Source organism: Anarhichas minor, unplaced genomic scaffold (assembly GCF_050575085.1).
Source record: "Anarhichas minor isolate MPS153535 unplaced genomic scaffold, ASM5057508v1 ptg000040l, whole genome shotgun sequence".
In the NCBI taxonomy this organism is placed as follows: Eukaryota; Metazoa; Chordata; class Actinopteri; order Perciformes; family Anarhichadidae; genus Anarhichas; species Anarhichas minor.
This window is the reverse complement of record NW_027466486.1, coordinates 5,723,925-5,794,677: the sequence shown is the minus strand read 5'-3', so window position 1 is coordinate 5,794,677 and position 70,753 is coordinate 5,723,925. Positions and strand designations below refer to the sequence as shown.

The window sequence follows — 70,753 nt, the reverse complement described above, 5'->3', positions numbered from 1 at the left end:
GCACACACACTCTGTACACACACACACATGCTTCCCAAAGTTGCCTTTCTTTTTGTCAACTCCTCCGCTAAACAGTTCGACAGTGAGTCACCACTGCTGTGTCGCCACAGAGGATCTTTTGTCTGAGTGACAGGCTTGACACAGTACGAACAGACCGATAACAGAACATAACAACAAAACCAGACAGACTATTTGATGGAGTACTTGTGAAGAAACATGTCCTGAAGGCCTTTTCTTGAGGCCATTTGTTGGTTTGAGTTTCACACATGATAATGATAATCGTTCTATTTTTTTCAAATAGTTTGACATTTTGGGAAATGCACTTTCTTGCAAAGAGTTAACTGAGAGTACGACTTTCAAGCCTGTACGGTAAATATGAAGCAGCATTCAGCAGCTAGTTAGCTTAGCATAGCACAAAGACTGGAAACAGCTCGCCTACTCTGTCATAACAAAATATGCCTACCAGCACCTCTAAAGCTTTTAAACCATTGCATATCATTAGTTTAATCTGTACACAAACAGAAATGTAAAAACGACAAGTTGGGGTTTAACAGGAGGTTAAGTCACTGTTCCCAGCTCGAAAATAGTCTGGCACATAAACCACAACCTGTTATTTTCACACTCTGGTTTTTGTACGAATTTTTTTATATTTGTAAAACTTTTTATAGGTGCCAGTTGGCAGATTTTTTTGTTTGTTTTCTGTTTACTTGTGCTTCCAGTCTTTGTGCTAAGCTAAGCAGCTGGTGGTAGCTTTACATACTGTATAGACATAAAATTGGCATTGATGCTCTCATCTAACTCTTTGCAGAAAAGTGTATATCTCAACATGACAAACTGTTTTTTTTATTATTTGTCAGATGAAATATTGTAAATTTGTTCTGGCAAAACGTGGTGAGACACGTCATCATACGTTATGTCTTGTGTCTGAATCTGATCATTTGTGCGGGAGACAGTCTTGTCTATGATTCAGCTGCTGCTACAAGTGCTGCTGCTTCGAGCAGCAGGAGGTCTGTGACTGCTGGCCCGTGCAATGAATAATTGATTCCCTCAGGACCACAGGCACACCATGCTAAAGGTTTTATTTCCACACGTCTCCTTAGGAAATACTGTTATTGATTTATTTTTTCTACAAACTCATGATAGCACTTTTGTGGTTCAAAGGTGAGCGCTGCAAGGGAAAAAGTAGAAGAAGAAATGATGCTTCTCTGAGAAAGAATAATGGAACAAACGTGGGTGTGGAGAAGGTGAGAGAGACAATCCAATATTCACTGGAGCGGTGTTGAAGAAGCTACCGTCGAATGGAGCCATTCGAGCTGAAAGTGGAGCGCACTATGCCATGGGGTCGGTTCTCTCTTTGGGGTTATTTCAAGCTCAAGATAATAGGAGGGGTCCACTGTGGCACTAACGCGAATCTTGTATTTACTATTCTCAAACTACAAAAACATGGAAAGCACATGATTCCCAAAAGGCTGTTTTTGCTCTGCAAGATCTGCCGTATTACCATATGTTTTCTGCAAGATACTGCTAATTGGGTACTACAGTTGGTAAAAGGGATTTTCCCTTTGATCTTTGTGTCGCAAACCAGTTACTCTCCAAAGAAATATTGTTGCAGAATACTCCTCTCTTTTCTTTAAACATCTTCTGCAAAGGAGTGTTTGACTGATCTCAGTCCTGCTTTTCTTCTATCACGCATTCCCTCACAAATCAAACTTTCCACTCGGCAAACTGCACGCACATCTCAAATTATTTTCCAATCCCGCTTCCAGTTGCACATGTCAGCGCGACGTAGTGACCTTAAATCTCCACCTATAATGTGTGAAAGCAGCCACATTCCCTGTGCGACAAAGCAGCTGACACCATAAAAAGACATGCGCAGTGAAGTCATGGTGGCATGGGAATGATTTTTTTTTCACGATCTGCTTGTTATCTGGTCCAGTTCAGGTATTGGTTGAGAATAAAAGATTCTCATGCCACGTTGGTAACATGTGAAACAAAAACAGCATGCTTCAGGTCAGCTTGAATTAACCACAGTTTAAGGGTTGTCAGTCATGTTTTTAGCTGAGATCGAAATTAATCATTCTTATTTATAAATGCAATATTTCATTTTTTGATCAGACAGACTAAGTATCAGGGTCTCTCAGCTGCTGAAATAGTCTTTGATCTTTCAAACCTCTAAATTTGACTAAATGTCTTGTTAAAATAGAAGATACAACACACTCAGTTATGGCAGAAGACATAAAGAAACTTGTCTTCAAACGTTTCTTACATTAAAGACAACAGTGCTCTTGTGGCCGGGAGCAAGTTTCCTTATTTAAAATGTGTGGGTGTTGTTAACGCCTCCCTCTGGAATTCCATGTACTCTTACATCTATTATGGAGGGTACAAGGCATTCAGATATATTTCTAAATAAAGAGACCAATGAAAAACTAAGGGGTTGTTTCGACTGACTGGGAGTTCGTTTTTAATGATTGTGGTGGTGATCTTAATTTCCTGAACGATGCAATAACCTCTTGTGTTTCATACTGTGAGGACACTGTCACTCCCACCAAACAAATAGCTCTTCATCCAAACAACAAGAAATGGATCACCAAGGACATGTAAATCTGCCTGGTTCAGAAGAAGGAGACAAGCTCATTGTGAAGGAATTAAGAGAGAGTTCAGACTGAAGGCCAAGTTGGCCAAAGACGAGGTGGAGTGGAAACTAATGCCTGGAAATGCAAAGGAGGCATGACAGGGGTCAAACATTATGATGGGTGGAGCTCCCAACACTACCCACAAGGCAAGATGTGCGGCAAAGGATTCAAGTCTGACTCTTTTAGACACCTGGACTCCCCACACCCTCAGATTGTATTCATGGCTTTGTCCTCTGCTTGTAATACACACAAACACCCTATTGCACCGCCTAGTGGAGCTTCAGGTCAACCCGGCACTGTTTTTTTGGATTAAGACTTTTTGACAGGCGCTTGTAAATAGTTTTGTAGTTGATTTTAAACACAGGGCTCCCCTTAAGTGTTTTATCCCTTATTCTTTTCTCTGTTTACACTGCCAGCATCTCCTGCTCCAGTGAAGGAAAGCACGCCCATGACATGGCACTACCGGCACCAATGCTCTGTCTGAATACCATCAGGCAGGCATTTCAGGAAAGCTCCCTCGAGCCCAACATCACCAAGACAAGGGAGCTGTGCTGTGGGAGCCGAGAGAAACCAGACTCACAACAACAACCTCTTTTGCAACCCCTCAGTATCGAAGGCCAGCTGCTACAACAAGTACCATCTTTTCAATACCTTGGGACGGAGATAGACACCTCCTTCTCCTTTTCCCAGAACACCGACTCTGTGTACTAGAAAGCCCAGAAGTGTCTCCACCTGCTGCGAAATCTAAGGAGTGTGGCAGTAAGGTAATTGTAACCCTTGTTTACAGGACACTAATTGAATCCATTCAATCCATCCATCCAAAACAACTGACTATCATGCTATTGTAATACATAATGTAGGTTTGCATATGAATTGAAGACACAATTCCCAATTCTCCACTCTGCAGCTGTGATACAGCTTAAAGGTCACGCTGACTGATCTTTTCCTTAAGGATAAACACCAAGGCAGGTTTTTGCCCTTTTCTTCCAATATTACTTTACCGTCCTGTTACGTAACATAAAACCGCATGTGCTCGTATGTACTGTACAGTGTGTTTGCCAACAGATGTGAAGTGTCACTGAGAATTATGGGCATCTCTGTGGTGACCCTGAAGGTATTAATGTGCTTCCTGCTGAAGGAGTGACCTGCCTCTAAGTCTGCTCTTGACATTTACCCATCAACTGTCCTCATCCAGGGTGGGAGAGAGTAGTATCTTATGATAGTGCTTTAGTCGCTATACACATACTATATATAATGTCTATAAATCAGCATTATTAGTGCAATGACAACACTCTTTTAGTGAAGAAGTTCTGACTGAGTTCACTGTAACCCCTAAAACTAGAAAAACTGAAAGCAACAGGTACAACCACTCCTCTGTAACAAACTTAGAACTGAGGTGTTTCAGTTCAGTTCCAGTTTTTCACGCTTACATAATCTGCAATAATGAAGCCTGGAGCCATAAATATACATTTTTGAGGAAAAGACTAGTCACCAACAAGGTTCTTTCTTGACCTGTGGGCCTTGGTCTCGACTCAAAGGTTGACTTACTAGCTTTTTCTGAGCTTTCATCTGCATGTCATAATCTTCTTTAATGAATGGAACAGACACAGGTGTCATCGTCAGCGCTTGTTGTCACGTGGCTGACGTTCCACACTATGGTGATGTGATGAACCCTGAGCTGTTCCATTGGCTGATGAAGATCATGAGCTAGTAAGGGAAGCTTTAAACCTGCAATAACTGATTTGTTTTACCACTTGTGGGCAGCGGAAACATGCTGTGAACACAACATTAACATAGCAGTTAAGGAGCAACATTATTATTTACTTGAACAATTGTTTTCCCTTTGATATTTCATAAATTGTTGTTATGAAAAATATCAATTAAAGCCAAGTCAAGACTAGTTTATCATAGATAGAATAAAAACAATCTTTGAAATCAATACTGTTCTAAATGAGTCTGCTAAAGAGTCCAAATTCTTCACTCAGCATTTGTTATGTATTAAAACAAACTTGACCGATGTTGTTGCATAGCAGGTTTTATGTGGACGTGAGCTATTATTCTGTAAAATTCTGCAGCAGTCGATGAAGGCTTAATTTGCTGAAGGACAATCTGGACATGAAAAGAAGTAGCTTTCAAGCTTTTGAAGATCATGCGACAAGCTAATGAAACCAGAATTAATTAGCCTGAGAACCTCTAATTACCCCTGATCGCTATCACCAGCTAGAAAACTGCTGCTACAAAGGTCATTTGTCTGACTTTCTACTTTTTATCTACCAATCAAATTGAATGACACTCAGAATTATTCATCATATCATTTTCATTCATTTCATCTTATCTTCCTAATCCTGTTATAAATGTATCTGGTCAATGATGAAAAGATTGAACAAATGCAAAGTACTATTCCAGGGATGTCTGAGCAGCTGGACGGAGAAGGGTCTGATGGGAATATCATGTCTCGCTTCATCTAAAAACTCCAAAAGCTAATCTCCACCTCCAATTACTCACCTTGATGAGTGCCTCCAGCTCATTAGGAGTAACACAGTGGTGTCTCTTCAAGAACAAAGCCTTCTCCAGAGTGATACTGTTCTTCTGGTTGCTCTCAAACGGCTGCTCCAGTGCCCTGAATGCCAGACCTCCACAAACCAGGTAGAGAACCACCACGATGAACACCGCCAGCACCGTCTTCCACTTCATCACTGAGTGGAGCGCTGCGGCCATGCCGTCACAGCTAGCGTCCATGCTGGCCACCACGCTGGCAGAGCGGGAGGAGATGGACAGGCGTGGGAGTGGACAATGACCATTGGCCTTAGGGTCGCAGCCCATGGGGTTCTGCATGGTGGCCAGACTGGCCTGGACTAGACTTGACTTCGTCATGCCAGACTGGACCTTTTTGGGAGGGACCAAGTTGGTCTGGACCGCCACTAGGAAAGAGTCGGAGGAAAAGGAAAACCAGATTAATTGAGGTTTTGTTTAGCTTCGTGTTGGAGGATACCAAGACAGAAACAGCAATTCTGGATCTTCTGGAGTGAAAATTAACAGACCGTTCTTGGCTGAAGGCCCAGAATCTGTTACAGACTAGATGTGAAAAATGTGTGAAGAAAGGTGTTGTGTTGAGAAAAATTGTTCTGAGATGTTGTTTTGTCGGCAGTCTTTGAGGCTTTTTAAGTGAGTCTGAAATTATTACACAATGTTTATGCATTTACAAATCCTTCAATAAATCAAATAATCTGTGCAATAAAACGAATGCATGGAATGAGTTTAACTACAGCGTTTTCTGCCCCCATTTAAGCTTTCATTTAGCTTGCATGTTCAATACAGTGACAGCAAAGGCTCGTTAATGAAAGATTAACAACAAAAAAGTACAACTATACAACTTTTCTATGTTACGAACCCAAATCATCAGGCACTGAGGTATCAAAATGGATTGCCTAACTCTGTACCTGAGGAAGAGCTCAAAATGTTGATGAATAAATGTATGAATAATTTGAAAGTGCGTCCTTGGAAACCGCAGCACTGGTTTGGACTCAGCACCTGTACCAGCACGTCTGTCTTGCACACTGAACACTGAGGACATTAACTCGAGCTCGCTACAGCCATTGAAAACCTATAGCCGCCTGCAAGAAGCATTAGGAAGTGATTTCCATCTATTACTCTGAACTAATAAAGGGCTCTTCACAAAGCAGACACTGAAAGCTATCAGCTAAAAGGCCTGTTATCTGGCCTACAGCGGTGTCAATGCTGCCATCTCAACATCTTCACATGCTGAGAACTTTTGGGTTCTAGCTATATTTCCTGTTAAATGAAGCCTCATTGTAATGAATTAAAAACCTGAAAAAACATGAATAAGGGTGAATAATAAAATGACTGTACGTATATTACATGGATGTACATGCACAATATGGCAAAATAAGAAAGAAAATATTTAAAAAACACACCATTTTAAACAAACCCCTTCCATTATTGCTAGGTAGAGGTGAAAATTGAGTTATCCTTTTACTGAGAAGCAGGAGTCCATTTTTGTAATAGACTGTAAGAGAGGAAGGGATAAGTGCCACTTTCAGTCATTGGCTTCTGGATTGGTTTAAAGCACGGGCGCTAAAGCAGGTCAACCAAGTGGCAAGCAGCATCGAGGAGGCAGCCAAATCTAGATTCCTTTAATGTGTATGAAGCATTGTATGAGCTATTCAGAGCTTCGGCCTTCACCCCCGATGCCCCCTTCTCTCTCAGACTGGAGAGCTTGGCGTGCCTCAGAGCCATGGGTGGAGCCTGTTGTTTACCATGATGCAACTCTCGTATAGGAATTCAAAATGGATATGTTCTCGAGAGGCTCTCTTTTGTTGATTGGGATAGGATCACTTGTGGGATATGCTAAGTAAATTGAATGCACATGTCCCACCCTGATGAGTCAAGGGCATCCAGGAAGTGTGTGTCATTGTCTGATCCAAGAGCTATGAATCTTGTTAATGCCTGAGTGAGAATCATGAGTGAGTTAATAACAGCAAAGTGATGGCAACAGCTCAGGAAGGTGCAAAACTGCCACTTTCAATTCATGGTACATTACTTTGTGTGTGGTGGCTGGCTAATTTTAGAGCATGGGATGAATTTGAAAATTCAGAGATGAAGCAGCAGAAAGAATACAACCATACGTCAATATCACCTTCTGTATTTGGTGCAGTCATGTTGACGGATGCAGTTGAACATCTACTGATAAATGAATTGCAAATTGAACCAAGTCCATAAGTCTTACTGAGACATTAATTGCCTTTCATCTCATCTTATGCGTGAGGGAAATTGATTAAATCAGCTCTGTGCAGCTGGGCAGCTGCAGATATACACTGTGAGATAGTTCAGAAAGCTGGACTTCATTGACTTTAGTACAGCTACGTGCAAAAAACTACAAGTCTTACAATCGTAAATAAAAGAATATATGTGTATCTAAGTTTGGCAAAATCAAAATTGTGATGAAAATAATTTGCGTTGCATTTCATATTGTTGAGGCTGTGTGGCATTCATTTAAAATCCTTTTCCGACTGCTGAATTTGCTTCATATTGATTTTTGCAAATTAAATAAGGCCTGAGTGGAAAGCAGTGCTTTTTATCTGATATGCTCTCTCTCTCTCTCTCTCTCTCTCTCTCTCTCTCTCTCTCTCTCTCTCTCTCTCTCTCTCTCTCTCTCTCTCTCTCTCTCTCTCTCTCTCTCTCAGCCCTCACTCTGTTCCAGCATGTGCCACCGGAGACTCAGGTCCATAAAAGAATGGAAACCAAATATGTGGATGCTAATGAGGATTTAGATGATGGTAATAAAATGTAGCATTAAGCATTTACAACACTGTTTAGTGGGCACAGTTGTGGTGGTGTACTGGAAACACTCAGTTTGTCAACATTTCAGCATGTCCGCTGCATATTGTGTGTACAAAGCATTGTTTACCCACTGATGAACAAAATACAAAACTAGACGTAATGATAAACATGAGGGCAGCTTTTGGTTTGGCTCAGGTCGGCTCTTGGGCCCTATGGTACTAGACAGATTGCAGGTATTTAACTCACCAGCTGAGACTCAAAATCAAGTGTCAAGCTAGCCTGAATCACACACTTCCGGAAAAGACTAATTTCAAAATAAAATATACGTTTAATGAGGACGTTTCAAGTAGATTCATCTGACTATTTATCTCACAGCAAAATTTAACAATTAATTGAAATACAAATTAAACGCGTAAAAAATACCCATCTTTGTAATATTAGGGAGCACAGCTGAAAGGTTATAGCCTATGTGCTGTGTAATTAATTACGTATAATAATCCACCGTGAGTGACCAGCTACGTCTCCTAAAAAAAACCGTGTCTGGCAGTCCCAATCTCTGGACAACAACTTCACGTGCTTTTATTTTAGACATATTTCCCGGTATCGGCCTGGTTGTTCCTGTCTACTTGGAGTGGTTGAAGCTCTGCTTCCAGCAGCGTTGCTCTGCACAACAGAGTACACAGAGAATGGAGAATAAAGAAATAACCTCCAACCGCTTTGTCTCGTTTTTGCAGAATAGAAACACAGAATAAGAGTAAACACACAAAGTCAAATGAACAAAATAATGTATACAAAAAAACGTGCCTGGGAATAATGCAGCATCTTGTGCCATTGATTGTGCCTCACAGACTACATCCATGAGCTGGTGCTGAGATTAGGAGTAGTCCATTAGATGACATAGCCTTTCCAAAGTTATCAGACAGTATATAAGAAAGCAGTATTCACCAACCTTGTTCGGGGTCCCAGTTAACTTGTTTCCTTGGGTTTTCTATTGGAAATTTCATCTTTATTTTTGTTCTCAATCAAATCGTAAGGAAATTTTGGTCAATCCAATATTAAAAATAAAGAAAATTAGCCAAATTACGAGGAACCCTCCCACAGCTTCTTGACAACATGTTATCGTGGATGTGGGCGTAAATTGTACGGAGGAATAAACGCATCGCAGAACCGCATTGTCTGCCTCTGCTGTCCCCCCCCCTCCTTTTTTTTCTCCACCTCGCTTGGACGCGCGGTGTTTGTCTTAAAGATACTCGTCGTGAGACATTTCACTGTCGCACTGCTCGGAGGACCAACCCACATCACGTCTCATTCCCAAACGCACACACAAAACGCCGGTGGTCAGGTCCACAAACACCAGCCCGTGCATCCAAAAAATAAGCAACTTTACCCATGCGTTACGCCGGCAGCAAGAACAACGGGGAAGGATGCTCTCCTCCCTTTCATTCCCCAAAGCGCTCCACTCCACCTGCATTTTACTGGAACTATCTGGGGGGAAATTTGCCTCTACCTTTGCATCATCCATTTTTATAATCCGTTTTTTAATACTCACTCTTTTATTTATCCCCCAAAACAGGATTATCCTCTCATCGTTTAGCAACCGGCGACGGAGCACATGGCGCAGGGCGTCAAGTGAGAGTTGTACGCCAAATCAGCAGCAGATTTAAACCATGACATCATGCACCTAACAGTGCATTATGTATGAACTTCTATAGCTATGAACAAGTCACCTCCTCCATCCTGTCAGACCCCCCGTACGAAATCACATGATGAGACTGACCATTTTAGGAAGCAATTTATAAACACAAATTGTTATCAAGATATACAGTTCGGAGTTACACTGTATAGGCTTGTTGCCTATATCTTAAAATGTGTCATTTTTTAATTGATCATGTTGCCAAAACGTCCTACAGGTGTTGCATGTTTTCAAGTTTAGATATGATTTGAAGAACCATGCTATTGTTTTGCATGTTTTTGTTTATTTCAAGCAGTACTTTTCTACCCGACTTATTTCAATAGACTGTGGATTCGAAACATGCTTGAGAACTGCTTTTGTCAGAGTTGTGTTGTTGTAGCTGTAATACAAGTATAAAGGGATAGCAGCGATGTTATGTGATGTAAAGAAGACACTCAGCATACAGAACAATTGCAGGGGACATGTATCCAGGGGGGTACATGTGGCGTTAAACTAAACCTGAATAGGTCTTTTTTTTTTTTACTACAGACAGCTTTAAACAGGTGTAACTGATAACATTAATTTGTCCTACTGCATTGCATTGCTATAATTGCTGCAATGGAGCCATAATTCATGTTATTCGTGTGTATTCACCTGTGCTTTTCCTGTTATGACAAGCTGTGAAAAAGCTCCTTCAATCTGATTCATTTGGGAACAATAAAGAAAGAGCAAGGATCAGGGTAGCAACATTTATTCAGACAGTAAAATGGCATGAAATTGCTTTGGAGAAAAGGTGTACAGTTTCCAAACTGAAGTTTGGTGTCAATTTGACATACATTGTCTAAGCCAACGATTTTCTCAGCTCATCATAATCAAAAATAGGCTATAGTCCTGTTTTACTCCTGTATATACAAGGATAAGCTCACTGGGGGTTACAGGTCCTTCGCAGCACGAGAAACCATTGCAGCATGGGATATTAATAGATTACTTTACATTCAGTTGTACCTTTTAAACCTGTAATAAAATCAAACTCTTAAACACTGACCAAAACAAGCATGAATTGATTTGTGGTTAAGGCTAACTGCTGTTCAAAGAGTCTGTTTCCCACTACAATTGAGTAAGTCACAATCTTTTGTTGGTGAATGACGTCAGGGGTTAAAAGGTCTATCAAACAATACAAGGAACATGGCAGAATTAACAATATGCTGCTGACAGAATGTTCCCATGATGGACATACTTGAATCAGAATTTATATTTGTTGCACTCTGTGTCATTCAAATTGGTCTGTTTTTCACACACTAACATTATTGCTTTACTTTTTTTGTTTTTCAGCAGGCTATGGTTACTTCAAGCTGTCCTAACAGCCCACCAGTAATAAACAAGATATAGGTAGCAGAATATATTTAGGACCCTGGGAAGCATGGATGCATTTTACTGTTCCAGAGGCCTTGAAATCTATTTTCAGTCCTAAATTTATAGCTGCTGTCTCATCACCTCCTCTGAATACTTAAATAATTGCTCTATTAGGAAGATGATTGTACAAGATGTAGGGCAGGAAAAGCCTGTGTAACCCTGCTCTTAATAAATAGCAGGCACAGGTGCTCCTGTGTATTATGACCAGCTAGGACAATGGCTTTTTCCTGCACTTTATGGGCTTCACACTGGCTCCACTTTTCTTACCCTGTTTGTCTAATATTCAAAAGGTAGCTCCCAAAAACATCAAGTCCACATCCAGAGGTATCACAATGTTGAAATACAATTGGGAATGTTAGTAATTGTGTCTACTATTCTTTCTGCTGTTTTAAATCAAGAAGTATTTAATCGCTCTTTCAACTGTTTAATCAGCCGTGACTTTCCTTACGCAAGAGCGTGATGACGTAGCCAATCATAGCAACCAGCATGGCGACGGAGAAGCTTTGCTCCGCCGCCCATCTGCTTATAAGCTAGTTTTAGGCTGTTACCCTTACGTCACTTGATTATCTCTCAGCGTTAACATGTTTACAGTTAAGTACACTGTTGTTTCTGGATGTGTCCAAGCTCTGCCGTCTCTGCCCCAGAGTATTCCTGAGGAAAATGGGATACGATGAGAATAACAGTACCATGGAATCAAGAATAGGTATGCAACTACTATTAGCATTAGCTAGCGAGCTAACTGTTAAGCAGCAGCAGGAAGCACATTCATATTGTGCTTAGGCAGTTAGCTATCTGAGGATAAACTCATGGTGACTTTGTATATACTCACTAATGTGGCTTCCATTTTATGTTGACAATGATCCGCCTTTTAAATGACTCATTCTCCTTGTTCTTAAGACTTTTATATCCATAACCAAGACAGTAATGTTAGTAGCTAACGCTAGCTTGTATCACGATGCTTCAGTTGAGGTAGCTCAGGTTAACTTACTTTATTTAGGTAACGCTACAATAAAATATAAACGACATTTGGCCATGTCTATTGTTAAAAGAATATCTGCGAACTACTACTACTAATAACAACATATTAGAACAGGAAAGTGACGCTTGACAAAAAGTAATTATTAAATATTTAAAGACTTGTTCAAAATATTTTAGATTGTTTAGTCAAAAAACCAAGAGGGTTTTCAGTTTAAAAAAATTATAAAAAGGTGAACATATATAAAGCTTCTCAAGGGATTTACTATCAAATGCTTGCTTGATAATTTACATAAATATTTAAGTATTTATTGAAACGGTTGAGTATTGTATTATTGCATTACTTCACTATGGGAGTCAACATGTCCACATCTATCTGTTTATTTTAGGGAGTGTATCATCTGGATTGGGCTGCAGCCTTGGTGTGAAAGGACAGAATTCAAAAAGTAGCCGTAAGTATTAGTATGTGCTGATATTATCAAGAGAATTAAGTCAAGTGAGTAATGGCCATTTGTAAGATGATAGCTTAATGTAACGGTATACTGTTTGTTGTTCTCTGTGTCGCAATTTTAGCTTTCTGCACTCGCTCCTCCACCAAATTGACACAGTCCATCATTAAAGACCACATGGTGTCTCATTACAAAAAGGTTTATTCGGCTAAAGGTGAGTTACATGGCAGGGATACATTGTGATTCTTACACTGACATTCTGTCGAACAAACAAATTCAGCTCATGCATATATAATATTATATCTTGTGGTTAAAACATGTATCTCTATTGCATATTAGTTCGATTAGAAATCCGTTGTGATTTTACAACTTTGCCGTGTTCCACAGCGGCCATTGATGCCTCAGTACCCAAAAGCTTGATACACAGTGTAAAGTGTAAGTATCCAGTCATCAAATATTAAATGATTAATTCAACTCAAAACACTTTTTGCAACATATATTGAATGAGAATATTCGTTGCATTCCTGGGCTTATTTTTTGTTAGTGAAACATTTCTTATTTTAGCACACCCACCATGGTCAGAGTCAACTCACCACTCTGCCCCACCATAGTTAAGGAAGACAATCATAGTACAGGCAGAGGCCTATTGCGGCACAGACAGTAGCCTTAATAAGCACTGATACAATGCAACCACTCATCACTTTTGAGGACAGGATGCAACTCATCCTCATCTTTAATGGTAAAAGTAATGTTCTCTTCTTATACCTGTGCAATCTTAATTGCTCTCTTGTATCTTTCATACCTTGCAGATAAGTGCAGTGAGTCTTTGCCTATTATAGACTATTTTCTGTGTCTATTCACTTTGTCATCGCCTCTTTACAGACAATGACCAGATCAGACAGGAGCGGTTGAGGAAAGGTGGTCGTCCTCAGTCGGCCCATTCTCTCTCACAGAGGAATAGCAGAGCCTCCTGCTCTTCAGCCCAGGTAAGAAATCAAGGCAGTTTATCATTGCCTTATATGATGCCAGCTTATCTTATACAGAAACCATAGCATTGCTTGACCAGCAAATTTGATTATTTCAATACAACATGTTTGCTTTTCAGAGTAGATTATCTGTGCAATATGATGACAGGCCCTACCTCTGCTCAAGGAGTTCCACGGTCTCCAGCCCCAGGTTCAACTCCTCCTTCCATGCCAAGGAGATAGTTTATCCATCATTCAAAGTTGGTTCTCACAACCAGTCTCGTCACATTCGCCCAGCATCAGAAATCCAATACCGTAACCCGGAGGCAACGTCGCACAGACAGCAGTCAGCGTGTTCACTGGGAGCCTCGGCAGATCAGAGTTACTACAAGACTTTCCAGGACCCTGTCCAGAAGACGTACAGCGGAGACTTGCTCCAGAAACATTCACAGCACTTTACCCACGAAAAACCTTTCACCCCTAAGACCTTGAAATCAGAAAAGAGTTCCTACCTGTCGCAATATCGCTACTACAGAGCACCACGGAGGAAACCTACTCAGGATGGCACCAACTCAAGATTGATGCGACAGGAGACGTATCATGGAAGGTACGTGCCAAACATCTCACAAGGACAGCAATAGATAAAACAATTCTCTTCACAGGTACAACGTGTGTTCTAATGTGTTCTATTTTTTATTTTTTATGCAGCACAAAAACTGAGGAATACACACAGGACATTTTTGAGCCATCTCAGGTAATTTTGAGAATTTAATTTGATTGTTCAGATAGACTTTCTAACAATAGCAATACAGTGTTAAAACTTTACTGCTTAATTGATTATTCCATTCATTGACTAACCTTTTTTTAATCTTGTTAAAGTGGTTGGATACAAATTCAAATGTATTTACTCACATCGTTGCTGATGAATAATCACGGCTTGAGACACTTAAGATATGCTGTATATGATATGGTTTATACCAGGCTTAAACACTGATCCGTGTGCAGCAAGTTTAGTCTTTACCCACACTGACTGAACCTGATGACAATCTGTGGCACAGCATCAGCCACATTAAACATTTGATCACGAGCCAGCCTTGACAATATTGAATATATATATATATATATATATATATATATGTTAATATCTCATTTTGCTGTCCTTTTGTTTTACAGGGATTTAATACAGAGCACGAGTGGTCTGAAGAGGAGTTCAACGGCACATCTTTCTCAGCGTCTAGACAACGGAGTCGAGCAAACAAGAGCAGAGAACGTGATTTATTTGACTCCTCGTCCAGGTAAAATCACGAAGGGGAAATACCAAGTTGCATTTAAAGCATAATGTATAAATAACATAAATATATAATTGAAGTCTTAATTTTTTTTAGGTTCTCACCAGAAGGCTGGAAATCTCCCATTATGAAGAGTGTATCTGCAGAGTAAGTTCTCTTTGTTAATGTTAAATCCTTATACAGTTTAATTTATACAGTACAAAGCCATATGTTTAAGGATCTGAAAGTACTCTAGATGCTTCTAGGAACCTTAAGAACCATGTCAAATATTATCCCCATGAATTTAATAATTTTCATCTGCCGTTCAACAGAGAAGAAGAATTAATGTACCTTGAATTCATTTCTGCTGTAACGGAGGATATATTGTCCAGGGGGCACATCTCTGACAGGTTTGTCATTTTTTATGGCAAATTTTTTTTACACTCTGACTATGAACGACAAGACTGTGCTTTATGTTAGCGTTCAAATATTTACAACACTCGTGCGGACCTGATGCCACTTTTCTAATAGCTATATGTGTCTCTTAATTGAGTATATGCTTAAACAGTTGCTCGTGTCATTGTCTGTGTTTTTGTCCTCTGCAAGGTTCCTAGACTGGGTGATAAAGCGTCATATCGACATGAATCGGCATCAGCTTGATGTGGTGAGTAGCCGATATATGTCAAGTCTTGTTTAAGTGTTCGGGTCACAGCTTTAATTAAAGATTTGAAAACATTTAAAAGGTTATCACAAAGGACTCAACAATATCTTCTCATGCATCTGATTGCATTGTTTTTGGTTTTTGGTTTTAGGGTAAAATGCGCCACCTTCTGGAAGTGCTGCGTAAAGATTTTGAAGAGCCAACCAACATATCCGCCTCTAGTGCAGAGCTTGAAAAAAAGGAGAATGGTCTACTTGATTCATTCCTACCACATCTGGAATCAGGGGGGAAACACGTGAAGACCAAAAAGGACAGTGACCTGTTCCCGTATGCATCAGTAATTAAACACTGCGATTCGCCACATTATGCTGATCCCCTGTTAGTGTCTACACCTTTATGCTCTCCTGAATCGACTGCTGCCTCACCAATTAAAGCAAATGAAGACGAAGGAGTTGAGGACAATCGTGGGAGGAGCATTGGCTCTCCTTGGCTCGGTGAGCATGTTTCTGATAATACAGGAATCGGTGAAGAGGACCCTCAAAATCAAATCGGCACAGCTGAGACAAGCAAAGAAGTCAGCAATGAAAACCTTGAATACAACACCATAACCAGTGAAGAAGGATTTCATCGAGACCAAGCTGAAGTCAGTTATGATGGACAATCTAAAGAGCTTGACGATCTGGGGAGAAGTTTGTCGGAGTCGCTTCATGTGTCCAGCAATCAACACCGCGTCATTGTGGAGACGGCCACTGAGCAACATACAAACACCGTCGCCTCCGTCAGTGATGATGAATTCTGAGCGTTGCTGTATTCAGAGATTAAAAAGGTCCTTTAATGTTTTTGTTACCAAGTGAGTGTTTTTCTAGAGAGAGATGAAAGTGTAGTTTTGTAAATGTGATTTAGCACTAGTTGTGTTTTCCATAAAAGCCCCACCAATATGGTGTTGTAGTTGTGTTGTGCTTTATTATATGTTTTACATAAGCACAATGGAAATTTCATACCAGCAAACAGGGCTTTTGCGAGTACACCAGAGAGACATACTGACCATAGTGGTTGAGCTCTAATTGACCCATAGAGTAATGCGACACATATTTTCTAAATTATGGTCACTATCAACTTTGCAAAGGATAGGCCACAGCACTATGGCAGAGTATACCCAGTCAGTTTTAAGTATGGTGCAGCTGCTGTTTACATTTCTAGAAAAAACACTTTTGTTGTAAGGAATCTTCCACATGTTTTCAGTGTGTTTGACTTGACATATGCCTCTGAGATGTAGCGACTAGGAGTTGAGAGTCACCAGAAAGTGTTCTTACAATTGCAATAAATCTTATATTCTTGTGATTCTTGTATCTGATTATTGAGACTATGTAACAAACTGATTATTATTCGACCGGCAGCCATTATTAGCATTACAGGAATGTGACTTAAGCCATTTTCCGATCAATTAGGAACTTAAGAGAGGGAAATTGGTTTCTCCCACCCCTACCTTCACCTAATTGGACCTCATGCCCCACCATAACCATCCATTGGATGCGCTGCATGCATTACAAAAGTGACTCAAGTAATATTAACTTGGCAAATGCATTATTGACGGAAGAAGTGGATGTAGCCGGTACCGCTGACTCATCAGGAGTGGGCGCTTGATATGCTCTTGGTGGACAACCAAAATACCTACATCATGGGGCAGCCTTCAGAGGATGCAGGGGCTGAATTGAGACTTAGTGTCTCTGTTCGTCTTTGCCATCGACAGTGTTGCTGATACTTTAGAAGAACTTTCCTCTAGAATATATGCAATGTATATGCATACCTCTATATACAGTATGAAGGTGCATACATTACATGACTCAGGTCATCTTTTCTTGGTGAAAGTGGTTCTGTTACGACCATCCCAGGTCTCCTGTACACATTTTCTTATATGTGGCGCCCTCTATTGGTTGGGCTCAAAATGCTTTGGTAGACTTATTCCCCAAGGAATCTTCTGAAGATATTTACCAAGATTTATGAAGATTGGACAAAGCATTAATGATTTATTTCCAATTTCCTGCAAAATGATCTGTTATATTTTAAGCTATACTGCTAAATCCTCCTAAATGTTACTTACACCTTGTTGCATCAGTATCAACAACCTAATAGATCAGTTACAGTGAACATTTTCTATACCTACTTTGTATATTTTGTTGATAATATATCTGTACTGTTACTGAAGCAACAATTTGAATGCAGAACTTTTATTTGTTCATTGTAATAATTGTGTTTTTAACTAAGTTAAGGATCTAAGTACCATCTCCGTTCAGAAATAGAACGGAATACATCATCGAATGGAGGGTTTGATTCAACCTATAATCACTTAGTTTAGAAAGGCAGACATATTATTTTTTCCCTTTCCAAATCCATTGATTTGCTGTTAAAATGATTAGAGTATTGTGTAGCCTTGATTGTGTGCCATTTGTCTTCAGTGAAATAGTGTTTAATCATTCAATCATGGAATCAAAGTTGAAATTGAATACAATGTATTGTTCTTGACCCAAGATTTCTCATGAATATGTGATTATTGAAACACATATACCCTCTCACTTACAAACTGAACTATTCCAAGGTCTGAAGAATTTACCTGCTATGAAAGGTATCCGAATATTAAAAATCACACCACATTGTGAAGATGGAGGATCATGTAAACAGAAACTTAGCGATTGACACTTTTTATTTTTATGATATTTATTCAGAAAACGACTAATGGACAGATAAGAGAATATGATTTTCTCTGATAAAGATGGGCCTGTCTGGGCAACAATGGCGCTAACCTCACACACATTAATGTCCCCAATTTCTCTATTATTTGCTCCATTATCAGTATGCGCAGACACCTAGTTTTTTTTTTCCAACCCTGTAATGTTTTATTCTATTCAGATCTGCACATGATTTCACAAACGTTTCAATTTTAATCAGATTAATGGATTTTCTTTCCTGTCTCTTAATCGTCTCTTCACAGTTGTGCTATCTTTGGAGTGATACGCAAAAGACAGCAATAGCATATAGTAGCCTCATAGCAAGCTGATTAATTGTCATGAATTGGAAATATCTAAAAAAACAACCCCACTTCAAAATATCTGGATTGATATTTGTCTATTTACTTTTATTTACTATTTAAGTATATAATTTCAATCTACTTTTTTATATTACAATAAACAGTGCACACGTCTTATTATTATTTTTATACTTCCGCTCTGCTCTGAGGTTATGTTGTTTGTTTCATGACATTAATTTGTGTTTCCTCTTTCCTATCTTGCCATCTCTCCTCTCGTTTCAGATCACTTCATTTCCTGCCTTTCTGTGTTTTCCCACCAGTTTTGTCTGCCCCACCCTGATTAGTTTCACCTGTCACCAGACCTCCTGCTCACCTCTTCCCACGTCCCCATTCATCACTCCCTATTTAAACCCAGTTCCTTTGTCGGTTCATCTTTTGTTGCTGCATGGAGCTTTGTTTGCATGTTACCTTACCTGCCTGCATCTTGAATTCTCAGTTTTTAAGCATTTTGTTGAATAAATTGCTTGTGTGCACCGTGAGGTACATTGTGGCAGTTGTGTATGAATACAATTTAGAGATAATAGTGATTTGTAGACGTGATGTGTAGTAAAAGACCAACATTTGATTTTCCATAAATGTGTGACTCGCTTAATGTGAGCGGGGTTTCTATGTAAATGTGTATTTTGTTTTCTTTCCACTAGTCTGAAAGAAGACATGTTATGGTAGCCCACAGCCCAATACTTCAAAATTGCTCAGTCCATGAAAAACAATGTTTTTGCCCCTTTAAGGATGATTTACATTTTATTAGGCGGATATGAATTGAGCATGCCTCTATGAAAAATAAACTACAAACATCAAGATTAATTTTAAACAAGCATATATAAAACAAACATCAAAGAAAGAGACAAATATATATCACAAATCATATAAATCATGGAAAGAAAAACAATTATAAACTACTATATGGAAAAATACATAGCGAAAGAAGAAAAACAGAAAAATAGTAACTAATAGCAATATATTGCTATCCTTGCTAAGCACAGGAATAACACATACAATTCCTCCTATCCATACTGTCCTTGTAGTGTGCAAAAATGTTTAAATGTTCAGCTTAGCCAAATCAGTTGTCTTCATTCTGGTTAATGCGTGTAGACTTTTTGCTGGTGTTGTGTCCCGGCTACAAACCTGCATTGCAACTACCAGAAAATATCAAGCAAGCAAACACGGGAGGCATTTTGTGCCAAAAAAAATACCAACTCGAACTGCTGAAGCTTCATAGTTTAACTTGCATATGACATGTTATGTGATAAATCCAAACCTATCTTTAAAATATTGCTTCGAAAGAAAAGTAACCTCAGTGAACACAAAGGTAGACCTAAACAATTTCAATACCACAGGTACTTGAGTCGTCTGTCAAGACAATATGAAACGTTTGACTCCACACACATCTTTCAAACATACTCCCTCTCTTTATCACTACTCACTCTGGTCCTGAAGTGACTGTGTGATGCAGAAGAGATGGATTCGCTGACTATATATATATATATATATATATATATACAGTATATATCCATAGCTCAGTGGTAGATATCTGTGTTGTGAATGTCTAAATTTCTCATCTTCTCTGGCCAGATGCAGCAGCTGTGGAACTGAAAACCCTGTCAGGACGTCCACCATCAGGACACTAGTAACTGTGGGAAAGAGAAGCAAACTGGAACTACATTATTGTTGTGACGACGTATTTAATATTAACTATGGATTCACAGTCTACATTTAGTCCCTTTCATTCTGTTTTTAATGTTTTTTCAACCACATTAGGCTATATTAAATAAATGGATACATTTAAACCCAAATTAGAGTTGAAACTTATGAATTAAAAACACAGAAGTGAGACCGTGTTGTATACAAATAAGATACAGAGGGTAACTCATTAGTCATTGCAAAAATATTCTGTGTTTGCGATTACAGCTGTCAGTCGATGTAAAAGGTAAAAAGACAGGTCAGCGGCCAGCAGCTAGCTCCAGGGCAGCTGTCCCATTTCTGGCATTTTCACCGCTCGGCATTCCAGCTGTCTGATGTCATGGCTCTGAAAACCTCCATGTATTCCTCCGCCATGGCGGCACTATACTGCATTTTGATGCTTATGCCCCGAAAGAAGTACTGTAAACCAAACATTTTGTACGCAGTAATTGAAAAGAGAGAGTGCATTCCAATTTAATTTGGTGATTTTTCAATTGCTGAAGCTCAGTTATTGGAGCTATAGAGCCGCGGATGTAGACGGAATACGCTTGTTGCTCTTCCAATCCCAGGAAGCGAAACACGCTCGGAACTTGTGTGAAGTGTCGGACCAAGAGGCATGGGGCGCTACATTAGTCTGGATCCACAAACAAACTACAGACCAATGGGCTGTCTCCACTTTTGAAAATATCTCCAAATTGATGGTAATCCATTGACCTTGATGGCGGAAAATCCCCCTGGACCGAATCTTAGTTGGACTACAAAATTGAATCTTGATGGCTAACGGTAACGTTAACGATTTTAACCCAAAAATATTTACCGGCTACGTCAGCTTCCCAAGGGTGTCGTCTATTTGCTGGAACATATGTTAGCACAACTAGCGTTGAAGCTAATTTAGCGCTGGTTGTTTTTAACGGTTAAAAGTTAAAGGATTCACTACAGCTTCCACTGAAGGGTTAGCTAGTTAGGCCGGGACATGTCACACATCTAAGGAATAACTTTAAGTTAAGTTACGATAAGTTATTTCATGTATAACGTATATATATATTGTAATAAAATGGATGCATGTTGGAGATGGAGAGCAGCAGGGATTTTTAACGTTAGCTCGCTGCGTACTGTAACAGATCAGGTCAGTGTTTGGATCAGACTATCCGCTGGAGGGGGATTCATCTGACCACAACCGTTGAACATGGCTTGTAATCCGTGTTATAGACAGCGCTAATTACACAGATTAGATAACCTACTAGCAATTGCTGCCAAATCCATAGATTTGCTTTTAATGTGTGTGTTTTTTTCAGAGTGTTTACTTTTAGAAAAGTTGTAATGCTTTGGCATTTAAAACAAAAATGCCACATTTAAGAGGATTAACGTTACTTTAAGTGTTTGTCTGGTCTGGCGTCTGTTTCAGGGGGTCAGACTAAGATTATATTTAAGTATCGTAACATATTCTATAGTGATCAGTAGTCACCCTGTTTTTTTATCACCCCCCCCCTTTTTCCAAGTTTGCAATTTTACGCTTTCGTGTGAATTGTAGTGTTTTTGGAGATGCACTGAGATGTTTCCTGTCTCGTTTCTTTTCTTCAGATCTGTCTGTTGATGATGAACCCAGTGGTCTGTAACGTTCACGCAGTATTTGAAGGGGAACAGCGAGGAGAAGACTTTCCCCGGACTAAGTGAAGACCTCCCTCCTTGAAGAAGTGTGAAACATGCCCTTGCCATTTGGCTTAAAACTCAAAAGGACTCGAAGGTATACTGTTTCAAGCAAGAGCTGTCTTGTCACACGGATCCAGCTGCTCAATGGAGAGTTTGTTGAGTTTACACTTTCGGTGGAGAGCACCGGGCAGGAATGTTTGGAGGCAGTTGCTCAGAGACTCGAGTTGAGAGAGGTATGTATGTATTTCCATGCAATACAAGTGCTGATTGTTCTCTCTTTTGGAGCTTTTCTTAACTCACCACAGAGACGCGGTTATCTTTTGGTCACATTCTTACTAGGAACTGAGAAACGGGACTACAGAAACCAAAATAACCAGTTTTACACTGTCTCATAATAATATATCGTTGCAATTATGTAATATAATCTCTCATAATCTCTGTCCCGTTTATGACATGATTAAGGAATTTGTGAATCGCATACTCTACATTAGTAAATGCATGTATGTAACCAACTCATCATGCAGATTAGCAAACGTACTATGCACGTTTTGAAACGTTCAAGTGTCAGCTCTCGCAGAGCATGGACAATATGGTCGAGAAAAGTAGTTCTGAGTCGGGATCGAATAATGCACCGAGCTTCACGTCCGCATTTGGTCGCCGTGGTGAAAACCACCTGTCGGACAGGAGCTGAAAGAGATGCTGTCATTTCCAGTTGCTCCTCAAAGCAACAGTTAAAGACTGCTGACTATACAGGCGATCTGGCCGGGTCTGAACTTGCACGACATGACATGTTGTTGTGCTGCGTGATGCCTCCACCCTCATTTGTAGTTCTTCTTGTATGCACAGGGTAAACAACGTATTGTTTGTTTCTGATGTCACAGGGGTTGTTTGCAATCTACGTTCAAAGCAACTAGATCCCCTAACTTTTGTCTTATTTCTGTCCACATTATTATAAAATATAAACACCAGAGAAATGTTTATATAATATTTATTCATAGTTGCTAACCAATGCGGTCTGCTGCTGAACAGTCATGTTATGTTCTACTTGTGGTTAGAGTGTGGCTGCACAACACAACGGGTCTCTTTCCGCTAAGTTGTCTTTGATAAACAGCGAACCCGGGGGTTACTTTTCTTCCCAGTGTTCATTGTGAGATGTTCAGACGGTCACAAGACGGAGCAGGAAGCCGCCAACCGCCCATAAATCTAGATGAGTGTGTCGTGGTTGAGTTTTCAGGTCTACATGTGTTTTGAGTGTTATGTAGGAGAACACCTACAGATTTGTGCACAAAACAGGAGATGTGTGACTTCAAGCAGTTCCATAATCTTGTTCTAAAGTTGGATATGTCCCATGTGTAAACGTGCATTCCTTCTCGTTTACTACATATTGTAAAACCTAAATTGTTGTGCAAGATATTCTAGTCGTCTTAAAATGTCCTCGCTCGCTCGCGGTGCTTGTTCGGGTGTAACGTTTGTGCTTCTGTTCTCTGCTTGTTAGATAACCTACTTCAGCCTGTGGTACTTCAACAAGCAGAACCAGCAGAGATGGATAGACTTGGAGAAGCCGCTGAAGAAGCAGCTGGACAAGTACGGGCTGGAGCCCAGCGTTTACTTTGGAGTCGTGTTTTACATACCCGGCATCAACCAACTGCAACAGGAGATCACAAGGTGAGGTTCCATCAGTGACAGTGTCTTGTCTAAGCCTAGTTTTTTGTGTCTTTAAATATGTCCCTACGTTATTTTAATAGTGCCGCACTTGAGAAGGTTTGCTCTGTAATGACCTTTTTCAGCCATTTCTGCAAACCTGAATGAAGTCACCATAATTGGTTGTTGGCTGCTTGTGTATCCGCCACTCATAAGTAACCCCGTCTTTCTCCACAGGTATCAGTATTACCTACAGCTGAAGAAGGATGTTCTGGAGGGAAGGATCTCGTGCTCACTGGAACAAGCTATTCGTTTAGCTAGCCTGGCAGTTCAAGGTAATATGAATGTATAATACGAGCTGTGCAAAGTGTTTCTTGGCAATAATAAACTCCAATACGCCTATTGATTCTCAAACCGTTACCTTTCAATCTCCACCAGTGCAACAGCATTTCTTTTCTTGCATCCAAACTCTGTTAATTCTCAAAAACACAGCTACAAACACAGCTGTCTCAAACCTTTGTTCAATCACTGATCCAAAGGTTTCTAAGAACAATTTCATGATTCTTGTAATATGCAGCTCTTAACAAAGCACCATTAAATGTAAACTAGCCTGTTAAATTAGTCACGGGTGTGTTTGTGTGTGTTTGTGAACTCCCCTTGCATGAGCTGCAGCCCTGACACGTCCTCCAACTTTTGCCTAGTGAGAAGAATCTCAAACACTGCTGGCAAAGTTATATCAGGCGCTGCAACCTACTGGCCTGGGTGTTAGCATAGCATAGCATAGCAGAGCTGCTGAGATCACTTACTGCTGCAGCCGTGTTCAAAGCACTGACCAGCATGCAATGTGTGCATTTGAAGAAAAGCCCGAATAAACTCCGTGCAGGTTCCCTTAAAGATTTAGTCCCTGCTTAAGTTGTCATGCAGACTTGTGATTGTGCTGTCGGGTGGTGCCTGGGATACCCGACATAGTTCTGAATGTTACCAGCAGGCCGGTAACTGTTTTGGCCCTCTACGTTGTCAGACGCTGAAGCAATTCCCTTTCCTAACAAACGGGGCCCCTCCTCTCCTAAAATTAGTCCATCTTGTCATCGTGCACCGCAGCTTTCCAAAAGGCATTGCACCATTCTGCAACTCTTACACGTCTGTTTAGCCTTGTGCTAAATGCAGAAATGGACGTGTAATGGAGTTTATTCAGAGAGCAGTGTCATTGCTGTATTAACTCATTTAGTGTGTCCTTTTTTTTTTTTTTTTTCTCCACAGCTGACTTTGGAGACTTCAACCGATATGATTCCCAAGAGTTCCTCCAGAAGTTTGCACTCTTCCCTATTGTAAGCGTTTTCATTTCGTGTGGTCAACATGTCAAATGAAAGACGTTGCTGTCCTTTCCTCGTTTGTGTTTTTAACACCAGCGTGGTATCGATTCCCGACTCTTGTCTTTGCAGGACTGGATCCAGGATGAGCGAGTGCTGGAGGAGGCCACTCAGAAAGTGGCCCTTCATTATCAGTCCTTCAGGTGAGCAGGTGTCCTCGACGTCCGTCCTCAGCATTCGTCTGCCTGTTCTCTGTGTGTGGATCAACAGACAAATAGCTTTTGCATACTGCACAGACAAACACAATCTACCTTTTTAATTACCTGTCATCATCTGGATTCACGTAGAATCTCTCTGAGGCCACGTATAAGCCATCTCTTGTGATTTACACTTGCACCAGACCCTTTTTTTAGCCACTCTGTCCTCAACATTTAGTCCAAAAGATAGCTGTTTCTCATCACTCCATCTGTCCCATTTCATTTACAACTTGTAACCACTATAACAAATTGGTGATGCATTGCTGTGCTTTGTTAGTGTTCCTGTCTTGTTTATATGTCGGCTCAGTAGGTTTTGACGGTTGTTTCGTCATGTTTTTGTTGCCATTTTTGTCTCCTTTTTTTTTTAGGGGTTTATCAGCCCCAGAGGCAGAGATGTTGTACATGCAGGAGGTGGAGAAAATGGAAGGCTATGGCCAGGAAAGCTATCAAGCCAAGGTAAGTTTACAAGGTCTCGCCCAAACGTCGAAGAAGTATCACGTGGGCTTACTAGAATCTGAATCCGTAAGTCTGTATTCTTTCACCCAAAAGCCTGTTCTGAAACTCCTCTCCGTTAATCTCAACAGGACAGTACAGGTGCAGATGTTTCCATGGGATCCTGCCTCGATGGCATCTTTGTCAAGCATAAAAATGGCAGGCCGCTTTCATTTAGGTACGTCTGGAAGCAAATTGGAGAAGAAGTGTGCATTCTTGACCTTTTTGTTGAATTGCTCTCAATCTGCATACTATAATGAGTTCTAGATATCTTTTTGATCGACTCCTACGTGTGTTTTTTATTATTCATTGTTAAAGCAGTGCCACAGTCTCTTTAAAAAATAAAAAAAATGCTGCACGGTTTTGTGGCCGCCATGACATCATGTGTTTTTCCTCTCTTCTCTCTGCCCCCGCACTGTAATTGGCTGTGTAGGTGGAATGAAATTAACAACATGAGTCACAACAGGTCCTTCTTTGTCCTGGAACTAGCCAACAGAGAGGAGAGTGTCCAGTTCCAGACCGTAAGTCTCTGCCACCAATGCACCTCTGTCTCTCCACCCGTCCCCTTTTGAAAATTTCAGTTTGTTATTGGATTTAGCAAAAAATGTGGGTGTGGCTGTAACTGGTAGTTGTTTGGCTATGTTACGTATGTCACATACCATTAGCCGAAACTCAACGTAGAGGTATTTGAGGGCACACACAGGGATTGGCTTTGCTTCGAGATTACTAAGCAAACACCACCTCTGTTCTAATTGTCTCACCATCTCATGAGTTTTCTTCTCCTTTTTTTTTTTTTTGTGTAGGAAGACATGGAAACCTCCAAATATGTGTGCCGGATGTGTCTGGCCAGACTCAAGTTTTATAAGATTAACAAGAGTAGCCTGTAAGTGTTTTTATTTTTTTACATGTCTAGTCTAGATCCTGTCTCTTTGTTCCTCCTCGTCTCGTACATGTGTCTCCTCTTTGGTGTAGCCTCACTCCTCTCCTCCTCTCTCTTCAGAGAGGAGTGTGACCCCCTGCCTTCTGAGGGCTCCCAGAAGTCCCTTCTCACTCTATCCTTTCCTCGCTTTCCAATGCTCTCTCGTCCCTCTCTGCCTTCTAATAAGGGGTGAGCAACACTAGTATCAGCCACCGCCTACAGTGTGGCTATCAAGCAGGTGCCAACACCCACCCGTCCCTCATTGCATAGCAAACATGCTCTCTACTGTATGTATGAAATGGGCCCTGGGTGGTGAAGCATGTAGTGACTTTTCATCCAAGTAAAAGAAAGCTAATATTTGATTTACTAGTTATTGTTGTGTGTGATTGGGCCAGAGAAAGAATAGCCGGGGATCATAATCAATGAGATTAAAGCAGTAAAATCCACAGGGATCTTTATTCTCAGCACTATTTGCACCATAAAGATGAGAAAACCTCTATTTTTACAGTATCTGTTATAGTAATTCATTACTCTAGCTTTCATCAGATATTTCCAGATCTATGTCTCAGTTTTCTCTCTATTTTTTTTAAGAAGTTTACTGCGTTTTGTTAAATGCAAGTCAATCAAAATGTGAAACACATTGCACAACCCTTCTCCATTACACCATGCTTGCTGGAGTCCTCAAGGATAAATGTTGCATATTGTACTGGAGAAGAGTTGAGCAATGTGTTTTTTAGTTTGATGGATTTGTCCTGGTATGCACTTTGCTGTGTTGTCAAAGTTTAAATGTCAAAAGGACGAAGTAAGTTCTTGAGAGAAGCTTTGTAAGTAGCCGTGCTTTCGGTTTAGGTTCGCCTTTTCTGACCGACATTTGTTTTCCCACCAGCCAAACGCAGCCTGCCGTGGTTAACCCAGTCAGACGGAGGTCCTCTACTAGAATATCTCTGGTAAAGACCTCGCTCACTCACAAACACACAATCACATCTTGTGTGCTTGTATAATTCCCTAGATGATTTTCTGGTTTTGCATTTCAACACACGATGTATATTTAAATCATTATCTATGGGAGCGTACGCACACAGTTCTCTTGGACAGTATTCAGAACGCATGAGCCGTAACTGAATCCCTCTCTTGTTGATTTACAGCCAAAGCCTCAGGCCTACATGATGCCCCCGCCACAAATGCACTACAATGGTCATTTCACAGAGCCTTACACATCATCACAAGGTAACTTAGAGATGGGCTTGCGACTATAGGAACCTGATAATTAGTGCATGGGACGACATTTAAAGTTATTACTGTCCTCCGCTAAATGTTGACCATGAATTGTTAGCAGTTCTAATCCATTGTCGACTTCAGGATGTCTTGTTTATTTGCTCTCCCACAGACAACCTGTACATGAACAGTCAGAACGGTTATTACTACCATTCCCAGACCAGCCTGGACTGCTCTCCTCTGGAATACAACAGCGGAGGGCGTTTACGTAACGGCAGTGTGTACAGCGCCCACAGTACCAGCTCCCTAACCAATCCCCAGCACTACCATCAGCCCTCTCCCATGTCCTCCAACCCCTCTATTACTAGCGACATCACCAGGCCGGACTACGTCCCCTCGCATCGCCACAGCGCTCTTATCCCGCCTTCCTACCGGGCCACGCCTGACTATGAGACAGTGATGCGTCAGAAGACCCGGGGAGCAGGAGGAGGGATGCTTTTGTCTCAAGAGCACCGGCAGAGCCACTCCATGAGGAACCTGAATATCGGAAACTCGTACGCCTACCGCAGGCCAGACCACCTAGTTTACAGCCAGCCAGAGATCAGAGGGGAGCACGGTGGAGCCGCCCAACACCATCACTATCCCTTCCATCTCGGCTCCAGCTTCCACAGCCCTTCTCCATATCCCTACCCTACAGAGAGGAGGCCCGTAGTGGGGGCCGTTAGTGTCCCGGAGCTCACAAACGTCCAGTTACAACAGGCACAGTATCCAGAGTATCCGGCCCCTAACATCATGAGAACGCACGTGTACCGACCACCTCCGCCCTACCCGTACGCCCACCCTCGACCTGCCAACAGCACGCCGGACCTGTCGCGTCACCTGTACGTCAGCAGCAGCAACCCAGACCTGATCATCACGAGGCGAGTGCATCACTCAGTCCAGACATTCCAAGAGGACAGCCTGCCTGTTGCCCACTCGTTACAAGAGGTGTCGGAGCCTCTTTTCAGCGGACCCTCACAGAGACAGCCGTACCACGCTCAGAAGCGGAACTCCATCGAGATTGCCGGATTGGCGCATAGTCTCGAGGGGATGAGGGTCAAAGAGCGCTCCGTGTCTTCTTCAGCAGCCGAAGCTGCCACGCCCCCTCCGGTCCTGCGCGGCGGTCGCTCCCAGGGCTCTCAGCTCAACGTGTTTTTGGAACGTACAAAGACAGAGGACAGGAGTGACGTGCAGTATGGACACAAAAAGTCCCTTTCAGATGCCACCATGCTGGTTCACAGTAGCGGTGAAGAAGAGGAGTTTGAGGAAGATACCGGGCGTCACGTTCCCCTTTCTCAGGACGCAATGGCAGCGGCTGATCCCGACCAACCGCACCAAAGCTTGACGTCTCTCTCTTCTCTGACGCAACGCACTCCCGTAGAGCCGCCTCCCGCATATCCCATAGGCTCCTCTCTTGACCCCTCCATAACCAGTTCCTTGACTTACACGGTTCACCCTCTGATCCAGGAGAGCGAGCCTCTGTACTTGCTGTCAGATTTACGGCAGCCCAGGATTATGCCCTCGGTCTCTGAGGGAGACCTGAGTGGCCAGGCCAAGCAGAAGACTAAGAAAGACTTGAAAAAGAGGCCCGTGTCTGATGTGCCTCCTGGGAAGAAAACAGTAGAAGGGTTGCCCCCTCCGGTGAGTCCTGTTCCCAATTACATTACATCATTAGCATAGTGCAGTAGTTAATAAACATTTAGAAATGGAGGTACTTCTCCATGCTACCTCCTGAGACTTTAGTTGCGCTGTAATACTTTAGAGAACCCTGTTCCAGAAAGAAGAAAAGAACGGCCCCCACTGCACATTATCAGTATTTTCTTTAAAAGTGGGTTGTAGCTATGGTTTATTTCATGTGTGAGCCTCATGTCTGGATCACATGAGTATGCATGTACCTAGTAATGAAAGTGGTTTCATTGCCCGGCTTCGAATGACACATTGAAAGTATGTAGTCAGAAAACCGGAGCGGTGACATTCCCTCGGTAAACACCCAGCGAGGCTGCCGTGTCCCGCCCCTCCTGGAGACTTACTTCCTCACTGCCAAGGCTCATGCACACACTCGCCCTCACTCACTGTTTCTGTGTCTACTCTGTTGTCACACCAGGGTATGAAGAAAGGAGCTCGGTCAGAGGTGAAGAAGATGGGCCCTCTGAAGGTGGCACATCTCAACGGACTGTCGGTTTCCAGGCAGCCAATGAGCGAAGCGGTCAAGGATGAGCCCGAGAGAGCCTCCAATGACGAGAGGGTAGGGCACTTACGAGTCTTTGACAGTTTCTATGTTTAGTTTCGGTCAACGGAAACTTTTGAGATATGTGAGATTTGTTACGTGTTGCTTGTGTATTGGGAATGAAAGTCTCAGTCGACGATCTGGTTGCAGACGTTAACGTGCAGCTGAACTGGTCAGCCTTGTTAATCTTGATGTTAGCTGCTTTGGCAATGACGATAAATTCCAGACACATAAATAGCTTTTTTTTTTTTTTTTTTTTTTTTTTTTTTTTTAAGGAGCAGATCAATTAATCAAACAGATTGAATAAAATATTTGGTGTATCCTGCTGCAACAGCATTCACCACTAAAGACTAGGTCCTCTCTTCTGCAGTGATAGAAAGTACAACTTCTGTATGTATATCTGTGCTGCAAGTGTTTGTTAATGATGAAAATATCAGGGAATGCTACTGTACATCACGTCATTTTATGTATATATAAATAGATTAAATAGATTTAACTAGTTAACTTGTTCATGCGTTAGGACTACACTATCCGTGGTAGTGAGGTGTTTCCTTGTTTGTGTGTTTGTCAGTGTAAAATTCTAGAGCATCATATGGAGAGGGGAGAGCTGTTGAAAGAGTACGAGAGCATCCCAAAGCGTCGTCCCGCAGGAGGGTGCACCATCGCCCAGCTGCCAGAGAGCGGCGATAAAAACCGCTTCCAGGACGTCCTGCCTTATGATGACACCCGAGTGGAGCTGGTTCCCACTAAAGAGAACAACACGGGATACATTAATGCATCACACGTTAGAGTAAGTTGTGCAGAGATGTATCATAATCCTTAACTCTTGGCAAATTACCTTGATGACAGTGCTCATGACTTTGGCATTTGCTGAAAATGCAGTGTTTCCTTTCCTTTGGTTATTTCTGTGAATTTAGGGTTGGGCAATAATGACAAAATCCAATGTGCACCACAAAGCGAAAAACCACGTTGCAGCTTCCCAAAATACACTAATGGAAAACTCTTTAATACTCCTGTTGTAGAAGGCATGCTACTCATAAGGGTGGGGTGGGTCAATAACGGCTGCTTAGTCACATTCACTCCTTCACCATCAAGTCTGAGACAATAGAAGTACTCTGCTGCCACTCTTTCTGCAATACTGAATAGCTAAAAGAAGAATCTCCTCGTCTCATTAGATAACAGTAGGTGGACAGGAGTGGAGCTACATTGCCTCGCAGGGTCCCCTGTCGAACACGTGTCAAGACTTCTGGCAGATGGTGTGGGAACAGGGTGTCTCCATCATCGCGATGGTCACCGCTGAAGAGGTGCGTTGATTTTTTTCCTATTTACAGCTCCACATATTTCATTCCTCGTCATTACCTGGGTTTACGTCTTTTGTACGTCATCCTTCAGGAGAGCGGCCGAGAAAAGAGCTTCCGGTATTGGCCCAGACTCGGCTCGCGACACAACACGGTGACGTACGGCCGCTTCAAGATCACAACGCGGTTCCGCACGGAGTCCGGCTGCTACGCCACCACGGGGCTGAAGATCAAACACCTCCTGACGGGCCAGGAGAGAACGGTCTGGCACCTGCAGTACATAGACTGGCCGGACCACGGGTGCCCTGAGGACTTGAAAGGCTTCCTGAGTAAGTGGGATCTGTTTTTAAGGTCATCAGATATCAACCTGGAAGACTGAAAATAGGACTTTTTTGAAGGAAATTAAGATGACTAAGGAAGATGAACCCTTGAGATTGAAAAGAACATTTAAATGTTCCAAAGCTCGTTGGCAACACTGCTGTATTAAATTATCGTGAGTGTTCTTGTCTTTTTTTCCAGCCTACCTGGAGGAGATCCAGTCTGTGAGGAGACACACAAACAGCATCAGTGACCCAAAGAACACCAACCTACCGGTGCTGGTCCACTGCAGCGCTGGAGTGGGACGGACTGGTGTGGTCATCCTGTCTGAGATCATGATAGCCTGTCTGGAGCACAATGAGGTAACTTCCTCACTTCAAATAACACCTGTGCACTACAGCTTTTTTTTTTTTAGGACCTCATGTGGTGTGTTTTTTCTTTGCCATCTGTGTGTATTAAGATGAAACACTGCTGCCTCTCTCTCATACTAAAAGTCTGGTCTGGTTTTCAGGTGCTAGATGTCCCCAAATACCTGTTAAACCTACGTCGTCAGAGGATGATAATGGTTCAGACCTTGTCTCAGTACACCTTCATCTACAAAGTCATCATCCAGTACCTCCGCAACTCCAGGCTCATATGAGCACAAGTGTCTGTCCGTGGTCACAGGTGACGGGGTGGAGTTGGAGCCCGATTTATACCAAACTGCACTGCGATGATGCAGCCGTACGATTCTATTCACTGCAGCAGTCAGTGTTTTGGTGGACCCCGTAAAGGGGCAAGTATTAAACCAGGCGAGGCTGAAGGATGTGTGGAAGTACAAGAAAGAAGCATGACCTGCCGCTAAACAGTATTATATATCTTATTTTTACATACATTATTGCTTAATAAAGCCCAGCACTTTTACAGTACTTTGCTGTACATAATGAACCAATGATGCTGCATTTGAAGAGAATCGTTATTCTAGATGTGTATCAAAAACAGTTTCATTTGACAAAGGTCGCTTTTTTTTTTTTTTTTTTTTAATAAGTATGTTTTTGATTGCTGTTTGGTCACTATAGGTTCTGATAATGAAGGACGTTTCTGCAGTAGTGAAGACAGAGTGGATAAAGGCTTCAGATGGGTTTTAACTTCATCATGTGGTGGTACAGGCAGGGGTTTGTCCCTGCAGTGAACTTAATAACAATATATAGATTTACATTCAACAGAATGATGCTAATGTACACCATACACGAGCAATCTTCATGTTCATGAAGCCCTGGAACCCACCGAACATTATCTACAACAGATGTGTTCTCTGTCCAGAAAGACGGTGGGAGACGATGGATTGGTCTTTGTTAAACACTGGATTGATGCGAAGTAGAAAAACATTGCACAGGTTCCAGAAATATAGAGTTGACGAACGAAGAAAAAGAACGACGGCGGTTTTTGTGTAAAACTGGAATTTTTATACTCTATTTTTCATCCCTTTTTTTATCACGAGAACAGAGTGCTGTAAGTGAACAAAATCAATATATTTTGTCAAGACAAAGTGCCGATATATCTACCCTGTACATCTGCATAGTATGAAGGAGATGTGTCCTTTAATGCTTGTTTGATTGCAGTGAAGTGTTTATTATTGCCAATTGATACATTTAAGAAACATCCGTGCAAGAAGTACAAGTATTGCGAACAAAAATGATCATTCTTGAATTAGTCTTAGATCCCTTAAGTTTTTGACAGTTGGGCCTTTGTGTCATTAAGTACATAAAAACAAGGACGTGAGGCCGTTTGACACTATTGAGGTGTAATGAACAGTGCTGTGCAGCGTGTTGGCTTTGGTGCAGACACTTCCTGCTGACTCTTATCGAACACTTTCCTTTCCCGCTGCAGCTAAAGGGAATATTTTCAGAGCCCCAGTTGTGAAGTTGACCCGTAACGGAACGAGGCTTGCAGGCACGGCAAAGTTTACATGAAGTCAAATACATATTTTAACAATGTCAATTTGAAATAATTTGCCTGTATTATCAATTAAAAGGCAGCAACTTAATTTATAATGTGGCCAAAGTGAAGCGGTTGTTGATCCCTCAGTGTCCCGATGTGTGCGTTGGTGTCACATGCGTGGGCAGTGATCTGACTTAACTGGAAATGCGTCTCCACTGATGAGATGCGTTTGGACTGGATCTTAAGGTCCGCCTCGTATGAATTTGCTTCAGGTTTTGTGTTTTAACATACTGATTGAGTCTTAGTGTGGAGACGTAGAGTGATTTTTGTGGCCACGGTGTAACAGTTTTGTCCATGTACAGGTATGTTCATAATGTACACAATGTAAAAATCTTTTATGAATATTGGATAATGTACAAACGATGTATAAACTTGTATCTATTGAACACAAAATGATATGCCATGGGGAAGAAAGAGTGTAGAACATCTTTTCAGCAAATAAATATTTGGAAATATCATTTTGTTTCTGTTCCGTTAAAGATAACTTACTGTTTACATCAATCTATCGTGCCACCTTGTGGTAGGAAGTAGCCAGTGGTTCTCAATGGCTGCTTGCAGTATCTGTTACATCAACATGAGAAGGTGTTCATTTCATTGGAAGAGATCTTTATTACATTTATTCAGAGGTGAAAAGGGATCACGGCTGGTACAGAATCTTCAAGGAAATGAGGTGAAAGATTATATTTTTTTAGTCTGAAATGTAAAATACAGATTTGAAACTTCTTGGGGTCCTCAGCTCCAGGGTTTCACACTGACGACTCTTTAGTCTTTTCTACGTTCGCCTTTAACTTCAACTTAAAAAGGCAAAAATGTTCATGGTAAACTTGTTTTATGCTGAAAAGAAATGTAGTGTTTTTGTTCCCTCGACTTCAGTGAAAAAAACAAACCGTCTCAAATCCATACTGCAAACTAATTGTACAAAGTATTCACTCATCTACCAGTTAGCATTTGTTCCCCAACATTTGAAAGAATTTTAGTTTTCCAGTTGTGAGCAGCTCCTCCATTGTGGTAGAGTCTCAACATACTCAAAAGTCAAGGTTTCTTTTGTTCCCATACTGAGTTTTAAGTACCGACATGTAGTCACTTTTACAGAGTGAACAGAATCAGTATGTAGTATGGATTATAGGCAGTAGTATGATTATAGACAGTCTTATGGTGATGTTGTACAAAAAAGTACTTTTAATGAGTGGTATTTCTTTTGACTTAACACTGATGAGAAAATGAAAAAAGCAAAATAAAACACTGATAATAAAAAATAAGCGCATTATAAATAATCTAAAATCAAGATGTTTTACTGTCAGTACATTAAAAAGTAATTCAGTTAATGTTCATTACACTTTGATGACTTAAAAAAACACGATCAATCAGTAGAAATTAATACTGGTACCTCCCTCTCTTTCCACCATGTCCTCCATGGTTCCATCCACCTCCTCCTCCTCCTCCTCCTCCTCCTCTTCCTCCTCCTCTTGCACTACCACCTCCCCATCCACCACCACCACCTCCCCATCCACCACCACCACCTCTTCCACTACCTCCTCCTCCCCAGCCACCCCCTCTTCCTCCATCTTGTCTTTTTTTCCAGGGTGGCATCTCAGGAGGCGGGGCTTGTATCTCTGAGGGACGTCCTCCTCTGTCTGGGACTCTCCCCATCAGGATCTGTGGATAAGAGAGAAGACGAGAGATGATGTTTCGTCAAAAATAAAAGCACCAGACTTCAGCCATTCATTTGGAAAGAGGGAAAGGTTATTCTATACCTTGTTGACAGCACAAGCCGTCTTCTCCCTGCTGGAGCCGCTGCTGGTCTTCACCACGTTGCAGATGTCTTCTCTGGCCGCCAGCAGCTCAGCCATACCCACTGTGGACTGTGGCCTCAGAGAGTGCCTCCTTGGCTGATAGGCCTTGGCCATGCTGTCCACCTTTACCTGACAAACCACAAGATAAGATCAGCTTCTTCTCACATAATTGTCATCAGTTTAGACTCCCCTGTGATGGAGAAGGAGTGCAAAACAACAGTGTGATTGTTATATAAACGTGCCTTGGCTCTGTCTGACCACCCGAATGACTGAACTGTGACATCCAGCCGTTTGATCAGCATCCTGCGCCGACACTCGTACTCTGAAGACAGAGCTGTGTTTATGTTGTGCAACTTCTCCTGCAGAGATAAAAAAAGAAGAAGAGACAAATGAGTTCAATTAAAAAGGCACTTCATATGACGTGGTTTGTTTAGACGCTCATCTACTTACCCATTGTTCACTGCATAGAGATTTCTTTAGCACTGGGTTTCCAATGGAGCTATTTGGAAGATCTTTAAGTACTTCTTCCACCTACAATCACACACAATGCATTTAATGCATTACCGCAATACAAAAAGGAAAAACAATGCAGCGATCTAAAATAGCACAGTACAACAGGTGCGAATCAATGCGTGCCTCCAAGACAAATGCATTTGACATTTAATTGAGCCTTTGCTTAAGTAGGGACAGAATCAAAAGGAAGGTCCCTCATAGAGTCACAGTTGCTGCCCCCAAAAACACATCCCTTTCAATGTTGGTGGCCCAGATATAAATGTACTTAAACAGCATTAAATAGTCCCACCTTGTGTTGGACTTGAGATAAAACTCCAGCTGCGTCCTGTCCTCTGGGCTCTGGTAGGTCCAGGGTTTCACAGATTGCCAGGAGTTCCTGATGCACCGGACTCTCTTCTTGTTGTTTATGAGCGAGTCCTCTGCTCATCACGATCTGCGCTGCCTGGAGCTCAGAGGTCAGGAACACTTCACGAGAAACAAAACATCATATCCTTAAATAACTCACTGACCACACAGAGAGCTTGTAGCGCAATGCTTGAAATAAGGAGCATGATTCGATTACATACAGACACACTTGAGATGATCTTTTGCATTTCGTACAATGCCCTTAAGGATCCCTGACACGACTTCTCCATAAGGACAGTGCAACTCTTTCAGCAGACCACTCATCTCCACCTGAAGGCTGTCCATGTCGTCTGGAGATGGGGAAACAGGGTTCATGAGGGAGGAACAAAAACGCTTTGATCGTCAGAATCAGGTGTGAATGGATGTGGCTCACCTGGACCGGAAGTAATGCTCTCCTCCAGATCACACAGCGGCTTTAGCTTGGATGCCAGCCACCTGCACAGGTCCACATACTCAGGCGACGACAGGCCTCCCTCTGCGGCTCCGAGCAGCACCTTCTCCTCCAGCAGAGGACCGTCATAGCTACGGAAGGTGACAAGGTGGTCAAATAAGCCTCGACACCTACAGGTGTTAAATATACGTATAGCTACTGCACGACTAGCTATTGCGGCCACTCCATATTGTAGAAAGCACGCAGCCTGAGAACATTATTTTGAATGAGAGCTGAAAGCTAAACAAGTAGCGTGCTATGCTAACAGTAAATTAGCTTACCCAAGCTGCTCTAACGAGTCCAAAATGTCGCACTCCATCGCTGAATCCGTGAGGTTTTTGAGTTAGTCTACTGAAAACATGTTACGGATAAAACTATGTCAACATCTACAGATTCTGCCCCTACTCATTTCCGCGCACTCTCACGCCTCCTTACTGTTCCGGTCGCGTATGTGAGCCGGAGTGAAACGTGCGATGTTGAATCTATGGTTCCGCCACAGTACTCGGTAAATACTTCTGTACCACAAAAGAAAACGGCCCTTTAAAAGTCAGATTACAGCTATAAAATGTATTATAAAAGAGCAGGAAGTAACTGTAAAGGATAGCTCTATTCAGTGTTAAATTGACAAAAAATAAATTGGAATTGGACATGTGTATCTTCAAATGTGTGAGATGAATGCTGTCAACGCTGCTGAAATAGGTTGAGAACATTCTCTAAAATCCTCAAGTCTTAAATGCATTGTTTTTGGCGAGATAAAACAAAGCAGAGTTCCTGGAGGTTAAAATGTAAGATTTTTACCAGACATAAGCTGTATTTTATGATCCCATCGCATTTTGAATGTAAAATATGAATATGCAAAGTAACAAGTACAGTTATGTTAAATGTAGTGCAATAAAAAAAATACATGATTGTCCTGTTGATGTCCTGAATGTAGTGGAGTAAAGGCATAAACTCAGGAAATTGAGTTGTTGTAAATGCTTGTTTTAGTTTTCATTCATGTTCCCTGACAGTTAAGAGTTCATTTACACCACATAACACACTATCTCTTGTTCAGTAATATGAGGATAAGAAGTGCTGTTGAAAGATGTGTTACAACCCGGATCAAAGGCTGCAACATGAATAAGAGACCAGACGAGTTAAGTGATAAACACATATTTAAAGAATACATAAACTTAACTAAACAAACATGGAGTCGGTAATCAGTAATATCAGCATGTGTGGATGTGTGAAAATGTCTGAAACAAACTAAACAGCAGCCGTGTCAGCCAAGGAAGAGCTGATATCCCTGTTCAGGAGTCTTCATAGCTGGAACTCCCACCAGGCTCAGGTGTGGCTCATCAGCTGACGAGCAACAACCTGAAAGACAAATTAGAGCCAGCAAACAGGACACAGACCTGAAACTATTAATTATTTTCATTATCAATTCATTTTTTTCCCTGTTTAATCATTACAGAGAAAAAAAAAAGCCTGTCACAATTTCCTAGAGCCCAAGATGTCATTTTCAAACGTCTTATTCTGCCCGACCATCAGTCCAAAACTCTCTAACATATCTAGTATACAACGACATAAAACAGATGATCAGCATATTATCACATTTGAGGAGCTGGAACCAACAAATGTTTGGCATTTTTGACTTAAACCCACACGATAATTGATTATCGGGTATTTTTTTTTACAAATTGTTTCAGCTCCACTTTTGACATTTCTGGTCAAATGTATCCGTCTGGCTTTTACACACATAAAGGGTCTATCTTTGAAATGCAGAAGTAGAATTTACTGGAGATTTTAGTCTGGAGCAGTTGAACTTCTAGTATTTATAAAGCAGGAAGAAGGTTATTCAAATGTGCTCCTACTCACAGAACACTCGAGCATGAGCACTCGGTTTGTCTTCACTATGCAACACTTATATTTGTTCTTTTTACACTAAAGGAATGAAAGAAACAATGAAGCATACACAGCAAAAGATTAAAACTCACCATTTTATTATGATAATGTTATTTGATATGTCAAATTACAAGTGTATGATGTAACATAAAAACAGTTACAAACATATGTATGCATATTTACATTATATATTTATGAAAAGTAACGAGCTACATCTGTATAAAGAAAATACAACTATGACATGAGTTATTGGGACTATAAATCATATACTTGGTATTCTCGAACCATGAGAAGAAATACCTAGACGTGTAGGAACCAATAGAACCAGGACGAGAGATGTTAAATTATAAAAAATGGAAACTAGGATGGACGTGAGGCACTTTTTTGAGGTTGTCAGGATGTGAAAGCCGATGGCACGAAGAAACTTCAAGGGGGGAAAAAAAAAAAATAGATGCACAGGAAAGAAATATGCACAGAGAGAGAGAGAGAGAGAGTGAAATAAAGGAAAAAAGAAAGGAAAACAGGCAGTGTTTACAGAATAGTTAAGAGTAGTACCATTTATACTGCAAGTTTCAAAACACAAATGTCTTCCACTATTTAGAACTAATCACATAAATGTTACATCAAGCGCTGTAAGATGAAAAAAAAATAAAAATTACGTATAGTATCAGTGCACCAAAGCATTGGAGAATTGAAACATAACCACTCAACTGCTGTGAAAAGTAACCTTTTAAAACAATACACTGAAGAGAAACATGTTTATATAGCTTTCTTTCTTTTTTAATCGACACAATGTCAATAATGTATACTTGTATGCATTCCCAAAGATATGCACAATTTCCAAGATTGAAAGAGGAGAAAAAGACTAGCAGCAAAGTGGTTAAAACTGAAGTCTTGTATAATGCAGGTCAAAAAATATATATATATATTAAAGCAGACAGACACATGTTGCATATATAATACAGTACATGACAGGAAGTTGCACTGTGCTGGTTAATGCAGAATGAGAAGTGTTATTTCAGCATTCTCTACACTTTGTATAAATGCACGTCCTACATTTTGCTTCTCAGCCAGCAAGTTTTAAATCAGGTTCATCAAACCTTGGTTCAGCTTGCAAAAAAAACAAATTTAAAAAATGCAGGGAAATCCAATTACAATGGGAGAATATGACAACCAACCAAACATTTGGTTACACACCAACCAACCAACCAACCAACCAACCAACCAACCAACCAACCAACCACACACACACACACACACACACACACACACACACACACACACACACACACACACACACACACACACACACACACACACACACACACACACACACACACACACACACACACACACACACACACACACACACACACACACACACACACACACACACACACACACACACACACACACACACACACACACACACACACACACACACACACACACACACACACACACACACACACACAAGTGTCCACTTCATCAAGCAGAGCAATCAAACATTTAAAAACTCACTGTCATGGTTATATGCTGTTGGAGAATTAGGGTTTAACAGTCGTTCATAGCTGATTTTCTCTGTCAACACAATAAAATTAGTGATTGTATCTAGCAGCTTTATATGTACATATGTATATATATATACATACATATATATGTGTGTGCGTGTATATATATAGTACATATACACGTATGTATATATGTGTGTGTATATATATAGTACATATACACGTATGTATATATGTGTGTGTGTGTATATATATATATATAGTACATATACACGTATGTATACGTGTATATATATATATATATACACACGTATGTATACGTGTATGTATATATATATATATATATATATATATATATCAAACTTTTGAAACAAGTGGACTGCCACTACTGTACCGTGTTATACAGGCACTATCCTTCCTTCTACCGTACAGAACTAGAGAGAAACTCTTATTAGAAGCTCAATAGTAGTTTCCATCACAAACGCCCTCTACTTTTCAATGTGAAATAATACTAAAAGGTGACCTATGTACATAATGCTGTCAATTGAAGCTACAGTATATGCTGACAGCAATGATAAATACATCTCTATCTTTAAAATTTCAAAGACAAAAAAAAAAAAAAAAAAAAAAAAAAAGCTGGGATTATTATCAGAACTTAAATATAGTGTTACGTATTTACAGGTCGTTTGGAGTTTGGTACCAGGGGGGGTTTGGGCGGTAAAGTGTCCTGTCCCGCCACTGACTCAGTCTGCAGAGAGGTCAATGTGTTTCCCACTTTAGAAAGTTTGCATAGAAAGTAAAGGGAGCGTTGGTTGGGGTGGAGTTAGGAAAATAAACGTTTCTCCTGAAATCCAGTCTTGTCGTGACCGAGGTGCCACTGCATTATTTTTTTTAATCAGGAGTGACGGGAGGTGAGAGGAGATGCATATCTGTTACGGTGAATCACAATTTCAAACATGCCAATGCCTTCGTTTGGGATCATTTCGTCGGTTATTGCAGCTAGACGTCCAAACTGAACTGGTGTCACTGTTGGGAGTTAGTTGTTGTTCAGACTAGTTTAAAGTCAACAATGGTTTTAGGGAGAAAGACGTTACATTTTAAATTGTTCTACTCGTGTTGGAGGGAATATTCAAACACAACTAGTGTCCCTGTTACCCCAAAAGATCTGAAGAGTAGTTTGACGTTCGGCAATTATGCTTATTTGGTCTCTTGTTGAGAGTTAACTGAGAAGAAGATTGATATCAATCTCATATCTAGCTGATAAATATGGAACTAGAGCCAGCAGCTGCTTAGCTTAGCATAGCTTAGCATAAAGACTGGAAACAGGGAAATAGTCCCACACATGACCCCCCCCCCCCCCCTTAAAACCACAAATTGTCATTTTACTCCACAAATGAGATGTAACATGTTAATCAGTGAACGTTACAGGTGCTGGTAGGCAGAGTAGTTACATTTGGACAGAGCCAGGCTAGCCGCCCTTTCAAGTGTTTATGCTAAGCTAAGTGGCTGCTAGCTTCAGCGTTACAGACGGACACGTCGGTGTAACCGATCTTCCAATCTAACCTTCGGAAAGAAAGCAAATAAGTGAATTCCCAGTTTGATTTGATGCTTCGCGGGGAAACGAGACGCTGTTACAAGTCAAAGCCTTAATCACAGTCAGTGGGGACGTTACATGACACCGGATCAACAGTGCATATGAAGACCTATGCACGCACACACACACACACTCACTCACACACACTCACTCACACACACACACACACATCCACATACATAACACCTGTATGTTCTTTTTTAATAGCTAAGATGCTCAGCATTCCTGAAACAATGTCATTCATTCAGGGCCTGTTAAATAAAGACTCACGGAAGCGGTGGACTTTTGAGAGACAAAGAAATACTACATTTAAACAGGATATGAGGGCAAAATTAAACAAAACATAAAGAAAGAAACGGATTCACGGGACAAACATGGAAATGTGGAGAGGGTGCTGCAACCAAAGCTTGGAGAGCAGTGCTTTCAGGAGGGGTTTCCCCCCCCCAATACCAAATTGAATGATAACATTAGAATAATTTATGTACAGACTCATTTTAAAATCTGAAGGATTCTCGGTAAAAAGAATGACCTAATTTAAGTGCCTCATCATTTAACCCAGGAGCACTGAAACCCCCTTTTTACTCACCGAAACAAAACTTGCTGGTTGAGCAACATTTCAGCTTTTGTTCCACAAATAATTATAAAAATGAGCAGGAAAATAACAAATAAGAAACAAAAAACACCAATTTCACTACAGCAGTAAATAACTGGACTAAAACTGAAATCCACTGGAGTGAATGAAATTGTCATGTATCAGTTTCAATTTAAATGGTTCAAGAGGTTCTAATGCTATTTTCATGACTTGGGGAAAAAAAACTATTTTGGGGAACTCGGCATGGTAACGTCATTACCATCGTTTCCCTTCTAATCGTGGAATCGATCCCTTTAGCTTGGAATGCAATCAAATGGTCCAAATCACCTCGGGAAAAGCAAGGTCATCATTTTGACATCTTAGTGAATGTCAAAAGATATGCCGAGCAGTACCTCCAAAAACAAGCTGTTACCTTTTGATTCTTTTTTTCAGCATTCCATGTAAAGGAAAACAAGGAATTGGCCATTCACCCGCCACAGAAACATCTCTCAAATGTTAAAATGGTTGTTAATTTACCGCAAGAACTTTAGAGGGCTACCTTTACTCGGGGTTGGGGGATACCATTTCTAGTGCACTTTTCTCTGTCTAGTAATTACATTGTCATCAAATGCTTAAGCCGTGACGGAAAGGCCACTGTTACCCAACTGTAAATTCACAAAAAAGCAAGAACATATCCCTTTTAGCATACTCAAACAGCAAGTATTTTTTCTGAACGCAGAATAGTTTTTTCTTTTTTTGTCATTAAGTTGTCGCTCTCTGTACAAAAGACAAATTTCCTTCATAAAGTTACACGTTTCTCGCAGTAGAGTTCTGACATTTGTGGCCTGGCTTTGTCAATGCATGAGTGTGAATGTGAGAGAGAGGTGTGTGTGTGTGTGTGTGTGTATACAGGTGTGTTTAGTAACATCTCCAAGTCTATTAATCTGGATGCTGCCTCCTCTTCATCTCCTCAGATTAAGCTCCTGAACGTAGCTTGATGCTCAGAGCTCCCACAAAGCATATGGTTTGTCCCTCCACTGCTGCTTGTCGGCGACAAACACAAACTGAAATCTCCAAAAGCCCTCAGAGCTGGGGATCAACAACATATCACCCCGTCTGAGAGGGGAATGAAAAAAGGATGCCGGCTTTTAATTTTCCGCTTTTATCCACTTCCTGTGTTAGCTAAGCTTTGAGGGTGTCCCAGAGTCCGTCGTCAGGTCACCCCGCGGCCTTGTGCTTGCCCCCGCAGCAGCGGCAGGCCTCGCCACAGTGGTGGCAGGCGCGCAGAGGCAGGTAGCAGCACATGCAGGGCGCGATGAAGGACAGCGCCACCAGGGCCAGCCAGCGCAGGCAGAACTGCTCGTCGGACGTGTCGCACGAGCAGGGGTCCGAGAAGTCGCCCTCGGAGTCGGACATGCAGTGGTACAGCATGCTCTCGGCGCACAGCATGCAGCTGACTTTGTAGATGCACTGCTTGATCGGGTCGGGGGCGTCTTGGCACTGCCCCCGCCAGTTGTCTTCGTGGTTGAACATCTCCCGACAGTAGATGCAGCGCGAGCGCTCGCCGTCCTCTCGCCGCCGCCGGCCCTTCTTGTGCAGGGGCGAGGGCTGAGTCTTGATGGCCGTGTCCTTGCCCAGACCCAGCCCCATACCTGTTCCAATGCCCATGCCGGGGCCAGAGTGGGAGTCCCCACAGGGGCCGTCGGGGAAGAGGTACTCGCACTTCTTACTGTCCAGTTTGTGGAAGGCGTTGGGGAAGTCCAGGTCCTCGCGGTCGGCCTCCTGTTTCCACATGACAGGGTGGCGGTAGTCCTCATAGCCGCGGATGAGCAGGTCTTTGCGAGGGTTGATGCGAACGATCTCGTCTTCCTCCATGTGAAAACTGACATGACGAGTCGACTTAAAGGAGACCTTGAGAGAAATTGAGAATTAGTTGGATTACTGAAAGACAATTAAATGACCTGTTGTAACTAAATACAATTAAACGCTTCACTCGTTGCATTTTATCTCACGAGCGTGTAATTCAAACTTTTGGAGATTGGATTGGTTGTGTGGAGGAGGGGCGGACCTGTGGAGGCAGGTAGCGGCGGTTGCTGGAAGGGAACTCGTCGAAGGGTTGGGCGCGGACGTAGCAGCCCCTGAACGGCTCGGTGGAGACGATGTTGTTCAGCTGAGAGAAGGACTCTTTCATTGGGGTACAGATCGAGGGAGGCTCATCACACACCTGGAGACCAAAACAAATCGAGTCAGTCAAGAAAAACTCTAATACATGTTACGTTTCCCCTCTGAGGGACACGCATCCAAGAGACTAAAAAAAACATCCGACATGATTCATCAATTAATTAGTTATATGACTTAAGTATTGGTTGATGCCCATAATATCTATGGTTCTCACAGTCCATCGTTGCTCGATCCATTCAGTTCTTGACAACAACCGTTTTGACTTTGGATGTGTAGGCTGTGTGTGTGTGTGTGTGTGTGTGTGTGTGTTCCACTTGTAACCACCAGGGGGCATCCCGTGCCCACGCTTGGCCAAAGGACTGTGCTGTGTGGCGATGACTCAAGGCCCTTCTGTTAAGAACTCAGAGTTCTCATCAGCCTTGCATGTGTTCCCACAAACATTTTAACTGATGCAAAAAAAAAAAAAAAATCTACAAACACACGAAAATGCGAATTAAAAAGAGAGAGAGAGAGAGAGAAGCGTTGGAAACCGTGTGAGGCGGAGCGAACATGCCTCCTTCCTCACGCCAAACAATCTCATAATTACAAGAGGTAAGCTCACTGTTGACACCGATCAGGAGGTGTCTATAAATAACATCTTGTGAATGCCACTGTCGGCATCGGACACATTTGAACATATAAACAGAAAAAATAACGTGTTTCTAGAATTAAAATAAATAGTTATCGGTCCAATCGAAGTGGTCCAATACTTCAGTACTCATGGCAACAACATCAAAAAGTGATGGCTATTCATGATTCATGCGTGCAGAGGTGATGAGAGAGAGCTATTACATCAAGAGCTGTGTGATGATATTTCATGTCCAGCGTTATCTCAGCAGAACCATTTTGTGTAATTAGGGATTCAATTCAAAACTTCAGTTGTACTTTTCTGTCTCAATACAGCCTCTACAGATAAACTGTCCGAGCATGATCCAAATAAACTGCAAAATAAAAAGGGTCTTCAAGGTTATATCACTCAGAAAGAGACAAACGTGGACACACTCCGAGGCATCTTTACACGTACGGGTTTCGATCCGAACCACATTCAAAGCCTTGTACACACTGGCTAGCTGTCCCTCTTTTCCCACACACACACCCCGACCTCATCAAGGCAGGGTTAGTCCTCCTCTCTTCTCCTTCACCCACCCTCTCTTTCTCCCTCTCCCTGCTCTGCGTGTGGAGGAGGCTGCTGGCTCTGGTTAGTCAGTGCCGTGTGTAAAGTAGCCCACGCCAGTGCTTTAACGCACAGCGGAAATCTGGTTTGCTCCCAGCTGCTGCTACAGTAATTACTGTCCTGTGGTTGCTAAGAGATGCTTCCTTTGACTTCTTTTTTTCCCTCTCTTTCTCTTCTTTTTTTCCCCTCTCCCTCTCCTCCACTTGCCCCCCCCCCCCCCCCCTTCCCTCTAGACTGCTAACACATGGTGTGTATGTGTGTGACTTTGCTCCCTCTTTTGCCTTCAAACATACCGAGTGGTGTAACGCACATCCACAGCGTCTGCAGGGGAATGTGAGGAATAGGAGACAGTGGAAGGAGAGAAGAGAAAGAACAGAACAGGAAAAAATGACTTTGTGTTGTTTTCATGTGTGTGTGTGTGTGTCTGTGTGTGTGTGTCTGTGTGTGAGAGAAAGAGAGCGAGAGGCCAAAGAGTCTGCCGAGGGAATGTCATAAACCAGCTCCAGCTGGAGAAATGCAGTACAGAACTTAAAAATCCAGATGACAGCTGTGTGTGTATGTGAGAGAAAGAAAGGAGAGAGGGGTGGGGGGGGGGGGGGGGGGGGTGAAATGGGAAACAGACTTGGGCTTCCTTTTAAAGCGCTTGCCTAAGCCCCACCATTCAAAGGCATGCGTGGGGGCGAATCTGGAGCTGAGCTGACCCCATGGATGTGGCTGGGTGAGGGAGGAGAGGAGAGAGGAGGGGAGATGAGGGATGGAGGTGGTGGGAGCCAGGGGCAACATGGCTCCACACCAACATCAGGGATCCATGCACTTCCGCCCTCAAAGGCGCAGAGGCTCAGGACAGCGAAGGCTGGGGTCGACCCACATACCGACACAGAACATGCTAGATCTCTGCATCAGACTGAGAGAAAAGAAAAGATGATGCGCATGGTCGTGAGGTTTGATCACAAAGACTAAATGCTTCACGTCTGCATATACGTTTCTCACTCTCTAAACAGAAAGCTCGGCTTAAATGAGGCAAACCATGAGCGCCGCTCACCCGTCTCTTGTTCAACAAAAAACAAGGAAGTACAGCAGAGTTCCAGGCTGCTCCCCGTGTATCCCTTTAACCAATGGTTCGACATTTTGGGAAATACGCTACTTAGCTTTGTTGCAGCGAGCTTCAGAAGAAGATTGATACCGCTCTGATATCTGTCCGCTAAATATGAAGCTACAGCCAGCAGTTGGTTAGCTTAGCTTAGCATTAAGTCTGAAAACGGGGAAACGGCTAGCGTGGCTCTACCCCTAACCCCTCCCCCAATAAATTGTGTTGTTCTTACACTTCGGGTTTTGTACTAATTAAAACACAGTTTTGGTTACCTTAGGACAGAGCCATGCTAGCTCTTTCCCCCTGTCTCCAGTTTTTATGCTAAGCTAACCAGCTGCTGGCTGTAGAGCTTCATATTGAAGACGCACATTAGAGTAGTATGAATCTTAAGCACATTTCCATGTCAAACTATTCCTTTAAAACGCAGTTCTTCCGAGCTCCGAGGTGCATTATAGAGCACGGCTGAAACCAACCCGGTCTGGAAGTTTCTGGTCTGTGAGTGAGGCTGTAAAAGTCAACTGGCCAACAAAACCTCTGTGTACTAAACTGATAAGCGAAAACTTCCTGCCAGCGCTAAATTAGATGCGGATGTTTTCCTGTGGCATTCGAGAAAAAAGAAAAGCAACACATTTTTCTTTGTACTAGCGGAAGGACTGTGGTGGCACAGCATAATTCCTGACAGTGGTCATCTCATCACAGCCGACAAGGGTGTTGTGCAACCGCGTCTTTTTAACATAGGTCAAATATGTTGCATGTGCATATAATGCGTGTGTGTGTTTCTGTGTGAGAGGAAGAATGTGGTACGCTTGTGAAGGGCATACAAGTGGGTGCTGAGCCTCAGTGGGCAGGATGTGGGTGGAGGAGACCGTCTTGAGCGCATGTAGATCGACACGCACGCACCACAAGCAAGGAAAAAAGGCTCGCGCGCACACACACACACACGCGAGTCAACCGCTTTGTAGCGATGCAAGGCTATCACGAATTCCAGTAAATTCTGAGATGTTTTCAGATGTCTGAATCTAATCAAGGCTTGATGGTGACCTCCCATGCTGATGAGACGCTGGTGTCTGGTGTCTCCATAAGGTCAAAACAGGGCCGATCTCTTCTAAACTAAAGACTAGACTCTTCATATATATATATATATATATATATATATATATATATATATATATATATATTTTACCATGTTATACACCGTATTTCTCCTCGAGCCTGTGGGTGCTGTTGCGGAGCATTCTTTATCAGGTTACCTGTACAAACAGTGACTTTATGACGGGGTGTAAAGCAGCACACCTTGTTGTGTGCTGGTATTCGCTGGTTCTCTGGCTGCAGCCACCGGTTTACTTCTCTTCCTCTGTAGCCCAGGTCTCTGACCGCAACATTCGGATGCCAAATCACCATGGTGACACCCTCAGTGGCTCACTCACTGAACCTTGTGAACACCCCCCCCCCCCCGCCACTTCTACCCCCCCACCCCCTGCTGCCTAGCAACAGTGGTGCCGTTTGGATTTCCTGTATGTTAAAGAGGAACTTTGCCCCAGGAACAGGAACGCAGCCCTCTCTCCTCCTCCCTCCTCCTCTAGTCCGCACCACGCAGGATGTAAGATACTGGGCAGGTCAAAGGTGACGACAAGCCTCTGTCAGGTGCTAAAAACTAAAGTCATGGGAGGTACAGTGTGATGTCAGGGGCATTTTTAATAAACGGTAAGTCAGCAAAAGCTAGAAACACCATGCAGTGAACCTGCAACAAATACTTGAGGCTACGATTCTTGGGGTTTGTCTGTTGACTCAATTCTTTAGTACGTTCTTGGAGCTGCACAAACTACAGTGTGAAAAAGCATGACCAGAGTTGAATCAACACCTCTCTAAAACAGTGTCAACAGTCATTAATCACAGGTTTAACAAAAGGTAGCACCTATTGCGGGACTGTTGTATGTATTGGACGGCTTCTTGTGTGCATTACAAGAACTGCCCTCCCCTCCCTCCCACGTACGTGTCTTTTCACCTACTTTGCAATCAGAAGCAGAACAGGTGACTGACGTTCCTGTCACAGGCCCGATATCTTAAACAAATGAACATGGGTGTGTAAACCTGAACTATATACCTGCTGCCTTTCTCTGCTCCAGAGACATTCCTAACCACACACACGTCGACAGTCAATGGAGTGCCACATGCCAGGAACAGGGAAAATATACATACAACACGTAATGCACCTTTAACAGTTCTCTCAACAGAAGAGAGGCCCGGCTCATGAAGACACACACACATCCAGTTAAAGCAGTGAAATCACAGAGCATTTTCACCAAATCTGCTTCCTCACTTGAGGGCAGTAGTTATTATATCGGCATCAATTGTAACGAGAGTGACAGCTACCAAGTTAAGATTGATAGACACTAAGCTAAGCCTGCTCGAGCACATTCGCCGGTCAACACCCAGCTCCGCCTCAGGGTCTGGCTGCCACTGGTTAAACACCTTTAAATCTCCAAGAACAGACTGTCAGACAACAAAAGGCAGGTGTCAGCGCCTGGGTGGGACCCATCAGGGCTCAAACATATGGCTCAGGTTCAAGCTATGACCTGCCTCCTGTTCAATGTGAGCGAGAGCTAAGTAATGAATCGAACTTTACAGAAATTTAACATTTTAACCGTCGATGTCCAACTCCATGACACAAAGATACTTGTTTTAATGTATTGGTGGTTTTTTTGTGAATGCGTTTGACTTTTCCGAACAAAAATATATTGTGAAAAATGATCACGGCCGAAATAGATTTAGCTCAACACACTCAAAGAGAGAGAGAGAGATAGCTGGACTCCTCGAAGTAAGCCGAGATTAACATGTTCCCATGTGCACATGAAGAACACATTCTTCACACTAAAAGTCTTCGCCAGAACCTCTCAAGCTTTGATCTCACTCACCGGTAGTCCGTCCTCAGGAATATCGCCTTCCCCAAACGGCCGACAACCTGGAAGGAAGAACCCAGAGGGGGGAAAAGGATTAGAGGCATGAAGTCATCACGTTATACACTCAAACCAAAGCAGGCAATGTTGAGAGTCAAACACACAATAAAGTATCTAACGGCACACAATCTATGCATCAGTATCGTCTATCTATGGCATGTATATCACAACCTCCTCACAACCACACGTAGCATTTTAGAGCCTGAGACAGCTAAATGTCATTCACAAATACAAGGAGCTTCGCCACTAGGGGGCAAAACCTCCTGGAAACACCAGTGGAAGTGTTTGCCACACTCATCCACCTCCTTGTACTGTTTGTTTCTAGGAATATGTGTATCTGTATTTATATCGCATGTATCAAAACCTCTTCCACTCTCAATGGATGACTTACGCTACAAAAGCATTATTTGAGTCAACAGATTTACGTGGCGGATTACTTGTGAGGCCAGAATAGGACAAGACTTCTGCTTTTCTTTGGACTGCCGCCTAATGGGGAAATGAAAGCTGCTCTGTGTCAGTGGGGCACACAGAAGTTAATGAAATATGCATGTCTCGAATAATGCAACCCCCGACCTCGGATAAAAACGCGCATGTGCCATTTCCGCCTCCAAAACACACCTCGTCTGCTGATGCTCGGAGTCGGAGCTTATGTTTCAGGTATCAGGCCGACCGTGTTACAGCTTTTCATTACCACAGGGAATGAGACTGGACGGTGTAACCCGAGGAAAGACACTAATGCTGCTGATATTTTTACACAAAATGCTGTTTTGTTCGAGCCTTTTCTACTAATAAAGGACATTAGAGAGCACCATTGTTTGATAGATAATATTGTTGTCCAATACTGCAGTATAATGAAAGGAAACTACCCAAAAATACGAATTAAACACTTAAACTCCTTTAAAAAAAATCAGATTAAGTGATGTTTTAAAGCACTGTTCTTTCATACGTTGAACTATATACCAACAATGATGCCCAGCTCTTCTTAGAAATTATGTTAAACAACTAAAGTGACAAAGAAGAATGTCAATAAAAACACAATATGCCAAATAAAAACTGGCTCCAAATCTGTTTTGTTATGTGGTGCAAGTTTAACAGCACTGTTAAATGAAGTTTAAAGTGAAATAGACACCATTTAAGCACGATTAGTCCTGTAAAGGCAATTGGATTAGGTCAGTATGATGTCTGTTATACCTGTGTGCACTATGATTAGGATACTATTTACTGTAATTATCACTTTGCAGGTACTGGTATAAGTATTGTCATTTAACCCAGCCTTAATAAACACTCAACACGAGTGCATGTCTAAAGAAAGCAAACCTAGAACTTGATTTTCATGATAAAAGAAAACAGTGTTGTAGAAACTTAACAGAGGAGAAGTGGTCGAGGCTACGGTTTTAGCATTGTTGCAGTAAACGGGGATTAAACCATTTCCACCGGGATGAGGGGGAAACTGTTTGTACCTGGGGCATCAAGAGCTTCTTTTAAAAAAAACAACTTAAATTCACTTAATCAGGAATCACTGAAGCCTCTTTTGAAGCACTGAGTCTGGGAGGGGAACGCAGCCCATACAGAGGCCAGAAGGATTCACTTAGGGGGGGGGGGGGGCTTGTGTTAGACCCCGGTCTGTCCATCGGTCTCTGAATCACATGGAGAAAATGTGTTTGGTGTGTACGTGTCTGTATGCATTTCTCCACTTCAGAAGAAGAAAAAAAAAAAGAAAAAAAAAAAAAGAGGCTTCCTGCAGCACGACTCTGGCAGTGCTGGGCCGCCAAGCTGCCTGAGCCATGTGCCCGGCGTTGCCATGGCAACAGAGGACTGCAAGACTGATACACACACACACGTGTGAGCGCGCACACACACACACACACACAAACATTCACGCAGCAGTCCAGCAGCAGAACGATGCAACAGGAATACAGAAGAACCTGCCTGCCTGAGCTGAAGAGAGGCATTACACAACAGCAGAATACAGAAGATGCCAGAAGAGAAAGGAGGGAGAGAGAGAGAGGGAGGGAGGGAGGGAGAGAGAGAGAGAGAGAGAAAGAGCACTGGGGAGACAAAACTCACCATCACCTGCTGTAGCTGACATTCACAGGAAAGAGTTGGAGCATTTACTAGCAGACAGACACTGTACAGCCTCTGGGTGAGGCGAAGGGAGTGTGTGTGTAATCACACAGCGACCAAGTTATCAGAGATGTTCAACTCTCTTCCCGGAGCACGCAGGATGTTATGTCATGAGCGAACGAGGGCTTCAACTATTGTTTTCATTCAGATTATTTTCTCAATTGTTTGGTCTGTACAATTAGTGACATGTTGCTGGAGAGGCTGAGAGGCGGGAATTAATCACATCCGGGCATTTTTATCTCAAACAATTATTAATTAAGCGTCAAAATAATTGTCTGACCTCCAATACGACATTGCCTCTCCGCTCATTATTATAGTGTTATGTTTATAGCGAGCCATGACTCTTTAGAGTGATCGCCCTACAGCCCTGCAGTTGTTGCCCATGCTCACCTCCTACCTAGCCTCTGTGTGGACTTGTGCCCAGGAAGTACAACATCTCAGATAAATGCTTGTGGGCAAGAGGCGACTGATGCCTCGTGGTGATAAGCCTTTTTTACGATATGTTCTGCTGCACCTCCTCTCTGCTCCCCAGGGTTCCCAGGTCTAGAGAGTACCGGAGATTATACAGCCGGCCTCTTGTGTAACACGGGGGCCCGTGTGGCAGATTGCTGAGCTGGCGATTCTCCTGCTAATTGGGCGACTTTGCAACCTCTGGCACTGCACTGAAAAATATTGCTTATCAGGACCCAAAGGTGCTAGCTAAACTCAAACTCACTAAACTCAGCTCCACCAAAGTGCACTGTCTAGATTAGGTTATTGTATAAATGCCACAGTGAACACAGACAAACCCTCTTTCACACTAGACTAGTCAGTCCTCACACTTGAGCAACACAAAAGCCCAACCAGGTCAAGTTTCTTCTGACTGAAGCTCCGCCCCCATCTCAGGTTGCCACCCATTCTTTGCGTCCCAACTCCTGCCCCCCTTCTTTCTTACCAAAGCTCCCCCCCCCCCCCCCCCCCCCAACGTGTTGCCGTGCCAGTCTCAACAGGAAGTGGAGAGTTTATCTGGGCAGCTGGCACAAGATAACGCAGGAGGGGTCATGCTTGGGTGAGTGAGCAGGTAGTGTGTGTGTGTGTGTGTGTGGGGGGGGAAGTCATCAATGCTAATCAACGCCGTGCATCTCGCCTAGAACAGATGCTAGGTCAGCCATTACAAGCCAGTGGCAAACAGGCAGGAATACAGGACGCATACCATGTTCATACACATACGCCGGTATCATTTCACACGTACGGGATGGCTGCCAACACACGCAGTGTAGTGAAACCTCTGAGGGCGAATTCCAAACAAACCTTGTGTTTTGTTCTTGAGCTCCACCGAGCTAACACGACATGCTGACATGCTATCTCACACACACGCGCGCGCACACACACACACACACACACACACACACACACACACACACACACACACACACACACACACACACACACACACACACACACACACACACACACACACACACACACACACACACACACACACACACACACACACACACACACACACACACACACACCTTGGTTGATGTCCTCAATGGCCCGACGTACGCCCCGGTCAAAGGCACGGGCGTCAGCAGGGCTCTGGAAAGTCAGTCCGAACTTCTTGTCGTTGATCCTCCAGTGGTGGAAGATGGGGTTGACTTTGTTGTATACTAGGCCTTTCTGCAGGACACACTCCAGCACCACCTGTCAACACACACACACACACACACACAGAGTTTGGGGAGTGAAACAATGCATATTAGCACTCACTGGCATAGCATTTATATCTGGTCAAGCTCAATTAGAATGGCAGACTGGCAGCTGCATCATTTAATTAAAAAGGTTAATGATGAAACTTACAGGGGTACACACACGTGTAAATCCTTCATCTTACTCCTCACCTCAAGTTGTTTTAATGTGCCACATTCAATCATTCCACAGCAACATGAGTAAAGGAATACACACAGAGACACAGAGAGAGAGGCCTGAAATCTGGAACTACACATAACTCCAGAGTTTCTAAACTAGAAAACTAAGAAAAATCACCCTAAACCCAATCATTTCACATACTTCTTTGGATAATTTGTAAAACACATTCTAAATGGTGGGGTTTTCATTACAGATGATGATAAAGTTGGAGAGCAGTGGTGGTGGCGCATGAAGGGGGGGGGGGGGGGGGGGGGCGAGTATGTTTTGGAGCCAGGCAGCCCAAGTGTTTCCAAAGCCTATTATTAATCAGGGCTACTGGGCCGCCTCCCGGCCTTCCTCTAGGCAGATTAAATGAAATGAGAGACGGCCATTACAGTCTTTGAGGTTTTTTTAACCGACGTGCAGGAGAGGTGGCTTAATGGGGTGTGAATGTGTGAGCGTGCGCATTTGGTGATCTGCGTGAGAGAATGCGTGAGCGCAGGAGCTGGTGTGATGAAAAGCTCAATGACTCAATAAGTGCTACACGGTGCATCTTTGCAGTGCGAAGAGAGTACCGGCCCACAAACCGACACTGGTCTGGTGAAAGCAGATGGCACCGCTCCCCGTCAATCTGGACAACAGTCAACATGCACGCTTTTTAAGAGGTTGATACGCGGCAGCTGTACGAGAGGTCGGCGATATGCGATATGCGTGTCAGAGAGGGTGCACACAGGTCTACATTTCACTCCGAATGTCTGAGCGACAGACGCGCTTCATACTCGTTGATCCGGTCGCAAGTGTACCGCAACATATTCTTGCTGCGCGTGGAAGACGCGTCTCACAATATCTGTCCTCATGCCACTGTTGCATATTATGCGTACATGCGGGGGCAAAGGTTAAGCCTGTTTGTTTATCCAGAGCCGGTGGATGAGGGGAGGAAAGAAGAGAGGGATGGATGTGAGGAGGATGGGGCGGCGGCGGGGGGGGGGGGGGGGCGATTGTGGAGGCGAGACTGAATGGAGCCGTAGCAGGTAAGGTGAGCGCACAGCGAGGCTGACCGAGGACGAAGTATCACGGTTGCATGGAAGGACGATACTTAACACCGCATTCCACACTGTGCTCGGGAGAAAAGAGGAGGAGGAGGCGGAGCCAGCCCGACAGAAACGGAACAGAGGCCCAGAGACGTGAGAGGAGAGGGAGAGGGACGGAGACAGACGGAGGTGAGACGTGCAGAGAGTAGCGAAGAGATAGCGTGAGAGCGGAAATGGGGGGGGGGGGGGGGGGGGGGGGGAATAGCGAGAGACTACGTTTACATGCAGACAAGAAACCAGGCGGGAGGAATCAGGCTACAATCTATGAACACCGCCTCTGCCATCAGAATTGTAATTATCAGTTTCAGGACATCTCAATGACGATGCTCGACATAAGAAGGAGATATTATAATCTTCATGGTCTTGGATTAAAATATAGTCCGCCCGAGAGTTCTGGCTAATAAAGCATCTTTTGCTGGCAAAGATCAAAGTCAACAATCACATGACAAGGTTAACAGGAGAAAACACACAACTGTATCGAGTGGGGGATCTTAAGGTGAGAGCTTAACCGGAGATTTGTCATAACGCGAGAGTCAGAATGGTAAGTAATCTTCAACCAATTAGATCTGTAGTTTTTAAGAGAGTCAGAGAATCAGAGAGAGAGGGGAGTGGGGGAGAGAGAGAGAGAGAGAGAGAGAGAGAGAGGGCCAGAAGGAGAGTGATTGGTAGCTATATGGAGAGCCAGCTGAGTCATCACCAGCACACTCTGTGCCGCATCACTGCGCTTATAGACAGATCCCCTCAACCTCTTCCGTCTCCCGTCTCTCTGGCTCCACCTCTGCTTCCTGCTCTTTGACTACACACATCTCATTCCCCGATTCCTCTCATATCTCATGCAGCCCCAGTCACTTTCATTTCCAGCAGCCAGAATCGTGCTTTTGTGATTTCAAAAATAACTGCATCTCAGATCTGTTATTCCCTCCATCTAGCTGAGGTTCCTATCAAGGGATGTGACATGTCGTTGAGCTTTCCTATTTAAAAAAACACTGAAATTATATCACAAACAGGAAACAGCATTTTTTATTTTTTTTCCATGTTTTAGACATAACAAATCAAGCCAAACAACGTGACAAACATTCAGACGCTCTTCCCTCTGGTTTCCCTCTTTTCAACACAATGATGGTCTTTCATTTACCTCTGAAATCATAACACTGACATTTTAGACGATACTGTGGTAACAAGTGGCGATATTGGCCTGCGTTGTTTTCAGTTTTTTTCTGACAACGGCTAACGTATTCTTATGTGGTTTTCTCTGTCGCTGTTGTTTTTCATGGACTCGTCGCTCTGCCTCTCTTCTTCTGATGCCCTCAGACTGTCGGTAGCGCTGCGGTTGACGCCAACACCGCGGCGCTGGGTGGCATCCCGACAGACCTACATATGGCTGGGTGTTTGTTGTGGTGGCTGGGGGTAGACTCTGGCGGTGACAGGGGTGTTTTTACCACATCCCAGAACAGTTGCCAGGGTCTCTGAGCCATGTCTATACCCCACGTCTGAACAACAGCATTCCCGTCACACCCTTTCCCGTGCCACACACACACACACACACACACACACACACACACACACTCTTGGATAGCAACGCACAAAACACGCCGTAAACGCAAAACACACATAAAAATGAGTTCAGTCAAAGAAGATAAAGCGGTGATTTAGACGCCCTGCTGAAGCAAAGCCTCCAATGTCGGCTTGTCAGGAGCATCACGGTGGCCTCATCGGTATCCTGACATCTGACATCTCTCACAGACAGATTTACACTCTCATTACCACAGACCAGGATTATCCCAGAGCATCTACTGGATCTGTTCTAGATCTACAACACAGAATGATCAGGAGCTTCACAGCAACTACAGCAAAAGCCATGAGGACGAGACAACGTGATCTTTTTGGCGGCTCGTTGTTGTTTTGTGAGGAAACAGAATGACCACGCACTCTGCAGGTTACGTGTTTGTATGTGTGCATGCTGAATGTGGTGCCAAAGCTATGTGTAAAAACTCAAACTAGTTAACATGTTAGTAAGTAGACATTAGTAACGAGTGAGCTCCACTGCTTATTATGAGAATTCAGTGAATATTGTTGGGAGGGTTTTTTTTTTTTTTTTTTTTATAAACGTTGGTCGGACAAACATAAAAAGCGTGTTTATGCAACATTGGGCTCTGGAAAATTGTGTTGGCCTTTTTCTGCCTTAATTTACTAACATATACAGTCTTTACAGCGCACATCAAGAAAAAGGGAAATGCTCATAAAAAGGTATGCAAATGGGAAACCGGAGTGACTGTGAACTTCCAGCCCCTATTCCATCATTTAGGTCTATTCCAAGCTCTTTGTGCGTTTCCCACATCCCTCATCCCACATTCTCTTCTCCTGAGTAATCTGCCCTTCTCCCTGATGATATCATCATGCATCACAGCATCACGCAGTTCGCTCCTATTTTCAGATACCTGGGCCATGGAGGAAAGCCAAACAACCACTTCCTGTGTGTGTGAGGGTGTGTGTGAGTGTATGTGTGTGAGACAGAGAGAGGGGGGGGGGGGGGGGCTCAGGGTGATCTCATGGGAGTGAATGCACCATCTCTGGTTTGTGCACCTGAACGTGCGTAAAAAAAGAGATGGAATGACTCAATGAGCGAGAATGTAAACACATCAACGAGCCAGTTAACATGGATGGGATTAATATGAATTCATGCGGAGTAGCAAAAATAATACATTTCCTCATTACGAGCCAGAGGTTCTCTTACCAATTTGTCTTTGAGCCTCTCGCCCTTGATGTGAAATTCCACAGCGGTGGGGCTGGGGCTGGGGCTGGGGCTACAGGGGCTGAGGCTGCTGCTGCTGCTGCTGCTGCTGCTTCCTCCGCTGCCTCCACTGTGGGTGCTGCCACTGTCCTCCGCCCGGCTGACCTTATAGACGGTGACACAGCTAAGGCCTCCGCCCCCCAGGGGAAGCCACCCACCGCTGGAGTCATCCCGAGTCATGACCACTGCTCTCACACGCGCATAACTGTCACTGTGGAGGAGGAAAGGAAGTCGAGGAAGAAGAGGAGCAAGAGCAGAAGGAGAAAAAAAAAAAGTGTTTAGTGAACGTTATCAGTAGTAATGAGCATTTCAAATGTTGTCCTTGAAGGTATTTTCTGGTGCCCTTTTATATCAGTTAGATAACAAAAACATCAATAGTAGACATGAAATATCAAACACATGAAGTATCAGCCCACGTAGTCTACATAAAACGGGCGGTGAATGTGTAGTGAGGAACACAGTTGAAGTGCGGAGATGGGTCGAAAATGTCTACATCACATTTGTCCAACAATTTGAGGGTTTAGAGAGTTCACCACGTGTCACATCAGACGGCAGCTACTCCAATACCGAACAAAGCAAATAAACCCCTATCGGAGGGTGACTGACCATATGGCCAAGTTCAGCCTCTGTCTGCTGCTGATTTCCAACCTTTCCCTTAAAGCAGGTGCTTTCAAACTAGACGACACATGACAGGGGCTGCAGCTCACATCAACTTCTTTCTTTCTTTCTTATTTATATATTTATATTTATATATATATTATATATATATATATATATATATATATATATATATATATATATATATATATATATATATATATATATATATATACATATATACACACACATACATATCATTTATATCAGATGATACTGCTGGTACTTGTCTCACTCACCTTTCTCACGTCACCTACAAGGGCTTTGAATCACAGGGCAGTAGACAGTTATCTAGAATAACATTATCTACGGAACTGATTTTCAAAAAACAGAAAATAAGATTTTTTACAAAGTTTATTCACTGTATTTAAATGCATCATCATTCAAATGTCAAAGGGCCATAAGCTGCCATACGGTTACCACAATATCACAGCTGAATGTATCACTATATCGGTCCCAGCATATCAGTAGATTGTATCACGCCTTACTTTAATATGGAGTATTAATTATACGGCCATAATTCTACATCTATATGTCCCTCCTGACCCCACCTCCTCGGCCTCTCTGTCCCTTCACTTACAGTCAGATGTTCCCCTGATTAGATAACACGGACTGCATTGGGCCACCGGAAATAACAAAGGTCGGGGGGGTGTGCTGAGGCCAGCGTTTTGCAGAAACTCCTGGTAACATATTAAAGACAGAGAAGGGGGGGGGGGGGTCTGAGAGCTAATTAAAGACGGGGGGAAAGATCTGAGAGCTAACGGAAACGGTTGAGGAGAGGGAAGAATGTGACTGCCGGATGTCTTCCTGTGACACATTGCTCTCTGGCCGACGTCACGGGGTCTGAAACATTTTCTACAGAATTTCTCCTCTGATAGTGGCCAAATATGAAACTAATTAAGGGAGAGAACTGTCACTAACTGACATCATCGTTAACTAGTGGTTCCTGCTCTGGAAGAAGAGCGGCTGCCCCCCCCCCCCCCTTCCTGTCTGAATCTGGGCCTGCTACATAATGCTAACCTTTACCCTCCTGCCTTCCACACCCTTGGCAAACCTCAGCGTCCAGGTTATCGGTTAGTAATTAATCCAAAAGCCAGTGAGCATTAAATCTGAAGCCATTTCTTTCTTCATGCGAAAAGCTTTAATATCCTGGTACCGGGTAATAAGTTGACCAAAGTTCCTTTCAAAGGATTGATGAGCACGATAAATACAGGGAACTCAAAAATAAACCAAAACATCCACACTCTTTGTTCTGGCCACATCTGGTCTATTCAGACACACAGACACAAACACTGGACTAAAGACAAATGTACTTCAGCAAATATATCGATGGATATGAAAAGCCTGCATTCATTTCTAACAATATAATGATCATCAATGCCTCATATCCCCTCTCCACAGCAACTAGCTTAAACCCATTCAACAGTGTCTTTGAAGAGGCTATAATCAATATTCTAAGAATAATAATGCATCACGTGACATGTGGAGAAAGGTCACCGGTAAACATTTGGCAACTGAAGAGCCAGGAGTGGGTGGAGACCAAAACTAGAGCTAAAAGAGAGTGCGCGTTGGACTTCCATTCGTCAGAAACAAGACACGACTCCAAATGAACAGCCACATGTCTAAAGAAGCAACCGTTTGCCGACGACTTCGTCATATGAAATTAAATGTTGATGTAATGTCTGTGTTGTCTTAACAACTTGTTTCCGCTGGCCCCATATGGCCAAAAAAAAATAAAGTTTACTCAAAGTTTCTCATTTTCAATCGATCTATTAAGGAATGACAATCCATCAAATATGATGATAACTTGTTAATCCCCAACTGCTGAAAAAATCCATGCCCCTAGTCCAACCTTCCTAGTAAATCTTAATCTTAAAGGGTAAAAAAAAGAGGAAATATTTGGAATATGGGTCTAACAGAATGACATTTGATTGGTTTTGAACCAAATCTGAGCTGGCTTGCTGGTACATTTTCATGGTAATAGTCTAGCTGGGAGCACATTGGTTTATTTTAAAAGAATGTAGGAGGTGGTGAGGAGAAATCTGCAATTAATGATTGTTTTCGAAAAGTTTTCCATACTTCTGCTACTAGTACTACTGCTTTAAATCCAAGCAAAGCGATTTGGCATCTGCTGTAAGAGAGACACGTTTGTAAAATAATTGATCTAGCTAATTGCAAACAGCTGACTATACATCATGTTATCCCTCAACTTTTTTTGAAATATTCTTTATATCCGCGATCAACTGTTCTTGTTTTTGACTTTCTCACAAATCCATATATCCAAAACAATCCTTGGTTCAAGATCAGACTGAACGATACTACGTTGAGTCGAGCTGTGCACACTATTGCTTGTTCAAAGTTGACGCCTTGCCAGTGTGTCTACATAAGCTTCGTCAGTCACAGTGTAAACAGAAGTGGACCACACCGCAAGTCCTTTACTTGTTATTTTAATCTTCATAACACCAAGGACGTCTTCAAATATTGCATAGTGACTTTTCTGCCACTTCTGTGAACTGGAAAAATAAGTCTTTTTTTTATAAAAAAAAAAAAAAAGCAACTATTGAGCAAATAACGGAAAGTGGGGCTGGACAATAACAGATACAGAATTTATCGAATTACCAACATTATGAATCTCTTATCAACCTAAAAGTACTCATATCACAATTGTCTGTTTCCTCTCTCACGTGCTGCCCTCAAGCTTAAGCAGTAACTGGTCGTGGGAGGCTGACAGAAAGAAAAAAAAAAAAAAACACAACCACCACTAACTTCCCCCTTGCACAAACTCCCAGCAACCTCTGGTTGCACCTCATAACAGCGCCACAGAAGCAGTGCTTAACCTTACACGACAAAAAAAATAAATGCATTTTTGAGCAGTATAACGAGCAGTAAAAGAGGGAAATACTGCTGCTGTTACAACACCCCTCTATGGCCCCCAATAAAGGATGCGGGTGATGGGTGCAGGAGGGGCTGTCAGTCACGCAGGGGTCCCTGGGGTGAACAGAAGGCAGGCGGTGGTGTCGCTCAGCCATGACCAGGGCACAATGACCAGGGCCTGACCCTTCAGACCTACCATCACACACATGCCAGCCACCATGACACTCACAGGGAGGGGGGGCCGGGCCCAGAGAGGAAGTTGGAGGACAGTCTATACGCACATTTTTGAATCCAACTTTTAAAAAAACACCCACGTCAACCTCGTTCTAGGAATACGACATATACCTCAAACTAATTCTCCCTGTGGTGAAAACGGTCAACCGTTAAAATGAGATCTCTACAGTAGCCTTCTGAAACCTGCAGGCCAACAACTCAACCCGACCGACAACCAACAACTGTACTAGATCCATTTAACTAAACCTTTAGAGCAGGGGAATAAAAAAAATAACTTCCATCCGCTCCTCTTTTTCTCTCTCATCTAAAAATCTCTCTTTTCTTTTGGTAAAAGCAGTAATTGGTCCAAAAAGATATTTGAGTGCAACCTGCTGCATCTCTCACTCTCACACACACACACACACACACACACACACACACACACACACACACACACACACACACACACACACACACACACACACACTTCAGAGTGGGATGGTGGAGACAAAGGCTGGCCTCCACGCCCCTTGCTGGGAGCACACAGTCGACTGGACACACAATTGAGAACGGAAGCAGATCAGCTGGCCTGGGCCTGCGAGCAAGGGAGGAGGAGGGGGGGGGGAGGAGGGGGGGGGGGGAGATGGAGAGAAAGGAGCCCCCCATTCCAAATTATTCCAAGTTATTCTGCTGGATGACTGACTTCATTTCCGACCAAAAGCAGGAGAGAAAAACAAGGGGAGGGGTGAGAGTGTAACGGAGGACGGTTGGGAGAGGAGGAGGTGGCTGTGGATGGGAACAGGGTGGAGACCACGGTGACAGTCTGCAGCTCCCAACCGCATTTGAATTTGGCCTTTTCTACTCACAAATAGGATGTGCATAGGCGTCTACACAACGTGATGTACGTACGAATATATGCAGTGAGTTATAATTAGCATAACTTATAATTAAATGTATCTTACGACTTCAAACCTCATTTGAAGTGAGAGCAAAAAAAGCAAACACACCATGAGAAGAGAAGAAGAAGAAGAGGAGAAGAAGAAGAAGAGAAGGCGTGATGGGGGAGCACGTGCAGACCAGGCCGGCCTGGGCCTCGAGGCCGCCTGCTCCAGTGTGTGGTGGAGAAGGGGGATCCTGGGACAACTATTTCCTAAGTTGACAAAGTGTCCGTTTGTCTGCTGCTCCGGCCCATGGCTCACTGGGCTCCAGTATGCCATCATGCTTTGCTCCTGTCTCAGCCTTGAGCTTCCCACCCCCAGAGGGGAGTGGTGGAGAGGAGGGGACGGGGGGGTATTGAAAGAAAGATAGGAGGGGGAGAAGAAGGGAAGGAGGAGAAGGAAGAGGAGGAGTGCAGGAGGAGAGGAGAGAGAGAGAAAGGATGTGGCCTGAGCCCTGGGTGCTCGCCAAGTCACCCTCCCTTTCCTCCGCGCCGTCTCCCCCCACCACCCACCCCTTCCACCCAACCCCTCCCCGGCCGCCTCTCTCTACACAATGGCCGCTTCTCTGCTGAAATTTCACGTTATTGGATCCCGGGCCTGGAGTTTTGTCCTCCCACAATGTCCAGGCAGCGGAGCATGCTGCAGGGGAGACACACTCTGCAAGCTAAAAGCTGGAAAACCATTCCTCCTTTCATTAGCATCAGAAAAGGGGAAAATACCCCCCCCCCCCGACCTCTTTTTTTCCATCGGCCCTTTTCCTACCCATCTCTCCCCTGTATCAAAACCGGAGGAAGGCTGTCAAGCTCGGTCAAGCTCCACTAGACCACTTTGGTTCGTAGGACTTTTCAGAGAGGGAGGGGGGGGGGGGGGGAGAGATCATTAAAATATCATTGGGAAAATAAACACAAGCTACTTATCCCAATCCGATTCCAAAGATTATCCTCCAAAAGTAAAGCAATCACGAGGAAAGTAGAGGGGGGAATGGAAGATGGCTTGAAAAGCTATTCTGGGTGTGACTCATTATCTATTACTTCAATATGTCGCTATCTTCAACAGCTGTTATCTTTAGAGAAAATATGCAACTTTTAAGTTTCCTTGACAGCTTATGCCCTAAATAAAAGTCTTGATGTATTCAATGGAGATCAAGTTGCCCAAAGATCTAGTCCAAGGGTGTCGGTGCAATGTAGCAGAAAAATGTGAAAGCAGTCAAGAATCCATCAAGAATGTAATCAACCACAAACAAACATGTCGAGTAACAAAACGGCAACTTGGAAGCTAAAGTTGTGAGAGGATAAAGCGGTTCCATTCGCTGTGATCACGCCTCATTGAAGAAATAAATAACACGCAATCTGGGACTCGACCGTCGATTCCAGCAGTGCATCTAATCTGAACGGTGCAAACTAGCCAGCCAATTAGCCATGGTTCAAATCCCCTAAATAACCAGTGGCAAACTCAAGGGCACGGACACACTCAAAACAAACAGCGACACGACCCGACACGGACGCAGTGCAAATTATGACACAAGGCCGGAACAAGAACGCTTTTGAAGGGGCTGTCGGTTAGCCATTAATAAAAAACAGAGCTAATAATGGGGGACAATGGCGACAGAAACACCAACAGGCAGCGCAGCATTACGGGCCTGCTACATTAGCTGCAGTGAAAACGAATACGCCGGCTATAGAAAGAGAAGTGAAAGAGAAATTTGCCCTATCTCCTCTCAACACCTCGGGCTGCTGGTGAGTCATCTCCCTCACAAGAACATTCAGCTAAGCTACCAACTGACTCAGGCAAAAAACAAAAAAAACAGAACAAGCCTACTCTGCTGCTGCACCACACAGCGATTCTGCACTTCACATTTACCACCATCCTTTCACAGAAACACCAGCTAATATGACGGCAAAGGAACGGATCATAGTCACTTCTGGTCGCATCCGTCACAGGCGGCAGTTAGCGGGTCAAATTAGCCTGTAGCCCAAACCAAAGATAGACAAATGAATGTCAAAAGTGCTCAGTCAGACAGCGTTGCTAACATTGATTTTCTAACCAACCCCTCTATTACTGGATTGGGCCTGCAACCCTAACAACAATGTTCTAGGTGCCGCTGCACCGTGGCACCATAAATCACAAGACTCCCATGTGTGTATCAAATGCCAAAAAACCTATTCGCAAACATCAATCAAAGCCACATATTGAGATGATCTTAATTTGAACCGCAAGCATTTGGAAAATTAAAACCTTGCGCTTGCCATTACCCAAAAAAAGAAAAGAAAAGAGGAACCGCAAATTTCGACAGCTCTGCTCTGGTCTTCTTTGATGTAAGAGTAGTCCCAAGGGACCCGAGAGTCTACTCGTCATCGTTACTCTGAAACCGCTGAGGGAACAAGGCCGCCGTCTAGCTGTGGGAGAAACCAGGAATCCATCTCAGGCCACCAAACCAGGATGACGGCCCGTGGATGTAAAGAAAAGCCGCTCTTGACAACTTGTAAACCGTCACAGCATGCGCCCTCTTGTTGGGAATAACATGACATTATTATCGGAACAGAAAGCAACATATTAGTCCATCTTGAATATCAATTAAGATTCACGTTCAATCAGCTTTTATGCCTCTAAAGATTGGGAGGAATCAAGAAACGCTCTCACAACGCAATAAGTCTGTTCCAAATTCTAAATATAGACACTAGACAGGACAAAATCTGATCAAAAGTTGCCGAGCAGATCAAAAAAAAAAAGATAACAGGCCGCCTATTTGAAAACTTGTCTCAATAATACTTGAAACCACAAAAAGCTATGATTGCTTAACTTCCCTCATGTAGGACCCAGGCCTATCTCTCCCCGAAAACACATGCCAAATGCCCCCAGAGAAATAAACACACACACAGAAACCCCTTCCTGTTTTCAAAGTGTTTGGGAACTCAATCAAAGACACAAGGTTTAGGATTTACATCTGTGCCCTTTTATGTCTGTGGCCTCGCAGGAAAGAAAGCATCTCAGCCCAGCTGCAGCAAAGCGCTCACAAGGCCCGGTCTTCCTGCTCCCGCATGCAGCGCAACCGAAAACAATATCCACAATTCAGACACTTGGTGCTAAAAGCACTTCTTGGAGGCATTAAGATATGGTCGGTGAACATCAGAGGCCCCCGCTTGACAAAAGGCATAAAGACAAGCCCTGCTATCAGGATGTTGAGAAGGAGACACAACAGATTTTTTTTTTTTTTTTTTTTGTGCTGGCCAGTATACACAGCTTATATTCACACCAGGCATTTGTCTTAAAATTAAGACATCTTGTTTGAAATGCGCTCTAAATACACTGCCGACATTCACGCCAGTTTGCGCTCGCTCCTAAAATACTCGAAGAGGAAATGAAAATTATAAGAGGGAAGTGGCTCGGGTTTAAAATACACAGAATCCGGGCCTAAATCTGGCCATGGGAAAGGAACAGTCCACATCTATACAAGGCCTGTTCAGTTTGTTGGCTTGCCTCGTTTACAGATAGTCCAAGCCCTCCGGTTATACAGAGGATCATTGTCGACAATCACACAAACAATACGACGAGCTTCTAGTGGAACAAGCAGGCACTGGGGCGTAAATGTTCTACACGCAGAAGGACTTTTAGGATGGTTCAACTTTTCACCTCACGTAAAGAAAGGTTGAAACAGAGCGGGGTTTCATGTAAACACACTCATTTCTACGCACGTCTTAGACGTACGTCTAATAAAATGCCAGAACACGCCTATTAACCAGTTATGCGTCAAATAGCACATCTCAATAGTCTCCGTTCACCACCGCAGTCACAAGCAACACTTCCCCAAAAGAATACAGAAGCAAAACCAAAGATGTGTTCAGCTCAGCACACTCCGTCAAAGGTTAGATGTGTCTTCAGTTAAGACGAGGCCAGCTGGTAAAGCTACGTGTTCACGGAGGTCATATCCAACAACTGGCAATAACTCCAAATAATACCATCTATAAAAAAAAAAAATTTAAAAAAAAAGGGCCCAGGAAATGATTTAGTTTAACATAAGGGCCACAGGATATAGGCAATTACCCCGGCCATAAAGCGTTAGGGCCCCAACAGCTGAGGTGGCCGTCTGCCTTTGTCGTTTCAGGACGTGATGGGGGTTGTTTTGGAAGGAATGCGTTTTGGGAAAGCTCTGCAACAGGAATGGGAGTGCAAAACAGCCCTCAGGTGATAAGATCACGACACCCACATTGGCAGATAAAACGCTGAGCTGTCAAATCAATCACACAGATAGGGGAAGGAGGACACAGCGAGAGGAATCACCTGACTGGCAACAGACAATACCACAGACCTGCAGGAATCTAAAACAACGAGGCCAGCGTACCCTACGGACACGTTCAGAGGAATATAGAGGCGACCGATGAGGTGATGATGTTCGAGTCATTTTAGCGAAAGCAGTCCGTAGGCCCATAGGAACTAAAATCATCCCCCTTTTTGATTTTCTCATGGCACTGACGAGGACCGAGGAGCCACAATTTGTCTGTAACTGCAACCTGTTCCATGTTTCGTAAAGAAACCTCTAGTTCAGAAACCAGAAACGTGTAAAATCAAGCTATTCCCATGTATACGATGGCTGTACAAATAGAGTATCTACGTTCCACAGATAAAAAAGGTACCAGCACAGTGCACCTCAACAGACCACTGCCTCGGTTGAGATAAATATTTAAGATAAGCGTGACATTCAGCAGAGAGACTGCTTGCACACACTTTGATGAATCTCCCACTCCTCCCAGCGTGATCATTGTCCTTGTTCTTAAAAAAAAAAAAATCACATTGGCCTTACATCACACCAACACACACACACACACACACACACAACCCAGCGCAGACGCAAAACCCGAAATCTGACGAGGCTTTGTGTGCCTTCTTGTCATTTCAGCCTTGTGAACATAGCTGTACCAAGGCCAAGTAACATGTTCTCAGCAAAGGGTGTGCTGTGTGTGTACACCGGCTCGGCTCACCGCCCACCATTCACACAAAACCACTTCAGGACGATATCTCGCCACACATTCTGTGGACATCTTCAAATTTAAAAAACGCACTGCGAGGAGAACAGACACATTTCAACCTTTTCTACGGTCGTACGGTGAAGCAATAAAATATAACCAGGATTTATATCTGTATACTCAAGAAAAGGCAGATTTCTGTTCTCTTTTTTTTTTTTTTGGGATTTAGCAAGTGACTCACCATAGATCAGGATCTATCTCATCAATGCAGCACAATGTAACAAAAAGAACATGCAAACATTTTAATATCTGATGTAAAAAAAAAAAAATAAGAAGATAAACACTAAATATTAGATTTTTTTTGTGAATAGGTGTGTCATTAGAAAAATAAGCATATTACAGAGACTCTTCTGTCTCAGGCAGCGCTCTGCTACTATGAATCATACAACAGCCAGAAAGGTGGTGGAATCATAGCAACAATGTTTTGGATCACTTCGCCATCTTAGCTGCTGCCATCACGCAGTGTGGAACAAACTCAGCGTGAACCGTCTCTTGCACACCACGGATGATCTGCAGCCCGTGGCAGTATAGTTCCCAAAGTGGGGCCTGGGGGGGGGGGGGCCTTGATAAAGTCCCTGAGTCCCGGCTAATTCTGCAATGGATTCATTTCAATGTAATTTTCTCTCACTTGAGGGTTAGCACGATGAGAAGAGATGTATCCCCTTTCCCACTAGCATCAAACCTGCTAGGTTATAACACAATTTGAGCTAAAACATGAACAAAACACAAAACAAAAATCAGCTCAGATGAACGTAAAAACAATGTGTAGTTGACCGACGGTGAGTGGGTCAATTGTTATCCGTTTGATGGCTTGATGTGAGGAAAAAGGACCTCCATGACATATGTTACATAACACCCAGAAGTGTAGTTCAAGGACAAAGCCTCCACGCATTTAGTCAATCAATCTCATTTAGGCCACAGATAGATGGAATGGGGGGGGGGGGGGCATGGGTGTGTTTCCAACAATGAACCATGGCGCTGCAAATGGCTGAAAAGAGAGAAGGGGGGGGGGGGGCACATGACTTCCTCTGTGACAAACACGTTATCAAAGAAAATCCTCTGAGATGGTGACGAAGCGCCGGTTAATATAAAACACGTGTGTAAGAATAATAAACTCATAGTCGAGCCGTGGTGCTTGTGTGTCCTACAGGAAATGCAGGAAGTGCGATCATTGTGTGGTCGTCGGTGCAATGCGAAACAGTGTACAGTGCTGTGAATGGGCAGGCAGGTACTTTATGAATGGAGGGGATCATGTGACCGCAGCACCTCCCGGAGCAGATATTTCTCACTGACTGTCAACAAGCGCACACAAGGGATCAGCCCATTAAAACAATACCGAAATGGGCGCGACGTGTACGAAAAACACCTCGCGCACGGATTACAGTTGACCCCCCCTCCCGCCCGCCGTGCGTTATTGAGGGTTTGTGTGCGACTGTGACGCCTTTTTTTTTTATGAATGGAGATTGTGATATGTAAATGAGTGTGATTGAGAAAAAAAAATGGCATCTTCAGCCTTTCAACGTTGACATTGCCGCAATCGACTCGATTTTTTTTTTTTTTTATCAAAGAAAAAGACTGGACTGAAATACAAAAGCATGAACTGCACGATTTTAATCGATGATTATGTTCCGAAATCATGGCGGACAACAGTCGCATGCACATCTTTGTCAATGCAACGCTTTCTGAGCATGATGTACTGGGCAGACAAATCATATTTAGACTGGATTATCTCTGTGTACATATATCTTTAACGAGGGGTCTTATAACTGCCAATCTATAAAGCAATGATACATATTCTGGGTATATGATTTTCATGCTAAATAAATGACGGGCAAGCAGCCATTAATATATATATCTATATATAGATATATATATATAGATATATATATATACTTTGGCCTGATATAAATCCTAACCTCACACATGTTAAATATAACATACAATATATTAAGAATTTGATTTATTGTGCCTATGCCACTGCTTGTCAGACACTGTTCTTGTCATAATGTAATCCATAATGTGGCTTTTTTTCCTTGGTTAGCCTACAAAAGTATCCAAAGATAAAGATGATAAGTCTTCTTATTGTTGATATTAGTAAAGTGATGAAACACCAGCCTCGCTTGGTCACAAATGTCAGTGGGACTGGTTAGTGCACATAGCTCACCGAGCAAAGCGTGTGTTAATATCTTAAAGATCTGCAAGTACTTATTGTTGCAGCATACATGTCAATGGAGAGTTATGCATAAACAGTACTCACTCGTTGTTTGGATTTGTTGAATCTTCACTCATTTTTTTCCTCACGGGGATCCAAATCCTAGCAATAGCATCGACGACGCAGCGACGGCGGGATAAAATACCACAAATATCACCATTTTTCCTTCACATGTAGAAATGCACCCCCTAGTCTGGATAGTAAGTAAACGGTGTACAATGGAAACCAAGTGGAGCTAGCCGCACGTTAGCTTCGCTGCCTGGAACTAACGTTAAATCGCGAGGAGGAATGACAACCATTGATTCATTTTATCCTCCCTGGAAGTAAAATCCGACCACAACAAATGGGCCATCGGCATCATCCTCCTCAACGAAACACGGGTCCTCGCTTTTGCAAAAAAAAAAAAAAATTTTTTAAAATAGATCCTCAGAGAATGTAGAGATTGTGGTAGACTGTAGCGTTTGGCAGGTTATTTATGGCTGGCTGTCGAGCATCCATTCGCCAACTTCAGGTCCAGGACAACACTTGAAAAAGCGCCGTGGAGCGTTGCTCCGTCAACGTGTCCGAGTGATTTTGCAGTAAAGGCATCCAAAGCCAAGAAAGGGTTCAGCTGTTTTCAATATTGGTTCTGGTGCGTAAAGTAAACACATCGAGACTTGAGATTTCCTTGAGAAGTTGGTGGACATCTGCTTTAATCGAACTCCATTTTCAACTCGGGGGGAATGAAACATCGGAAAACTGGGCGGATGAGTCGACCCTCGCTTGAGAAAATTAGATCCTTCCGCGACGTAGTAAAAACATAAAACTCTTGCGATAAAATATGCTCAACCAGCACACGATTTATTATATTTTCGTGAAACAGTAACGCGTGCAGTGTTATACCGGGTGCCGTTGTAGCCGTACGAAGTGAATTAGGAGTGTTTCTTTCCAAAGTTGACCTAAAGTAGTCCCCGCACTTCCCAAAAGAAGTTTCCCTTCAATCACGCATTGATACAAGAGGGAAGCGTCTGTGTGATAGCACGCAAAGTAGAACATAATCTGGAGGAAGGACTTGGGCTGACACACACAGACTCAGCCATTAACAATTTCTGTTGTTTTCTTTCATTAAGCAGTCTTACCACGATAGACCGCCCCCGAACCATTTAAAAAAAAAATCTGCATTTGTGAAATTGTGGCGGAATGCTTTAAATGCACAAGGACTACTGTAGCACGTGGGATTACATTAGACCCCTTTCACAATGAAAGACAAATCATTATCTTTTTATTCTTTTTCTATTCAGTATAATACATATATGACACATATATACGCTGAGCCAAATGTCAAAAAGATAGAATTTTCATTCACAAAATTA

The 70,753-nt window shown here is 42.9% G+C and overlaps 5 protein-coding genes across 10 annotated transcripts in view; 2 read left to right on the top strand and 3 right to left on the bottom strand.

Moving 5' to 3' along the window:
* The window catches only part of kcnk10b (potassium channel, subfamily K, member 10b), a 15,046-nt gene extending 6,108 nt beyond the window's left edge, over positions 1-8,938 (bottom strand). Inside the window, exons 1-2 of the mRNA XM_076108068.1 lie at positions 8,884-8,938; positions 5,139-5,554 (exon numbers count right to left, since the gene is read on the bottom strand). Coding sequence (XP_075964183.1) covers positions 5,139-5,554; positions 8,884-8,938 — 471 coding nt within the window. The remainder of the gene's footprint in view (positions 1-5,138; positions 5,555-8,883) is intronic.
* A 2,620-nt stretch (positions 8,939-11,558) lies between these two features.
* On the top strand, positions 11,559-16,677 carry spata7 (spermatogenesis associated 7). Its single transcript, XM_076107959.1, has 12 exons — positions 11,559-11,722; positions 12,384-12,446; positions 12,568-12,657; positions 12,831-12,878; positions 13,326-13,429; positions 13,549-14,015; positions 14,117-14,162; positions 14,582-14,703; positions 14,794-14,844; positions 15,009-15,086; positions 15,283-15,340; positions 15,489-16,677. Exons 1-12 carry the CDS (start codon positions 11,680-11,682, stop codon positions 16,134-16,136), a joined length of 1,818 nt encoding a protein of 605 aa, XP_075964074.1. The 5' UTR covers positions 11,559-11,679; the 3' UTR covers positions 16,137-16,677.
* Positions 16,678-20,709: 4,032 nt separating this feature from the next.
* Positions 20,710-33,906, top strand: ptpn21 (protein tyrosine phosphatase non-receptor type 21). Of its 2 annotated transcripts, XM_076107963.1 has the most exons (20): positions 20,710-20,885; positions 21,684-21,985; positions 23,248-23,417; positions 23,631-23,728; positions 24,654-24,721; positions 24,836-24,906; positions 25,329-25,416; positions 25,545-25,630; positions 25,886-25,973; positions 26,256-26,335; positions 26,453-26,560; positions 27,258-27,318; positions 27,517-27,598; positions 27,759-29,266; positions 29,730-29,870; positions 30,424-30,642; positions 31,028-31,156; positions 31,245-31,479; positions 31,670-31,830; positions 31,980-33,906. In XM_076107963.1, exons 2-20 carry the CDS (start codon positions 21,806-21,808, stop codon positions 32,106-32,108), a joined length of 3,702 nt encoding a protein of 1,233 aa, XP_075964078.1. In that variant the 5' UTR covers positions 20,710-20,885; positions 21,684-21,805; the 3' UTR covers positions 32,109-33,906. The 2 variants fall into 2 exon arrangements, with proteins under 2 accessions (XP_075964078.1, XP_075964079.1); XM_076107964.1 differs by lacking the exon at positions 26,453-26,560.
* Positions 33,907-34,033: 127 nt separating this feature from the next.
* Positions 34,034-37,034, bottom strand: fam98b (family with sequence similarity 98 member B). Its single transcript, XM_076107965.1, has 8 exons — positions 36,871-37,034; positions 36,533-36,681; positions 36,321-36,449; positions 36,044-36,219; positions 35,692-35,772; positions 35,484-35,600; positions 35,203-35,370; positions 34,034-35,104 (listed from the first exon to the last, which is right to left on the bottom strand). The coding sequence occupies exons 1-8, from the start codon at positions 36,906-36,908 to the stop codon at positions 34,823-34,825; spliced, it is 1,140 nt and encodes a 379-aa protein (XP_075964080.1). The 5' UTR covers positions 36,909-37,034; the 3' UTR covers positions 34,034-34,822.
* Positions 37,035-41,858: 4,824 nt separating this feature from the next.
* spred1 (sprouty related EVH1 domain containing 1) lies at positions 41,859-70,399 on the bottom strand. Of its 5 annotated transcripts, XM_076108500.1 has the most exons (7): positions 58,724-61,692; positions 58,383-58,405; positions 57,430-57,697; positions 53,232-53,400; positions 49,549-49,595; positions 44,218-44,373; positions 41,859-44,060 (listed from the first exon to the last, which is right to left on the bottom strand). In XM_076108500.1, exons 3-7 carry the CDS (start codon positions 57,664-57,666, stop codon positions 43,368-43,370), a joined length of 1,302 nt encoding a protein of 433 aa, XP_075964615.1. In that variant the 5' UTR covers positions 57,667-57,697; positions 58,383-58,405; positions 58,724-61,692; the 3' UTR covers positions 41,859-43,367. The 5 variants fall into 5 exon arrangements, with proteins under 5 accessions (XP_075964615.1, XP_075964612.1, XP_075964613.1 ...); XM_076108497.1 differs by lacking the exons at positions 58,383-58,405; positions 58,724-61,692 and adding an exon at positions 69,447-70,399; XM_076108498.1 differs by lacking the exons at positions 58,383-58,405; positions 58,724-61,692 and adding an exon at positions 62,238-69,399.
* Between the last annotated feature and the right edge of the window lie 354 nt (positions 70,400-70,753).

What these genes read in the sequence shown, in the direction of transcription:
- spata7 (XM_076107959.1), top strand. Translation starts at nt 11,680, where the DNA reads ATGGGATACGATGAGAATAACAGTACCATGGAATCAAGAATAG. An exon ending in CTTGATACACAGTGTAAAGT is followed by an intron (nt 12,879 to 13,325) that starts GTAAGTATCCAG and finishes GCCTCTTTACAG; the next exon opens with ACAATGACCAGATCAGACAG. An exon ending in ATCGGCATCAGCTTGATGTG is followed by an intron (nt 15,341 to 15,488) that starts GTGAGTAGCCGA and finishes TTTTGGTTTTAG; the next exon opens with GGTAAAATGCGCCACCTTCT.
- ptpn21 (XM_076107963.1), top strand. Translation starts at nt 21,806, where the DNA reads ATGCCCTTGCCATTTGGCTTAAAACTCAAAAGGACTCGAAGGTATACT. An exon ending in AGAGTGTCCAGTTCCAGACC is followed by an intron (nt 25,974 to 26,255) that starts GTAAGTCTCTGC and finishes TTTTTTGTGTAG; the next exon opens with GAAGACATGGAAACCTCCAA. An exon ending in CCTCTACTAGAATATCTCTG is followed by an intron (nt 27,319 to 27,516) that starts GTAAAGACCTCG and finishes GTTGATTTACAG; the next exon opens with CCAAAGCCTCAGGCCTACAT.
- fam98b (XM_076107965.1), bottom strand. Translation starts at nt 36,908, where the DNA reads ATGGAGTGCGACATTTTGGACTCGTTAGAGCAGCTTGG. An exon ending in GGTGGTCAGACAGAGCCAAG is followed by an intron (nt 35,371 to 35,483) that starts GCACGTTTATAT and finishes GTGGTTTGTCAG; the next exon opens with GTAAAGGTGGACAGCATGGC. An exon ending in CGGCTTGTGCTGTCAACAAG is followed by an intron (nt 35,105 to 35,202) that starts GTATAGAATAAC and finishes TCTTATCCACAG; the next exon opens with ATCCTGATGGGGAGAGTCCC.
- spred1 (XM_076108495.1), bottom strand. Translation starts at nt 61,896, where the DNA reads ATGGGGGGCTCCTTTCTCTCCATCTCCCCCCCCCCCCTCCTCCCCCCC. An exon ending in CATTGAGGACATCAACCAAG is followed by an intron (nt 49,596 to 53,231) that starts GTGTGTGTGTGT and finishes TCTTCCTTCCAG; the next exon opens with GTTGTCGGCCGTTTGGGGAA. An exon ending in TTCCTGAGGACGGACTACCG is followed by an intron (nt 44,374 to 49,548) that starts GTGAGTGAGATC and finishes TTTGGTCTCCAG; the next exon opens with GTGTGTGATGAGCCTCCCTC.